This window comes from Triticum urartu, chromosome 5A (assembly GCF_056163025.1).
Source record: "Triticum urartu cultivar PI428250 chromosome 5A, HENAU_Tu73, whole genome shotgun sequence".
In the NCBI taxonomy this organism is placed as follows: domain Eukaryota; kingdom Viridiplantae; phylum Streptophyta; class Magnoliopsida; order Poales; family Poaceae; genus Triticum; species Triticum urartu.
The window spans coordinates 426,650,336-426,722,424 of record NC_141877.1 but is presented as its reverse complement, the minus strand read 5'-3'; the positions used below and the strand labels follow the sequence as shown (position 1 = coordinate 426,722,424).

General features: G+C 44.3%; 2 protein-coding genes across 2 annotated transcripts; one reads left to right on the top strand and one right to left on the bottom strand.

Moving 5' to 3' along the window:
• Positions 1–20,959: 20,959 nt before the first annotated feature.
• Positions 20,960–23,686, top strand: LOC125509421 (aspartyl protease family protein At5g10770). The gene is made up of 2 exons (XM_048674399.2): positions 20,960–21,607; positions 22,132–23,686. The coding sequence occupies exons 1-2, from the start codon at positions 21,514–21,516 to the stop codon at positions 23,424–23,426; spliced, it is 1,389 nt and encodes a 462-aa protein (XP_048530356.2). The 5' UTR covers positions 20,960–21,513; the 3' UTR covers positions 23,427–23,686.
• A 3,256-nt stretch (positions 23,687–26,942) lies between these two features.
• Positions 26,943–35,208, bottom strand: MGD1 (monogalactosyl diacylglycerol synthase 1). Its single transcript, XM_048674398.2, has 8 exons — positions 34,601–35,208; positions 31,483–31,655; positions 30,872–31,033; positions 30,617–30,758; positions 30,291–30,515; positions 30,071–30,133; positions 29,893–29,967; positions 26,943–27,332 (listed from the first exon to the last, which is right to left on the bottom strand). Exons 1-8 carry the CDS (start codon positions 35,126–35,128, stop codon positions 27,096–27,098), a joined length of 1,605 nt encoding a protein of 534 aa, XP_048530355.1. The 5' UTR covers positions 35,129–35,208; the 3' UTR covers positions 26,943–27,095.
• Positions 35,209–72,089: the final 36,881 nt, after the last annotated feature.

The following is a 72,089-nucleotide window of genomic DNA, read 5'->3' as shown; positions in this document are numbered from 1 at the left end:
ATGGGAGACACTACACCAGTAGAAGAAGACGAAGAACCCAAGGAGATTTGCCCGGAAGACTACATCATCATCGATGACACTGACTCGGATCCAGATGATAGCGATGATGACTATGTTGATGAAGCTGGAGCGGATATCATGGAGTCTGCAACCGAAGAATATTTCTAGTAGACCACCCCATTAGTAGTAGTAGTCCACCATGTAAATATAGTACTTCGAGCACTTTTGCGATAGTTAGATCGATTGTAAGCCCTTGTTCGATTGATTGAATGAAGTGAATTGTTTGCTTTTGCCTCATGTGCATATGGGTAGTGTTTTCTCTTTAGACCCCTCTCTATTCTTAAATCTCATATTTTCTAAAACCTCAGATGCCTCCGAGACGTGACCTCGGATTTACCTTCCCACCGGAGCTCACCCAGTTGATCCAGCAGCAGAACACATTGATGCAGTTGCTAGTACAGAATCAGAATCAGGGGAACAACAACAACAACCCACCACCACCACCACCTGTTGATCACCTAGCCCATTTTCTTAGACTGAATCCGCCGGTGTTTTCCAGTAGCACCAAGCCGACAGTAGTAGATGATTGGCTCCGCAAGACAGCAAGAGAGTTGACCATGGCAGGATGCACAGATGTAGAAAAGGTGAATTTTGTCGCACATCAGCTGGAAGGACCCGCAGCATCATGGTGGGAGAATTTCACAGCCACTTTCCCTGTCGACACTGTCACGTGGGACCAGTTTCAGCAGGCTTTTCGTACTGGACATGTTTCAGCAGGAGCTATGTCCATGAAGAAGCGAGAGTTTCGCAACTTGCGCCAAGGAGGACGGACAGTTGGCCAGTATGTGGAGGACTTTAGTAAGCTAGCACGTTATGCCCACAGATGACGTTGCTACGGATGCAGCTAAGCAGGAGAAGTTTCTGGAAGGATTGAATGATGAGTTGAGCACGCAGTTGATGGTAGCAACCTTCAACAACTACCATGAGTTGGTAGATCGTGCTCTCATGATTGAAGGGAAGCAGCAGCAAATTGAGAACCGCAAGAGGAAGTATGGACAAGGGAAGTACAATTCTGGAGCTCAACAGAAGCCACGTTTTACCCCTAGACCGGGAGGACATTTCCAGCATACCCATGGAGGAGGTAGCTCGCACAATCACAATGGCCCCAAGAATGGTAATGGGAATGGAGGAGGCAACGGCCAGAACCGCACCAACACATCAACCCCAGCCAAGAAAGACCTGAGCTAAGTCACTTGCTTTAAGTGCCAGAAGACCGGATATTATGCCAACGAATGTCCTGAATCCCAGAATGGAATGGAAATGGAAGCTCTGGGAAGAAGCCGAACCCTTTCAACAGGGGACAGGTGAACCACGTTAACGTGGAGGAGGTCGAAGAGCAGCCGGATGCAGTAATCGGTAAGTTTTTGGTTAACTCATTTACTGCACTCGTTCTTTTTGATACTGGTGCATCGCATTCATACATATCAAGGGGATTTGTGGATAAGTATAAACTTCCAACCCAAGCCCTTAGGTCACCCATGTTAGTAACCTCGCCTGGAGCAGAGTATATGGCTAGCCTATGGTGTCATCGGTTACCATTAAGGATTGGTAACTACGTATTTCCCTCAGACCTAATAGTGTTGGAATCTCAAGGATTGGATGTGATATTAGGCATGGATTGGTTGTCAAAGTATAAAAGGAATATTGAATGTGCCAGAAAGTCAATTTTGCTCACCACCCCAGAAGGGAGAAGGATCAAGTATGTATCACGGCATGTGCCAAAGAGGACTCAAGTAAATTGTTTAACAGGAGTTGTGCAGGAGGAAGTACCAATAGTGAAGGATTTCCCTGATGTATTTCCAGAGGAGTTGCCAGGCATGCCACCGGATAGAGATATTGAGTTTTTGATTGAGCTTTTGCCAGGCACAGGGCCAATATCAAAGAGACCATATAGGATGCCCGCAAAGGATTTGGTGGAGATTAAGAAGCATACTAAGGAGTTACTAGATAAAGGTTATATTCGCCCAAGTTCTTCGCCTTGGGGATCGCCAGTACTTCTAGTGGAAAAGAAGGATGGATCGTTAAGGATGGTTGTTGATTATCGAGGATTGAATGAAGTAACCATCAAGAACAAGTACCCACTACCGATGATCAATGATCTGTTTGATCGATTGCAAGGAGCTTAGGTATTTTCCAAGATCGATCTGCGATCAGGATACCACCAGTTGAAGATTCGAGAACAGAATATACCTAAGACGGCTTTTACCACCAGGTATGGGCTATACGAGTATACCGTTATGTCATTTGGTCTGACTAACGCACCTGCATATTTCATGAACATGATGAACAAGGTGTTTATGGAGTTTCTGGATAAGTTCATTGTAGTGTTCATTGATGATATCCTGGTTTACTCAAAGAACGAAGAGGAGCATAAGGAGCATTTGCATTTGGTACTTGGAAAGCTCAGAGAACATCAATTATATGCCAAGTTTAGCAAATGTGAGTTTTGGTTGAAGGAAGTTGGATTTCTCAGACACGTTATATCGGGAGAAGGTATAGCAGTAGATCCCACTAAATTTGATACCGTGACCAATTGGGAAGCCCCAACAACAGTTGTAGAGATCCGGAGTTTTCTTGGACTCGCAGGATACTACCGGAGATTCATTGAGAATTTCTCAAAGATTGCGAAGCCTATGACGGAGTTGTTGAAAAAGGATACCAAGTTCATATGGACTGAGGAACGTGAGGCCAGTTTCTAGGAGATGAAGAAATGGTTGGTTACATCACCTGTGTTGATTTTGCCAGATCAGACCAAGGATTATGAGGAGTATTGCGACGCTTCACATCGAGGACTTGGAGCAGTGCTTATGCAGGAAGGAAGAGTTGTTTCCTACGCCTCACGACAGCTTAAGCCTCATGAGTTGAATTATGCTACGCATGATTTGGAGTTAGCAGTCGTAGTGCATGCATTGAAAACTTGGAGACATTTTCTCATTGGAAACCATTGTGAGGTGTACACGGATCACAAGAGTTTGAAGTATATTTTCACGCAGAAAGAGTTGAATCTCAGGCAAAGAAGATGGTTGGAGCTCATCAAGGATTATGATATGAGATTACATTATCACCCCGGAAAGGCTAATGTAGTAGCTGACGTGTTGAGCCGTAAAAGCCATGTCAACACCTTAATGATGGGAGATTTACCAAGGGAGTTAGCTGAAAATCTTCGTGAGCTATGTTTGGAGATAGTTCCGAGAGGCTATGTAGCAGCATTGGAGATTCAGTCTACCTTGATGGATAAGATCAGAGAAGCTCAAAGGACTGAAAAGGAGATTGCCTCTATTAAGGAGAAAATGAGCAAAGGAAAAGTTAAGGGATTTCGTGAGGATGAGCACGATACCCTATGGTTTGAAGACCGTGTTTATGTGCCTAATGATTCGAAGATCAGGAAGTTAATTCTGCAAGAGGCACATGATTCACCATATTCGATTCACCCAGGAAATACCAAGATGTAATTGGATTTGAAGGATACTTTCTGGTGGACCGGAATGAAGAAGGATATTGCGGAGTATGTAGCAGTTTGTGATGTATGTCAGAGAGTAAAGGCAGAGCATCAGAAGCCAGCAGAATCGCTACAGCCATTGCCGATACCCGAATGGAAGTGGGATAAGTTAGGCATGGATTTTATTAAGGGTTTACCCAGAACTCGTTCAGGCTATGACTCAATATGGGTTGTAGTCGATCGTTTGACAAAGGTAGCCCATTTCATTCAAGTGAAGACTACCTATACCAGTGCAAAGTTGGCAAAGATATACATGACCAGGATTGTATGTCTGCATGGAGTTCCAAAGAGCATTGTATCAGATAGAGGAACCCAATTTACCTCAAAATTATGGAATCAGTTGCATGAAACTTTGGGTACCAGACTAGAGTTTAGTACAACTTTCCATCCGTAGATAGATGGACAGACCGAGAGAGTCAATCAGATTTTGGAGGATATGTTAAGAGCTTGTGCGCTAGATTACAGATCTAGTGGGGACGAGAATTTGCCATATGCAGAGTTCTCTTACAACAACAGTTAAAAATCCAGTTTGAAGATGGCCCCTTTCGAAGCCTTGTACGGAAGGAGGTGCAGGACCCCATTATCTTGGGATGAAGTTGGAGACCATCAGTTGTTTGGACCGGATCTGATTAAGGAGTCTGAACAGAAAGTGAAATTGATTCGCGATAGGCTCAAGGTAGCCCAGTCCAGGCAGAACAGCTACGCAGATTCAAAACGCAAGGAGACAGTTTACGAAGTCGGAGACCGAGTTTATCTTCGAGTATCACCACTTCGAGGACTTAAGCGCTTTGGAGTTAAGGGAAAATTAGTGCCACGTTTGTAGGCCCATACAAGGTTGTGGAGCGTATGGGAGAAGTAGCTTATAAGTTGGAATTGCCTGAAGGATTATCAGGAGTTCATGACGTGTTCCACGTTTCCCAGTTGAAGAAGTGTCATGCCGAGATGGCTGACATACCGCTGAGGGATACAGTGCCGCTGGAAGCAATTCAGTTGGACAGTGATTTAACCTATGAGGAGAAACCAGTCAAGATTTTAGAATATGCCAGTCGAGTCACCCGCAGCAAGGTTATCAAGTTTTGCAAAGTTCAGTGGATCCACCACACGGAGGATGAAGCCACCAGGGAGCGAGAGGAAGAATTGCTGAAGGACCACCCTCACCTATTTTCTAGCCAACCCGAATCTCGAGGGCGAGATTCATCTTAAGGGGGGTAGGTTTGTAACATCCCAAATTTTCAATTTGAAATGTTATACATTAGATCATCATTGCATAGCATATTTTATTGCTTTTGGTGGATCCTAGAAATTCTACGCAACTCAAGGACCCTCGGAGAGAGTTGGAGATTTCGTTATTTTCATATTTGAGTTTTCTCAAATTTTGAAAATAGGATCATTTGATTTTATTTATTTTATCTTCAATTATTTCTATTATCAAAATATGAGAGAGGGAATAAAATGACTTTCCCAAAAATAAAGAAATATTGAGGATTTAATAAAAAAATCAAATAAGATTTTATTTTGGTTTTATTTGCTATTTTATTTGAATTTAGGAAAAATTGCACGTTTTCAAAACTGCATTTTAGGGCCAAAAGAATGTTCATCCTGTTCTAAATATTTTATTTAGACGGAGAAAATTTGTTTTGGCATTTTTAGATTTTTATTTATTTTTCTATATTTTTGTTTAGACGCAGTGAAATTGTTTAAAAAAAGAGACCCGTGCCCGACTGGGCCAAGGGCCCAGCAGAGCCAGGCCGGCCCAGCCGCCACCACCTTCCCCGCCGGACTCGGGAGGAGTCCGAGCCGGAGCCGCCTCGCCGCCACCGAACCCCTCCCCAAGTCAACCCCCCCTCCTTTAAATAGCCACCCCGGGGCCCCCCTGGAGCCCCGAGTCGCCGCCACACGCCGCTTGCTGCCGCGCCGCACGCCGCTGCCGCCCCGCGCCGCTGTTGCCGCCGCCCTGCATAGCCGCCGACCCGCCGGAGCCCCGCCGGACCGAGCCGAGGTAGCCGCCCGGTTTTCTGAGAAAAACCGATCCGGTTTTTTTTAGAAAACCCTAGTTTTCGTTTTTTTAGTAAATAGATCGGTTTTTTCGATTTATTTATTTAGTGAGCGACCGCTCGTCCGTTCGTTTCAACGAACGCGTTTTTCATTTAGTTTTTGTTAACGAACGTTCGTTCATTAACCTGTTCGTTGTTTTTCTTTTTCTCGGATTAAATCCGCAGTTTTTCCGATCACGATCTCTGATCCGATGTTCGTTCTAGTTTAACTTTTCGCTCGTTTATTGGATCAGGCGATTCAAGCGCCTGGAGTTTCGTCTCGAAATCCTCTTTCCGTTTAACCAACTCAAACAAGTTTTTGCCACAGTAAAAATTGCACTAGATCCAGAATAGTAAACGAAGCTTGTTTCTTTTGTCGTTTGTCTTTCGTTGCTTCGTTCGTTTTGGTTCTTTTTGTCAATCGGAGTTCTTAAGTTGAACTTTCTGGTTAGATCTTTAGTTTGAGTTTTACCTGTGCATTAGTTGAGTACTTATTGTATGCTTGTTTGTTTGCGATAGAGTACCCGGAGTGCGCCGCTTGCTACTTCGAATCCCTAGGTTTCACGGATCATCAGCAAGGCAAGTAACACTTTGATCATATCTCCTACTACCCAGTTTTATTGCATTAGACCAATCCTCACACATTGCATGATTAGGATCTAATTAAATTGTGGGTTTGGGAAGTAGTTGAGGTAGAACCTATTACTTGTTTATTATCAAACCTATGGGAGTTACTCTTACGTTTTCTTATTATGCCAGGCTATGCTAGCAGACGTGGATTGGGTGAGTGTATTCCATGACAGATGTGAGATTGTTAAGTAATGGTTTATTTAAGGTGGCAACATAAACACACATCTGGGTGGATTGAGGCACCTGGGTATTCCAGCGATTGTCTGTTTTCTTTTGGACCGCCACCCAGGCTCAAAGGGATCATGAGATTATTCATGCTAGAAACTTCCGTGTGCAGCCACAAGCTACTATGGGCTCTAGCATAGTTGACTAAGTCGTGCGAACTCTTACAGTGGTAGACTAGCAGATGTAGGGGATGTAGGTTGGTACGGTCTACCCGTTCGTAAGGTGCTAGCGCTTCTAAAAGACTATGTCTCGGTCATCCGTTTCTCAAACACCATGTAGTGCGAGAAGTCCAATGGAGGAGATCGGGTCTTGTGGGGAAAAGTGCGCAAACCTCTGCACAGTGTATAAACTAATCATGGTTAGCCGTGTCCCCGGTTATGGACATCTTGAGTATCTAGTACCTGGATTATCATGTGAATCTCATCATGTTACTCAAATAAATTTTGTTGGGTTTTTAATGATGATGCTTAATTGGGATTGAGAATGTTGTCAACCATTCTCATTGTTTCACAACTACCATGATAGTTAAATAAAATTTATTCCTTTGCAGTAGGGAAAAATTGGCTTTACGCAAAACTGTAACCATAGAGCTTTCCACCGGCCATATATGCATATAGAATAGCTTATTTCATTCCATCATTCTCTATGTGTTACATTGCCAGCATATTCCATGTGCTGACCCATTTTGGGCTGCAACGTTAATGTTGCAGACTTTTCAGACGATGATTAAGGTGCCTTTAGGTCGTGGTTCTATACTCAGTGATGCCGTTGGAGTTGATGGACTCACTTATCTTCCAAGCCTTTCGATGTTATCGTTATTAGATGGCCTTAAGCCATATTTATTGTAATAAGTTCTCTTTTGAGACACTCGATGTAATAAGTGTGTGATTGCTACTCTGTTATAAATCCTTCAAGTACCGTGTGGTGTCAGCATTACTGATCCAGGGATGACACCGGAGCACAGAGATTGGACCGTTTGAGGTCTGGTCGCTACAAAACTTCCGTGTGCAGCCACAAGCTACTATGGGCTCTAGCATAGTTGATTAAGTCGTGCGAACTCTTACAGTGGTAGACTAGCAGATGCAGGGGAAAGTAGGTGTAACGGTCTATCCGATCGTAAGGTGCTAGCGCTTCTGAAAGACTATGTCTCGGTCATCCATTTCTCAAACACCATGTAGTGCGAGAATCCCAATGGAGGAGATCGAGTCTTGTGAGGAAAAGTGCGCAAACCTCTGCAGAGTGTATAAACTAATCATGATTAGCCGTGTCCCCGGTTATGGACGTCTTGAGTATCTAGTACTTGGATTATCATGTGGATCTCATCATGTTACTTTTAATTAATCTTGTTTGGTTTTAATGATGATGCTTAATTGGGATTGAGAGGGTGTCTACACTCTCAATGTTTAACAACCACCTTGATAGTTAAATAAAATGTATTCCTTTGCAGTAGGGAAAAATTGGCTTTTTGCAAAAACATATAACCATAGAGCTTTTCCACCAGCCATATATGCATGTAGTGATAGCCATTGTTCATCATTCTCTATGGTGTGAATTTGCCAGTACATTCAATGTATTGACCCTTGTGGCTGCAACGTCTCATGTTGCAGGAATCTTACGATGAGTAAGTGATACGTTAGGGTTACGATTTCTACACTCAACTTTGCCGTTGGTGTTGATGGGAATCCACAACCTTGTTACTTCCGCTATTTTGGATTGAGGTAATAGTATTTACGTTACTTTTTACATGTGATTTACCTCTGTTATAAATCCTCGAGTACTGTGTGTGTCAGCATACCGATCCAGGGATGACACTTAAGCACAGAGACTTGACCGTCTGAGGTTGGGTTGCTACATCCATTAACATCTTCACCAGCACCATCTCCTCTCAAGCCCTAGTTCACTCTTGTATTCAATCTTCAAAACCTCATATTGGTACCTATGGGTTGCTAGTAGTGTTGACTACTCTCCATTGTTGGTGCTAGTTGGTTTATTTGGTGGAAGATCATATGTTTAGATCCTTAATGATATTCAATACCCCTCTGATCTTGAAAATAAATATGCTTTGTGAGTAGTTACATTTGTTCCTGAGGACATGGGACAAGTCTTGTTATAAGTAATCATGTGAATTTGGTATTCGTTCAATATTTTGATGAGATGTATGTTGTCTTTCCTCTAGTGGTGTTATGTGAACGTCGACTACATGAAACTTCACCATGATTTGGTCTAGGGGAAGGCATTGGGAAGAAATAAATAGATGATGGGTTGCTAGAGTGACAAAAGCTTAAATCCTAGTTTATGTGTTGCTTTGTGAGGGGCTGATTTGGATCCACATACTTCGTGCTATGGTTAGATTTATCTTAATTCTTCTTTCGTAGTTGCGGATGCTTGCGAGAGGGGTTAATCATAAGTGGGAGGCTTGTCCAAGTAAGTACATCACCCAAGCACAGGTCCACCCACATATCAAATCATCAAAGTAACGAATGTGAATCATATGAGCATGATGAAAACAACTTGACGATAATTCCCATGTGTCCTCGGGAGCGCTTTTCTTTATATAAGAGTTCGTCCAGGCTTATTCTTTGCTACAAAAAGGATTGGGCCATCTTGATGCATCTTTGTTACACTTTTTACTTGTTACCCATTATGAATTATCTTATCACCAAATTGTCTGTTACCGATAATTTCAGTGCCTGCAGAAAATACCTTGCTAAAAACCGCTTGTCATTTCCTTCTGCTCCTCGTTGGGTTCGACACTTTTACTTATCGAAAGGACTACGATTGATCCCCTATACTTGTGGGTCATCATACCTCAGGCCCTCATCCTTGGGGGAGTTTCCCGTAGGAACTGGAGGAAGGTCATGCTTCGCCTCAACTTTACGTGAAGGCACTTTTGCGACCGAAGCTTCGGGCATGGAGATAAGCCATCTAAGTTCGGGGTCGTTGACCAACGATCCCATCGATCCTTCCGTCGATCACACATTGAAACTCTCAATCAAAGCACCCGTGTCTTTGTGAAAACCGGCAGACCTCGGGGTAGGGAGTCCCAAGCTGTGGATCTTAGATCGAGGGTAACAGGAACGAAGGAGACGATGTTTACCCAGGTTCGGGTCCTCTCTATGGAGATAAAACCCTACGTCATGCTTTTGTTTATATTGATGAAGATGTATCGAATACAAAGTTGGTCTACCTCGAGATCGTAATGTGTGGTCTAACTCTAGGGCTAGGTGAATGATATTGCGTTGATCTCCCCTCTATGGGCTAAACCCTATGGCTTATATACACGCTAGGGAGGGTATCTAAGGTTACATGGTTAGTATCTAGGAGCGAGGCGACAGGAGAGATCTTGGAGTATACGTCAAGTCTTCAGTGGAGGTAGTCTTGATCATGCCTCCTGTGTACAGCCTTCAGAGTCCATCTTGATCACGAATCAACATTTGAATAAATGTACGAAAATATTCAAGTTAAAATTCAAACGGGTTTGAAAGTTTTGATTCAAACAAGGTTTCAATTCAAATTTGAATTAAGTCAAACTTGACAGGTTAGTTTTTGTTCCAAAATAGTTCAAATAGGTTGTGGTCATCATATGAATCAATTTGCATAAGTATTCATTTGATTTTGAATTGTGGTTTGAACTTTAGGTTCAAAGAAGGTGGAATTTAAATTGAAATAAATTTGGATTTGGAAAGTTCAAACTTGGGTCATAAGGTTCTACTCGATTCTTGTGATCCTTTGGAATGCAAAGCAAAAAGAATCAACTCGTTTAAATAAGTGGTTTTGTGACTTTGTGAAATTGCCCTCTACGATTTATAAGTATGCATTCGGAATGTCAAGCGACGGCGTATTTCTCGAGGGTTGGGCCTATGGGCCTATAGCGGGCCAACAACTAAAGCAAAGCACAACACAAAACTTGTCGCAACCTGGCAAGGTCCATGGGTCGATGGCGGGCTTTTCCCATAATACAGTTAGTATGGGTTGGACCGCATAGCCCGGGGGCCTTCATGGTTGGGCCAACCAGCTAGAGTGCCCGGTTCACGTATGATGGGCATCCTGGGAGCCGGATTACCCAAGGGGCAAAGCCGTGAAGATGCAAGTCATGAGCCGTGGAGCCACGAAGATGTAGACCGCACAAACGAAGGTTGAAAAGCCTCAAATTTTTGCGTTCCGGAGCCGTGAGGCCGTGGAACCTTGGACGTCGCACAATTGGTGAGCCCGAAGATTTCTAAAATTTGAACCTAGAAGCCGGACTGCACCTATCACTGATACAGAAGGAGCCCGTCTGGGTTTCGTTCTCGAAGACGTGAGACTCCAAACTCCAGACACGCTCAGAGACTACTGGCAGTACAATACACCGAGGGTGACCCATCGACCGGGAAGCCCGATATGGTTCCGGCCTAGCGGAAGTGTGACTGTAGGAAGCAGTCCAGGGGCCTGGCTCAAAGAAAGAAGTTCATCTTGACGTGCAAGCCAAGAAGCCCTACGCATGAGGTCAGTTAGGAGTATTGTAAACCTTCTCTCATCCCCTTTATAAAGGCAAGGCTAGGCATAGCTCGGGGGGATTGATTCCATATGCAATACTGTCGGTAGTCATACATCCTCTTGTAACCCCTCGCACGAGGTGCTACCACATCAATAAAAGGCAAAGCAGGATGTAGGGTATTACCTAACTATTAGGGCCTGAATCTGGGTAAAGCCTCCATGCGAACTCCCCTTTGGTACTTCCAGCTACGCATGTTACCCTCCACAGGTATCTGAAGGTTTTTTGCACCGTCGGTCACGAAGTTGATCATGGGTGAGGGAGTCCTGGATTAGGGGGTGTCCGGATGGCCGGACTATACCTTCAGCCGGACTCCTGGACTATGAAGATACAAGATTGAAGACTTCGTCCCGTGTCCGGAAGGGACTTTCCTTGGCGTGGAAGGCAAGCTTGGCGATACGGATATGTAGATCTCCTACCATTGTAACCGACTTTGTGTAACCCTAAACCTCTCTGGTGTCTATATAAACCGGAGGGTTTTAGTCCGTAGGACAACATACAGAACAACAATCATACCATAGGCTAGCTTCTAGGGTTTAGCCTCTCCGATCTCGTGGTAGATCTACTCTTGTACTACCTATATCATCAATATTAATCAAGCAGGACGTAGGGTTTTACCTCCATCAAGAGGGCCTGAACCTGGGTAAAACTTCGTGTCTCTTGCCTCCTGTTACCATCCGGCCTAGACGCACAGTTCAGGACCCCCTGCCCGAGATCTGCCGGTTTTGACACCGACATTGGTGCTTTCATTGAGAGTTCCTCTGTGTCGTCACCGTTAGGCTTGATGGCTCCTACGATCATCAATAGCGATGCAGTCCAGGGTGAGACCTTCCTCCCCGGACAGATCTTCGTCTTCGGCGGCTTCGCACTGCTGGCCAATTCACTTGGCCATCTGGAGTAGATCGAAAGCTATGCCCCTGGCTGTCAGGTCAGATTTGGAAGTTTAAACTACATGGCTGACATCTGCGGGGACTTGATCCTCGATGGATTCGAGCCACTGCCGAGCGCGCCGCACTATCACGACGAGCATGATCTAGCTCAGCCGCCGAACAGTGCCCTGGAGGCCGCACCCGCATCGGCTTCGACCCTTAATTCGGAGCCAACTGCGCCGATCGAGGATGGGTGGTTGGACGCCGCCTCTGGGGCTGCGATCCCAACGGCGATCGAGCCGAACACCAGCCCCGCACTCCGCGAGACTCGTGACTCCAAGGAGTCAGACTCCTCTCCGGACTCCGAACCCTCCGCGCCCCTGTCGATCGAATCCGATTGGGCGCCGATCATGGAGTTTACTGCCACAGACATCTTTCAGCACTCGCCTTTCAGCGATATTCTGAAGACACTAAAGTCTCTCTCTTTATCAGGAGAGCCCTGGCCGGACTACGGTTAGCAAGGTTGGGATACGGACGATGAAGAAATTCAAAGCCCACCCACCACCCACTTTGTAGCCACTGTCGACGATTTAACCAACATGCTCGACTTCGACTCCGAAGACATTGACGGTACGGACACCGATGAAGAACCAGCGCCTATTGGGCCCTGGAAAGCCACCTCGTCATATGACGTATACATGATGGACGCACCAAAAGATGACGACAAGGAGCGGAAGGACGCACCGAAGGCTTGTTCCCTCGAGAAGCAGTCAAAGCGGCGACGCAAGCGCCGCCCCAAATCCTGCCTCGACAGAAATAACGATCACACAGACCCAGCGCTGGAGCAGGGCGAACCGCTGCCGGACAGCGGCAATCCGGATAATCAAACCGAACAAACAAATTCTATCAAGGATAATGATCCGGACGACATAACGCCGGACAGGCACCCGGAGCAGCAGAATGCCCGTAAAAGGCTTGTTGCCACCGCGAGGAGTCTTAAAAAGCAGAAGCAAAGGCTCAAGGCTGCGCAAGACACACTCCAAATCAGATGGAGTAAAATACTCAACACAGCAGCGAGGTACGGCGACAATCGCCCCTCCAAGAGCTACCCAAAGAGGAAGCTGCTACCTGAATTCGACGAGGAGGCCTCAGATCCCCCACAACCAAATATCAAAGCAGCCACTTGGTCGGATAAACGACCCCTCTACCAACACAGAGCGGCATACAACGCCACTCACAATACAACACGCGACCCGTGCGAGGGCTCGCACCCAAAGGACGGCGCAGCAAGATCCATCTATGGACCACGCAAGCGCGCCCCAGCATACAATGCAACACAACAAACATCTGAACAACGCGGTACACCCAGCTACAGGGGTGCCGCACACCCCTTATGTTTCACCGATGAGGTGCTGGACCATGAATTTCCAGAGGGATTCAAACCCGTAAACATAGAGACATACGACGGAACAACAGACCCTGGGGTCTGGATTGAGGACTACATCCTTCATATCCAAATGGCTCGAGGAGATGATCTCCACGCCATCAAGTACTTACCCCTCAAGCTCAAAGGGCTAGCTCGTCACTGGCTTAAAGGCCTCCCCGAAAGCTCCATTGGAAGTTGGGAAGAGCTCGAAGACGCCTTTCGGGCAAATTTCCAAGGGACTTATGTCCGACCTCCGGATGCGGACGATTTGAGTCATATAACTCAACAGCCCGGAGAGTCAGCCCGAAAGCTTTGGAACAGGTTTCTTACTAAAAAGAACCAGATTGTCGACTGTCCGGACGCCGAAGCCTTGGCAGCTTTTAAGCACCGCGTCCGTGACGAATGGCTCGCCAGACACCTCGGCCAAAATAAGCCGAGAACGATGGCCGCATTAACAAGCCTCATGACCCGCTTTTGCGCGGGTGAGGACAGCTGGCTAGCCAGATGCAGCACCAGCGACCCAGTACATCTGAAGTTAGAGATGGAAACGGGAAATCATGGCGCAACAGCAATAACAAACGCCGGAATAAAGAAGACAGCACGAAGGGCACGGCAGTAAACGCCGGATTCAAAAGCTCTCGGCCAGGTCAGCAAAAGCCGCCCTCTAAAGGCACCAGGGATGAACTGTCCAGCCTCAACAAAATTCTGGACCAAGTATGTCAGATCCATAGTACCCCTGGTAAACCTGCTAATCATACCCACAGAGAATGTTGGGTCTTCAAGCAGTCCGGCAAGCTCAATGCCGTACACAAGGGGAAGGATACACCAAGTGAAGACGAGGACGAGCCTCCCAAGCAAGACACTGGGGAACAAAAGAAATTTCCACCATAAGTCAAAACAGTAAACATGTTACACGTGATCAAGGGAAAAAAACAATGCAGCACTCCCAGGAAAATATACCCAAGTGCCAGTCATCACGAAGTCCTGCCACTGGTCGTGTCAACCGATCACTTTCGACCATCGCGATTACTCAGTAAGTATCCGACACGCAGGATGGGCTGCCCTGGTATTAGACCCAGTAATTGGCGGATATCACTTCACACGAGTCTTGATGGACGGTGGCAGCAATCTAAACCTAATATATCAGGATACAATCCGCGGGATGGGGTTAGACCCAACAAAAATTCGCCATAGCAATACTACCTTTAAAGGAGTAACGCCAGGCCCAGGGGCTCGTTGTACGGGCTCCCTCCTACTACAAGTTATATTCGGCTCCCCCGATAACTTCCGTCGTGAGCATTTAACCTTCCACATCGCTCCGTTCCAAAGTGGCTATCAAGCACTGCTCGGACGCGAAGCTTCCGCTCGCTTTAATGCAATACCACACTACGCCTCCCTCACACTCTAGATGCCCGGTCCACGTGGCATCATTTCAGTGAACGGAAATATCAAGCGATCTCTGTGCGCCGAAGAGAGTGCGGCTGCCTTGGCAGCTGCACACTAAAGGCGCCCGGACCAGCGAAAGCATCCAATAGGTCATCAAGACCTCACACACAACTAATCAAGTCCGGCGCCGCTATTTATACCGAACAAATGGTCACACCCCTATTTGTCAATACAAGGGGTTCAACGCGCGCAGACAAGTGGCAATTTTTTCTCATCTTGAATTATACATGGTTTCTTTAAAAACTATCCTTTTTGCACGACAACTTTTTCACCTAAATTCCTCTCTTTTATAGACGATCATCGTGCTACACCCGTCCAGGATACGGCACAATGGAGACACAGGCGCAGACGTGCAGCAGGGACCCGCTCCAAGGATTCTTTTTAGATTAAGACCCTGCGTAAACCTTTTTTACTGTCTCTTGTTGATACATATCCACCGGTGATAAGGATGCTGACGTCTTGGCATGTGGCCACGCCAGAACAATGCACGTACTGGACACAAGGGGCTTCTTACAAAGGCCATTATTTAGGCCCGGTTTATACCACAAAGACCGAATACCTTAGGGAGTGTTCGGCGTCGCGAGTTTGGCCCTATATGCATCAGCTCCGAATCATTGTCTTTGGTCAAATGTTGGGTTTGCCTGGCTCCTGTGTTTTGGTACCTTACGTTCCGCTTTACCGGCTAAGGTAGCACCAGGAGAACTACTGCGATTGTGCCCTGGTTCATCCGGACGAGCACCTCAGTAGAGAAAGCCGAAAACTGACTGTCATGATATAGCGTGAGACTGGTCAACCACTCGATGACCTGTTGGAATGTTAGAATTCCTCCGCCTTAACAAAGGGCCGTTTTCCGGCCAGGCATGTACGCACCCCGGGATCGGGAGAGTGCGGAGCCACCAGGGGCTATCTAGTAGCCCCACTGTCAAACTCCTATGGCTAAGTGAAAGTACTAAAGCATTATAGTCCGGTTGCCTCGCTCGCTCCGCTATCACCTCCTTAATAGGACCAAGACGTTGGGTTAAGTGTGAACGCGTGTTTTTTGCGAGCACCTCCGCATTATATGCATGGGGGTTGAAGCCGATGGCTGCAATCTTTCAAGTTATACACATGTATACATAAACGGCCGCCCAGGAGGCATCATATTACTTTCAGGCAAAAGTATAAAAATAGCCTTATAAAAATTTATAAAAGCATTTCGCTTACAATGAGATTACATGTCACTCAAACATAATATTTTTTGAGCACTGGGTCTCTATCAAACGAGCACCCTCAAGAACTTCTTCAAAGTAGTGCTCAGCAGCCATTCGGCCTATGGCTGAATCCCGCGCTGCAACAGTGGTAGCATCCATCTCCGCCCAGTATGCTTTAACACGGGAAAAGGCCATCCATGGGCCCTCTATGCACGCCGACCTCTTCATCGCATTAATACGCGGCATCGCGTCAAGGAACTGCTGCACCAAGATGAAATAGCTGTTCGGTTTTGGCCTTTCCGGCCATAGCTGATCCACAACAGACCTCATGGCGAGTCCGGACAACCTATTCAATTCGGCCCATTCGGCTAATTGGTCAGTCAATGAAAGCGGACGCTCGGGAGAATGGAATTGTGTCCAAAATAGCTGGTCCACTTCACGGTCCGTCTGACCCTGGAAGTACTTGGCCGCATTGGCAGCGCTCGCCGCCAAATCCATATACACATTCTCCGAACTCCACAGCTGATCCAGAGAGGCATACCGTGGATTTCCGAACTTCCTCCGCAACATAAAGTATTTCCCAGCTACAATATCCCCGACTTCCCGCAGCTCCTCCTTCTTCGCCCTCATAGCAGAGCGGATGTCTTTTCTCATCGCAACAGCCTTCTCAAGGTCCGATGCCTTCGCTAGGTTTTCCTTTTCAAGAACCCGGCAACGGTCGGCGGCGGCTTTTAATTCTACGGCCATCTTGGCCATCTTATCTCGGCTCTCGCCATGCGCGGCCTTCTCGGCTTTCAACTCTTCGGCCGCCTTCAAAACAGCCGCATTACCAAACCTCGCTTGTTCCTTGGCTCGGGCAAGTTCTGCCCGCAAGGCTTCAATAGTGCCAGCTCCATCTGCAGTCACAACATATTAAAGATGCTGGCATCATGCTGCTCTTACTATGTGGCGTTTACTAGATAATGACACTTACCATGTGCCTCGTCAAGCCTTTTGTTAACAAGCTCGATGTCGGCGTCTGCCGCATCCAACTGCCGTTTTAAATGGGCAAACTCGCTAGTCCGGCTAGCCACCAGAGTTTCCATCACCTGCACATAGAGGCAGTATGGTTATTACCTGGGAATATGATCCTCTATTCGCCGTCGTTTCCGACGACAACCAGAGTCTCAGGGGCTACTATCTACACAGGGCACACCTAGCATGTGCAGGACTATCATACATTATTTTACGTACCTCAAAGCCTGTCAGTAGACTCATAAAAGCTTCATGCAATCCGCTTTTGGCGGACGAGATTCTTTCCATCACCGTATTCACCAGCACACGGTGTTCATCTGAGATGGCCGCTCGCCCCACCAACTCCCTCAGAACATCTGATCGCACACCAGACGGTGCCGGACTCTTTTGTTCGCTCTCTCCGGGAGCCGGAAACTGGGAGCTTCGGGGGTCAATGGGATTATCTTCTGGCCTCACCGGACCCGGAGAGGCCCTCCGCGACGACACTTCAGGGTCGCCCGCTTCCGGAGCGGAGGAGTCCGGAGGAGGCGTTTCGCTCTCCATCATCTCTGGAAGAAGATCCCCCGAAGACGAGCTCATTTGAGAGGGGCTAAGGCCCGAACTGCAAAGATATATGCGGTGGTTATTTTCTCAGAAGAAAAAGATGGCATACATGTACTATTAAAGTATTTCGGGTCACTTACGACTCACTGGAGAATTGATCCCCCCGCGGACTTTGTGCGGCAAAAGCACCCCCCAAGGTAGGACCCTCTGTGGGAGACTTCTTCTCCCGTTTGGAAGCTTTGGCTTCCGAATCCCCGGGCGCAGTCCTTTTCCTCCTCCGGTCGTCTTCCTTCATGGGGACGCTCGCTCCCTCGGTTAGAATGGGCAGCGTTGGGGGCCCGCGTCCGCCTGTATTATCCTCCCCAGTATCTTCCTTCAAGGGCTCCGGGCAAGGTGCGACCTGGAGCATCTTTTCCAATACCGGATTGTCCAAACCCTCAGGGAGGGGGGCCGAACACCGAATCAACTTCGCCTTTGTTAGCCAGTCCTGGTCAAAAAGCGAACTCTCAGAAATAACTTCGTAACAAATGAGAGATAGTATGTTCGGCCGGAAGATTCCCTACCTGTTCGGCGGCGCGGTTACTGCTCAGGCCCACGTCCTCGCTAATTTCCGGACACTCTACCTGAGGTCCGAAGAATGACTTGTACATCTCCTCGTGCGTCAGTCCGAGAAAATTTTGAATAACACACGGTCCCTCGGGATTGAACTCCCACAAGTGAAGGGGCCGGCGTTTACAAGGCTGGACTTGACGAACCAACATGACTTGTATTACCGCAACCAAACTAAAATCTCCATTAAAGAGATCTCGAATGCGGCTTTGCAGTATAGGCACGTCCTTGGCTGGACCCCAGCTCAGACCTCTGCTGATCCATGACATCAGTTGTGCTGGAGGGCCCGAGCGGAAAACAGGGGCGGCCGCCCACTTGGCACTTCTAGGAGCCGTGATGTAGAACCACTCCTGTTGCCACAATTCAGACACCTCTGGAATGGAACCTTTGGACCATGGAGCTCCCGTCATCTTGCATATTGAGGCACCTCCACACGCTGCATGTTGCCCCTCGATCATCTTCGGCTTTACTTCAAAGGTCTTGAGCCACAGGCCAAAGTGAGGGGTAACCCGGAGGAAGGCCTCACACACGACAATAAATGTCGTAATATGAAGAAAGGAGTCCGGAGCTAGATCATGGAAATCTAGCCCGTAATAAAACATCAAACCCCTGACGAAAGGATCCAGAGCAAGGCCTAGACCTCGGAGGAAGTGGGAGACGAACACGACGTTCTCGTTGGGTTCGGGGGAGGGGACGACCTGCCCTCGGGCAGACAGCCGATACAAAACCTCGGCGGTCAGATATCTGGCCTCCCTCAACTTTTTGATGTCTTCTTCCGTGACGGAGGAAGGCACCCATCAGCCTTGAAGGCTAGATCCGGACATGATTGAAGGTACGGAGCACCTGACCTGAACTTTGGGTGTTTGAGCTTGAGGTGGGGGAAGGATTCGATTGAGCACGGGAGGGAAAATATAAAAGCCGTGTCCCTTTATAAAGAGGGTGAATATCAAGCGTCCTCTCCGTGGCCGTTTGGACTTGCCTATAGTCTAGGAGTCCTGGAAGCGGTTGGGTTACGCAGACCCGTATTGATGAGAATTCCGAAATAAGGGGACACGATCTCTGCTTTAACAAGACGTGCCAAGGAAACCGCCTCGCATGACACGCTGAGGTGGGACAATAAAACGATTCGAATAAAGGCTTGGCCGTGGTGCGTCACACTACGGAATACGTCAGCAGATTAGATTTGTGTAAATATTATTCTCTCTATGACAATATGTGGAAACTTATTTTGCAGAGCCGGACACTATCTTTGTGTTCAAAATCTTCTATGAAGTACTTGGAGGAGGAACCCGCCTTGCAATGCCGAAGACAATCTGCGCGCCGGACTCGTCGTCATTGAAGCCTAATTCAGGGGCTACTGAGGGAGTCCTGGATTAGGGGGTGTCCGGATGGCCGGACTATACCTTCAGCCGGACTCCTGGACTATGAAGATACAAGATTGAAGACTTCGTCCCGTGTCCGGAAGGGACTTTCCTTGGCGTGGAAGACAAGCTTGGCGATACGGATATGTAGATCTCCTACCATTGTAACCGACTTTGTGTAACCCTAACCCTCTCCGGTGTCTATATAAACCGGAGGGTTTAGTCCGTAGGACAACATACAGAACAACAATCATAGCATAGGCTAACTTCTAGGGTTTAGCCTCTCTGATCTCGTGGTAGATCTACTCTTGTACTACCTATATCATCAATATTAATCAAGCAGGACGTAAGGTTTTACCTCCATCAAGAGGGCCCGAACCTGGATAAAACTTCGTGTCCCTTGCCTCCTGTTACCATCCGGTCTAAACGCACAGTTCGGGACCCCCTGCCCGAGATCCGTCGGTTTTGACACCGACAATGGGTCTTGAAGAAATCTTACAGTCGTTATTTATCTATGTGAGGACCGACAGGCGGAGTCGGCGACTGACAAGGAACGGTACCCGACAGAGGCACGAGCGTCAGGAGATACGGGGACGCGGGTGAGGCCGGGAGAGGTGCGCGAGCAGACCGGGTGTCCTCGGCGGCGGTGCCACGGCGGTGGAGTGTATGCGGGCGGGGAGGGAGCTGATTTTTCACACGGTTGACTCGTAACTCCTAAGTCCTACCTAGTGATGAGGCTATTGAAAGAGGGTCAAGTTCCCTCTATATACGGGGTGTGCTATTTTATTGACGATCATCCATAACTGATCACGAAAAAGGAAGCCATTTGAACTGGATTTTTTATCCAACCTCCCAATACCCAAAATTATTGGAGAAACGGTATCCGTGGGAGACGCTCCAACGTTTTCTTCTCAATGATTGCGTGCATCTCGTCCTCTCACTTGCGCTCTCACAAGGGGAGGCCCGACAAAGGCCAGGGCTTTGGTAGGGAGGCCACTCTCCTCTGACGAAGAAGACTTTGAAACATTGCTGGGATCTGAGATTAATGCTTCATAAGTGCTGAATTTATAGCCCGAAGTGGGTTCCTCGCTCACTTTGCATGCGGAGAGAAGCGCAATGAATCTGTCAGAGGCCAGCAATGAGCACATCTCCAGGACAAAAAGAAGAGCCGGGCGGCACGCCGATGCGGCCGCATTGCATTGCACCACGGCTCTTCTCCGTACGCCGCACTGTACGGCGGAGCAGTAATATTTTTCCCTCTGCGCCGATCTTTACCTTTCTGCCCCCGTGCGAGCGCAAGATCTGGGTCGACGACGAGCTGCTAAGGTTTTGCGCACGCCGTGATGCCGACTGCTGACAGCTTAATGGCGGCCGGCCGGGCGCCCGCCCATTTTCAATTCAATGCGGCCACCCAACCCACGCGCACGCCACGCGCCGTGATGACCAGTAAAAATCGCTCCTCTTTTTCCCCGCCGGATACCCCCTCCTCCTCCTCCTCTGCCGCCGCTGCCACCCCTATCCGATGCCGCTGCCAATAAACAAATGGCGTCAGTGAGCGAGTGAGTGAAGCTCGGCCGGCCCCATGCACGGGCAGTAGAGAGAGAGGGAGGGAGGGAGAAGACCAAGACTGTACCGCACGCACAAGCACAAGGAGAGAGACGGTGCTGGAGCGAGCGAGCGGGCGGGCGGGAGGAGGAAGAGGACACGGCGCATGTGAGGCGCCCCCAATAATTCCTCGCCCGCGGCCAGCAGCCCGGTACGCCACCCTGACCGTCGCTGCCGGGCGAGTGAGTGACCTCCCTCCGTCCACTCCTCCGTCCGACCTCGCTGCGTCCAGCCAGCTCCTGCCTGCCTGCCTGCCTGCGCCCTTGTTCCCATGCGCCGCAAGAAGCCCACCTCTCACCTCAGCTCGCGGCCCCAGAGAATCTTTCCCCCCTTCCTTCCTCACTCCCTTTCTCTTTCCTGACCTCACCCTACCTCATCCCCCTTTCTTTATCCCCCTCCCTCTCTCCCTCTGCTGACAGGGGAGTGAGTGAGTGAGTGAGGCGAGGTTGGTCGCCGAGGCGAGCGAGTGATGGCACGGGGAGGAGCTCGCGCCGTCGCGCCGGCGGCTCTGCTGCTCCTGCTTCTCCTCGCGGCAGGCGGCGGTGTGCATTGCCTGAGGTCAAGTGAGTTCCTCGATTCACCCACTCTCTCTCTCTCTCTCTCTCTCTCTCTCTCTCTCTCTGTTCCACTCCTTGATTTCTCTTTCCAGTGATGATGTTTCCGGGCGAGATGAGAGAGGACTAGAAGCGCTAGATTATAATGGTTTTGGGAGTAGATTCTATTTCCCCTTTTTGACCGACTCCTACTGGGTGACAGACTGACAGTGTGTGTGCATTTGGTGGCGTTTCCGTTCATGGTGATGTGCTCTGCAAATGGGCAATGGCTGCTCGGGCTGCAATGGCAGTGCCGAGAAGAGGCACTCGCTGGAAGAGCCCATCAGTTTCTGTGCCAAGAAACGGCGGCGGGTGAATCGCACGAGCTTTTGCCATAAGTAGCACGTCCCAAGTACTTTTGCTCGTGCGCCAGAATCGCATGAACAATGACCAGAATGGCAAAGTTACCCGAATGCCGCAGCACATGACCAGCCATGCAATTCTGAGCTCACTCGTCTTTTTTCTCACTGTCTCGTGATGCCGTCGATCGCCAGGGGCGGAGAGCGGCGCCACGGTCCTGGAGCTGCGGCACCACGCCAGCCTCGGCTCAGGCGGCAGGAGCGGCAGCGCGGAGGAGGCCTGCGGCGTCCTGGCCTCCGACGCCGCCAGGGTCTCGTCGCTGCAGCGGCGCATCGGCAGCTACGGCCTGATCAGGTCGTCGGACGCGGCGTCCAAGCTGGCGCAGGTGCCCGTCACCTCCGGCGCCAGGCTGCGGACGCTCAACTACGTGGCCACCGTGGGCATCGGCGGCGGCGAGGCCACGGTGATCGTGGACACGGCCAGCGAGCTCACCTGGGTGCAGTGCAAGCCCTGCGACGCCTGCCACGACCAGCAGGAGCCGCTCTTCGACCCGTCGGCGTCGCCGTCCTACGCCGCCGTGCCGTGCAACTCCTCCTCCTGCGACGCGCTGCGGGTGGCCACCGGGATGTCCGGCGGCCAGGCGTGCGACCAGCCGGCGGCCTGCAGCTACGCGCTCAGCTACCGCGACGGGTCCTGCTCCCGCGGCGTGCTGGCGCACGACAGGCTGAGCCTGGCCGGCGAGGACATCGAGGGCTTCGTGTTCGGCTGCGGCACCAGCAACCAGGGCCCGTTCGGGGGCACGTCGGGGCTGATGGGGCTCGGCCGGAGCCCGCTCTCGCTGATATCCCAGACCACGGAGCAGTTCGGCGGCGTGTTCTCCTACTGCCTGCCGCCGAAGGAGTCCGGCTCGTCGGGCTCCCTCGTCCTCGGCGACGACGCCTCGGCGTACCGCAACTCCACGCCGATCGTGTACACCGCGATGGTCACCGACCCGCTGCAGGGGCCCTTCTACATGGTCAACCTGACCGGGATCAGCGTGGGCGGCGAGGAGGTGCAGTCCCCGGGCTTCTCGGCCGGCGGCGGCGGCGGCGGGAGGGCCATCGTGGACTCGGGCACGATCATCACGAGCCTGGTGCCGTCGGTGTACGCGGCGGTGCGGGGCGAGTTCGTGAGGCAGCTGGCGGAGTACCCGCGGGCGCCGGCCTTCTCCATCCTGGACACCTGCTTCGACCTGACGGGGCTGAGGGAGGTGCAGGTGCCGAGCCTGAGGCTGGCGTTCGACGGCGGCGCGGAGGTGGAGGTGGACTCCAAGGGCGTGCTGTACGTGGTCGCCGGCGACGCCTCCCAGGTGTGCCTGGCCCTGGCCGCCCTCGGGTCCGAGGACGACACCCCGATCATCGGCAACTACCAGCAGAAGAACCTGCGGGTGGTCTTCGACACCGCCGCGTCCCAGATCGGGTTCGCGCAGGAGACCTGTGATTACATTTGATTTGACCGTGGATCATCGGGAGCTGCGTGTGCGTGTGTGCGCGTGTGAATATCCTATAGTTGGGGATTTGTTTTGGAATCACCTCTGGTGATTGGCTTTTTTATTTTTATTTTTTTTAGTTGTGGTGATCGGCAATTGGCAATACGGTATTTAGTTATTGGCAAATGTACAAGCGTTTGTAGTAGTTGCTCTAGCTTGTTTTTCTTCATCTTCTTCTTCCATTTCTTTGTGCTTTGATGAAGCTGCTGGACTTTTGTTTTTGTGTGTCGTGGTGCTGGTAGGGGAGGTGATTGTGGAATTGTCCTGTGCTTCCCGGCGTATGAAATGGAGAAAATAATACTACGATTCTTCATGAAAGGGGTCGTGCAATGAGTAGTGCGTTTTGGATCTCGGCCTCCATGGCGCACGAATTTTTGAAAAAATCAAAGTTGTCGGTTTCACTAAAATCTAAACAAAAATGTACAAGTAAACAAATATGTGTGTAAAATTTCAGGATGAAATACGTTGAAATGCGACCTGTATAAGAAAATACAAATTCATGGGCTAGGAAGATGAATAGCATAATGTAGTATTAAAAAGCTTTAGATTTTTTTTTTGCACAGCACTCACTTCAACGTACTCCGTCCTGAAAATTTAAATATTTGTGCGTTACGACTTCATCTATATCTATATTTTTTCCACAATGTTTTGAAATGTAAAAAATGTGAGCTTTCATGAATTTTGAATTTTGCATTTGAGGTCTTCATGGAGCTCGGCCTCCAAGAGCAATTTCCGTTGTGCAATGCCAGAGCTGCAAAGATCACGTGACGGATGCAGTGGTAGAACATTTTTCATGTAGCTGAGGAATGATAGATCTCAGATTATCAGGGCATGCCTGTTCTGTAGCGATCAGGCAAATAAAGGCGCCTGCAGGCAGGCAGGCAGGAAACATCATTCAGAGAATATGCACTGTGCAGGCATTGTTTGTACAGAATACATAAAAGATACTGTAACAACAGAAACAAATCCTACCTTTAAACCAAGCGCTGGTGTCGCCGTGGATAAACTCTTTTTATGCTAGAAAACAAGTGCATTCAGCTAAAAAAAGTGTATTTTTCGTTTCTTTTCATTTTTTGGAACATAAAACAAGTGCACTTTGCGTTGCCGTAAGTTGCACTAAGTAATTTGTAAACCAGACACAGAGAAGTCTGAAAACCTCAGTTTTCCCATGATGGTTAAGTTTTTGAAAATGATAACTGGCGAACGACTAGGAGAGGATGGCAAATGAACGTTTCTTTTTACAACTTTACTTAGTAGGAAATGGCGAATCCTGTTGGTTTTTTGCCGCAAAATTTCTCTTCTTCGCAGAATTGGCATGCGTTTGTGATGAAACTGCCAACCCCAAACAACTAAATTTGTCTTCTATAACGTTCGCAAATGCCAACCCCTCTCAACGAATGTTAGCCGATATTGCGGTCCAAAGTTTTTTTTAAAAACTTACTTAAATGATGGTTAAGGTTACGGGGTGGCAAAACTTCTCGACCAGTACGTGATTCTTGCGATTCAGAGTGGCTTTAGCAAAACGCCGTTTCATGCTGAGTGTGGCATTGCAAAGACCAGGCTCCATGGAGCTCGTTTTGCAAAAAAAAAAAAATATTTAAAAGTTTCAAAAAATGCCAATTTTTTTTGTACAAATACATATGCATATTCTTTAAGTATGTGTAAATTTTCAGTAACTAATTTGATCATTTGCATGCTACACAAAAAAGAAAAATATCTGACACAAATACAACAAAGAAAAAGCCTATTTCAATCTGTGTATTTGTCTTTTTTGTATACATCACATATGAATACATATATTTATGAAAATTTGTACACGTATACTTCAAGTATATGTCTACATGAAAACATTTTTTCAGATTTTTTTGAGTTATGGAAAAGATATTTTGGCTGAGAAATGTATATAGAGCTCAGTGAAGCTCGGCCTCCGCAGCCACTTTTCGATTTCATGCTACTCTTTACTCACCTCTCTACTATCTCTCTGTCCACTCCCATCTGCAGTGTGTTTATACCAAGTCAAGTACCACAGTCCTGTCCACATGGGTCAGCAGTAGCACTTAATGGAACATGGCACTTGCACTATTAGTAGTACTAGTATCTTTTTAATTTAATTTAATAGTCTTCATGACAAATAGTCAAACTGATACATTGCCACTGTTTACACCCCATCAAGTTAAATTAGAGTATTTTTCAGTACTACTATTATTACACGTAAAAGAGATAAAAGAAAAGTGTGAAAGTAGTTTGAAAATTGACATCTGAGCACAGGTTTTTTGAAGTTCAAGAAAACAGATTCTTATGGCTTGAAATTTTTCAAATTTTTGTGTGCATGCACGTATAGCAGTGCAGTATAACGGGCTAAATTTTCAGCAATATAAGTGCTCGCGTGTAAAAGATACAAAAAAAAAGACAATACATGCAAATTAACGGCTTGTTTTTTGTTGTTTTTAGGCCGAAATTTTGCCTTTCTTGCCCAGCACATAATACAAGTATTATTGAATGAAATTTTACAGGTACTTAGACCACATGCATGCGTATTCATGTAAAAAAGTTCAAATCTTTTAAGCATCTTTTTTGAGCCGTTCAAAACAACGTGCTCCGTGGCCCCCGTGCACCAAAAATCCGTTTCAGAAAAGTAGCACTGTATTTTAGAACATCATCTACTCAGCGACAAGCAAGGTACTCCCTCCGTCCCATAATATAATATATATATTTTGACACTACACTAAAGTCAAAAAATCTTACATTATGGAAAAGAGGAGGTAAAATTTACAGCCGATTCATCGCCCAGTCGGAAAAAAACATGTTGATGACGGCCGGACCACCATGTATTTGTGAGGTGGTCGCATAAGGTCCCACCCCCCACAAAGCTACGTAGCTATTTACACGGCACAGTATTTAAGTACGTGCAAAGCTCACCTGGCCTGACGGTGTAACCCACCCGACACAAGAGCTGGAGCCTGCCTGCCTGCCTTTCGGTAGATGGCGACGACAGCACAAGCGACCAAGCAACAGCTGTGGTCACAGCGCCCGCCCGCGGATACGTGCCAAATACCATATCCTCCCGCTTGGGATTCTGATTCTTCAGCGCTTGCCTGCAACTTGTTCTGTGCAAGTACAGTAATTTAGTCCATCTCTCCTCGCCGGGTGCCGGTGAACATCCATGTTAACTTCTCGCCAGCACATGACACACTTGTGGCGCCAAACCAAGTCTGAAATTGGATGCAACATCCTAGGAGGTATTTCATCCTTCTTTTAAGCCATGGCAGCCACATACTTTTAGTAGTATTACACTTAACAGCCTCATAGTTTGGTATTACACTTAACAGCCTCATCCAACATCAGACCATATAACACAGCACAGCACAGCACAGCACGACTAGGCAAAGTCGAGCGATAACGGCGTTAAGGTTTGCCATGTTAAATGGTCTCAGTAAGAAATAGTCCCGAGAAGATAAAACAACAATGAGAAGGGAATGCTACACAATTCTTTTCGAGTTCCTTTATTTTTTCCTTTCATAATGGCATTTGCAAATCAATTGATAGTTTGAATCCTCACAAATAACTATGACTAATGCCGCACAAAAAAGGAACAAAACTAACTAAATTCAAAAGACGAGATATAGGAGCTTATGTTGCACATGCATATTCTGGTACAAATGACTTTTGCCTCACTAGCTCATGTAGATCATGAACAATTTTCAACACCGCGTCTGGGCGAGCCAGTTTCAGGGCATTTTGGGACATTATCTGGAGCTCGTCTGACCTGGGGCCAAACCAGTCCGCAACAATCTTTGCGATATGTTCTGGAGATTTTGAGAACTTCCCACAGCCATTTTCAACAACATAGGGAACATTGCCAGCTTCCTGTCATGCAAAATTATAAAAATATGAATAAATTGTGAAGAAAGATCAGTGCTCGTACAAAAGGCACTAGCTAAATTTCAGGGTGTTGCATGATACAGTTCTTCAAATGGGGAAAAACACCATCAGTGCATAAGAGCGACTCTAGACGAGTCATCATATGGCCCCAATCACCATAATAACTGCCAATATGGCGATTTTGGGCCAAAATGGCACTCTAGCAGAGTCGCTATATGGGTGTCGATCGGCATAATTTATGGAGCTCACTCCATAAACGACCTCGTAGCCTCCATATTTGGAGGCTGGAGAGGCCCGTTATGGAGCTCGTGAGCACCATACTCAACAACCAGCGTGGGAGGAAAATTTCAGCTTCTTCCTCGCACCACAGCCAGGTTTGAAGCAGCGCGCCGCCAGTACACGCACCGCCACGGCTGGGGCGACGTGACCGGTAACCACCCACCAATTAATGGCCTCCACCGCTCCCCCTGATTCCCTAGGCAGCCGTTCAAATAGCCACGTGGCTTCATCCCTGGCTATAAAACCCCGGCTGCGAGACATCCCCATCACCAAAGCCGTAGCCGCCTCCTCCCCTCCCATCTCCTCCACCGTCCAGAACAATAGCCGCACGCAAGATCGCAGCCTATTGGCTCAACTTGGCAGCGGAGCAGAACTTCCCGTCCCAAGCGCCGTGCACCGGTGCGATCTCTCCCCATGGCGCACTAGCCGCGGCAGCGGTGGATCTGCCGATCGCGGGGGATCCAGCGCTTCCCAAGGCAGCAGCCGCAAGGGATCGAGCCCCCTCATCCGGGCGAAGGAGGAGAAGGACGTCGTCTCCGTTGGCGCCCCCGTCCTGGTGAACAACACCATCCCCGTCGAGGCCCAGACGGAGCCGGTGCCTGAGCCCAAGGACACGATCGACATCGTGCTGCAGCTCTCCGCCCTCGAAACTCGCAACGAAGAGTGCATCCTCCGAGAGTACCGTCCCGCACTCAACAACGAGGAGGAGCAGCGGCTGCCGCTCGTGAGTCTGACCTCTACACCTACTTCGACGATCTCTCGGAGGAGGGCGGCGACTAGACGGCACCGGCCACCGACTAGTGTAGGTAGTACTATGTAGTTGTAAAACACATTTCAGTTTTCTAATCATATGTAAAGTGACGCATTTTGGTCACTGAATATAGTTGCTACCAAGTTATCATGTCGATACATGTGTTTGGTTACTAATTTGAGCTTAAGTTGCCCATACAAAATTGAAGAAAATGACAAAAAATAGGAACAAATAAAATAAAAGTATGGAGGCCACATTATGACGACTGTGTTTGAGCACAACAGCCATGGCCTCCACACCCATCCGGAAAATATCACATGGAAACCAACATTCAAAGAAAACTTTGTGAAAACCATGTTTGGAAGTTCCAAAAAAATCTAAACAAAATTATGGGATTTTGTTATTTTCATACCTTACATCCCGTAGTGTGTTTGAACTTGGAATTTTCGCAAGGCAATAGAACATCACTCTCTTAAGTCTTAACATCCCGTATTTCTTTTAGATTATTTCAAAACTTCAAAATATCTTTTCCACGTGGTTTTCACCGGTTTCCACTGAATGTTGGTTTCCATGTGATATTCTCCCACATCCATATAGAGCGTGCTCCATATCCCATATGGCGACTATGCTAGAGTTACTCTAAGTATATTGCAACGTCCATTGCTATACTGAATTGTCGATATATAAGAGAAATAATTAATGATTTATTTCCATCTACATAACACCCCCCACCCCCGCCCCAGGCGGCAAGGTTCAGAAATTTGAGTGTCCAAAACATGATTTGACCAACAACTAATCCAATTATACGTAGGCTACTTTGCAAAAAGTTGTGAATTTGTAAAAATCAGTTTCATATGGTCATAATTTTGCAACCATTACCAAGATATTGTACACGAAATTTTGCTTCAGACAGCCTTACAACTTCTTAATGGAGGGAGTGATTCATAAAAGAAAGGTACAGAATAATCAAAACCAGTTTTGGAGCTAGCTATGGTCAGTGTAACTGCGTGCACCGCAGGCACAAAGTAAATGGATAATGCATGGTACAAACTACTACTCCCTCCATTCCTAAATATAAGTCCTTTTAGAGATTCCACTATAGAGACTACATTCGGAGTATAGGTTCACTCATCTTGCTCCGTATGTAGTCTATAGTGGAACCTTTAAAAGGACTTATATTTAGGAACTGAGGGAGTATATTGCAATAACAGGGGCACCAGTCCATTTTGGTTAAGGATACGTACAACAGAAATGGCATGTGATTTGCAGCTAAGCAAGAGTGGTGGAGTGCGATATATGATAGTATGGCACACCACTATTTTAGTGATTTTTCATTTACCACCACTACTACAGCATATTCAGCATAGATTCATGGAGAAAACCAAGGGATATACTGACTGTTCAACACACATGTCTCATACGAAACTACTGAACAACATTACAAGCCAGAGTGAAGAACTCCAAGCCAAAGAATAGAATCATGCAGACCCTACAACAAGTGGCAGAAGAAATTACCTGCCCAGCAATGTAACCATTTAGAATAATGGGGAGACCACGAATCATCGCCTCTGCAATGGTACCAGGTCCTGCCTGCAAATTGCCATAGATCATGTATTCTCAGATAACATCAATCATGCAAAAATATCATATCACATCACCAAGTGCATGATCTCAATTCTAATGTAGAGCATACCTTTGTGATGATACAGTCACAAGCACCCATGCATTCTTCCATCTTAGTAACAAAACCTTTCACCTAAGATTAGGAGGAAAAGAAACATTAAAGGAGTAACTTGGTGAGGGTAGAAAGAGTGGCCAAAATAACAGAAAATTTTAGTAGGAGAAACTGATAAGGTATTACTGTTGCAAATTTCATGAGTCTGGAAGCTAAAAAATAAGCTTTAAGGACGGACCTGAACAGGAATTTTCCAATTAATTGACTGCAACCTGTTGGTCAACTTCTTATTACGTCCGCAAATTATAAGTATTTGACCCCTTGGTTCCCCAAGGCTTTCGTCATATAAAGCATTATCGAGAGCTCGAGCAGTGGCTTCAATAGGACCCATCCCTTCACCCCCGCCCATTAATAGAACCGCAGGCAGATATTCATCCATACCTAACTCCCTACGCAATTCATCCTATTAAACAAGACAAACATAGATATACCACTCAGTAACTTGTGCAGAAGGCAAAATATCCAGAAGCTAATGTAGTGCTATTGGTTGAAGAAATTGTTTACCTTTGGTGGAACAGGTTTAGCAAAAGATGGGCGCACAGGGAGGCCATAGACTTTAATTTGTGAAGGTTTCAGTCCAGCTTTTAGTGCTCTCTTTGTCACCTCAGCTGATGGACAGTAACATCTAGTCACAAGCTTGTGAAACCTAATGGAAAGCAGTAGCATAACTATTTCACTGTAAGATCAATTGCACGCTTATCTTAAAGGTAAGGAACCAAAAACTGGCACGGAATTATACGAACATTGAAACCAGCATACCATGTTGGGTGACAAGTGCTCAAGTCAGTGATAACAGTTGTGAACGGAATCTTATCCAATAACCCTCTGGATCGTAGAACTCGAAGGGGGACATGTTGCATTAAAGGATGTACACTGATAATCACATCTGGTTGGTACTTCATCAGACCTTTGGCAACCTCTCTGCAAGAAAAGATGGGTAAATTCTAGATTATATAATCTGCTATTGCAAAATAAGCACCCAGACCTGCAGCTGCAGTATAACACATCTTTAACAAGCAATCTCGTCTACATATATATCACTTCAATATTGATACATACAGTACCAAATAAATTATGTAAAATATGCAGTCATTGTGGCTAAGTTTGAAAACAGCTAGATTTCAGACATTCTCCAGCAGGATTTTGTGAATCCTGCATACCCCCTTATAGTACGTCTCATGATGACAGCATCACACCCAACCATAGAATTGAGGCCCTAGCACAAAATTGTCTACAAAACTGATGGTCATTATAGCTATTATTTCAATTATAAAATTCTCTTAGACTAGATCGGGCAAAATACAAGTCTTTTAAGCAAACTAAGATTATAATTTGGAAGCTCATTCAACGTGAAAAATTACAGTACTCACCTCGCTATGAATGTTGCTGTTGCAGCAAAATGTGGCTGGTGAATTACTCGTGGTGCGGTACCATAGTAAGTCATCTTCCACAAGGGTCCATGTTTCACCAAGAAACTATAGCTTCTGGGAAGTTGGTTGAAAGGCCATGGTGTATGTTCAGTCCACAAATCAGTGACAAATACCTGCAAAGAAAACCATTAACTACAAAACAGAAGTAAACAGAATAACAATACTAACAATCAATCGACATAAGGAAAACACAAACTAATCATTCATTCATCCTAATATCCAAGAACCAGACCAGTACGGATTGTTGAAGTGTATATGTGGATTGCCTAGCCCTTTCCATCAGTTCGGACTTTTGGTTGTGTTGGCTAGTGCATGAAGCTTAACATAGTATCGGAGCTAAGGTCTTGAGTACAAGTCATGGCTTTCGCAATTTCTCTACTTTTTCCTATAAAAAACCGAGTTGGTGATGATGGTGTGCCTGCCATCTTGCAATATAGACCGTCCGATCTATATCTGACGGACAGAAAGCAAACTATGGCAATTTTGCAAAAAGATACCCGCACCTCTCTCCACATTTGCAGATAAGGCCTTCCCTCGTTCATTCTTATCTCCCACAACCTTATTGTTGAGCAATTAAAAAAGGAAGCCTCTGGAACAATCTGGCATGGTGGCCGCTGCCGGCGTCGTCCATCCCCATGCCTCCGCTCAGTCCAACCACCAATCACCACCACCCCCCACTCCTCACCTTATCTCTCCTCTTTCTCGAGATATCATTAGTTTTACACATGGATTACTCCCGCATGGGTCAATCACAACAGGTGTTTTGTGAAAAAATGCATCTTGATGTTCCGTGCAATGCACGGGCATCTTGCTAGTTTATACAAAAAAAATGCTGCTGCCCCCCCTTTGGCCATGTATAGGCCTCTTGAGCCATACCTCTGAGTCTATCCACATGTTGACTTCCCGCCTCACACGTGAGAGGGGGTGTTGAAGTGTATATGTGGATTGCCTAGCCCTTTCCATCAGTTCGGACTTTTGGTTGCATTGGCTAGTGCACGAAGCTTAACATGGATGGCAATCATCACAAGTGAAGACATGATAAATCCCCTGCTCTGCTACATTGGATACACATAACCGAAAAGGATGCTAAATCATGGGCACAGCGTTTTGGTTCTCATGTCCAGATGAGCCTGATATCTGAGCCGACCAATCAACAATGTTGATCTGTGCCAAAAGCAATTTCTGCGGTAATATGTGCACAAAACAAAGTATGAACTGCAAGTGTAAGAGGTGCTCGTGAACAGGAGGAACTAATTTGAATCGCACCGTTTTTCCGCAATGGATGGATGCGGCGACGTGGATCTGGTGTACCAATGGTACAAGGATGGAATACATTATATGGCATCAATATCTCTAGCAGAGCCGCTATAATCTCGGCCTGCAAAATCAATTTTGCGGGCACTTTTTGCCCGGCGCAGAACAGATACCGCAAATCGACTTGCAAATTTATAAACTTAAGATAAACATGTTCCCGCTACATTTTAGATAGTCCGGACCTCGCCGGAGTTCACACACAAACAAACAAACAAACTATACATCCTAGATGGAGTGGCTCACGGCTTCACGGTGGAGGGCGGCGGCGGCTCACCGCTTCACGCCGAGGTGGTACTCGTAGGCGGATTTGTAGATGGCGTAGGCGAGCTCGTACTCCCTGTGTGCCGCCTCAAAGCGTGCGTGTGGGGGGGGGGGGGGGGGGTTGGGGGGGGCTCTTCGCTGGCGTCCAGCGCCTCCTTCGCGGCGAATCGCACGACCTCCACCTCGCAGAGAGCCTTCGCCGACGGCCAGAGTGCGTTGTACAGCTCGCCGAAGCGGTGGCTCCCGCCGCTGCGGAAGAGGACGCGCGGTTGCGATGCTCACGGTGCCACAGCTCGACGGCGTGGCCGCTGGAGCTGCCGGCCTCCGCGTCGTGCCGACCACACTTGCGCGGCGGCGACATGCAGCGGCCCACACATCCAGCGCCTCCTCTGCGGCCTTCGCCCGACATTGCTCACTGGAGCTACGCGAAAACGGTGGCAGAAAAGAAGAGGAAAGCGGCGGAGGGGAAGGAACGCGGCAGAGCTAGATGTGAGACGGGAACCCTAAGTCGCCCCCCTCCCCGTACATATAGCGGCTGGAGGGGGCGATTTGCGGGCCGCCCGTATAGTATTTACAGGCTGCTGCAAATTTGGCATACCTATTCCCGGATACACTATCCCGCCCGTAAATATATGGGCTGGTGGCGGGATAGTGCACCTGCTAGACATGCTCTAACAAGTTAAAGAATAATTTGGGAACAAGGAGTCAAGTGCAGGAAAGAAGGGCTCCAAAATCAAACTACGTGAGAAATGGACATCTGCACAGGGCTACCGGAAAAGCGTAGTGGTACCGGTCTAACTGAGGTTTGACCCATAAGCAGCATCAAAAAGGGGGGCCCAATCCGCTTTCTCGGTCACGTTTCTCCTTACCCCAACTTCATGTCTTCTACCAGTTACACAAATGCAAACGTGAGATCCATAATAGCCACAATTAGGTTGAGTGGATATCTCCCCAGAACTGTGTAACAACATCAAGTCTCGTGTCTGAAAATGTACGTCACTTCTGTACAACATATGAACGAATTAAGCAAGAATTTTGCAATGAACACACCCCAAAGTTGCATTTGACTCTCTCAAGAAAAAAAGGTTTCACCATCCTATCTAAACTCACCCCTGATAGTCTAGCTAGCGCATGATAGCAAGAATTTTGCAATGAACGCACCCCAAAGTTGCATTTGACTTTCTCAAGAAAAAAATGTTTCACCATCCTATCTAAAGTCACCCCTGATAGTCTAGCTAGCGCATGATTTGCTGTAACAATTTGCCATCGTGAGCACATACCTAACCAGGGTAGCACGCAACTACCATACCAATAGTATCATATCACCAAAACTACTCCGACCAAGTTGCAACAAGCTGCATTGTGCATGTTAAGTATTGCTACAGTATAACATGGAACGGGAGCCTAGCAAGCAACAGGTACAGACGTATCATCGAATCCTGAAATTAAACGGGCGAACCCCGCAAGACGAAGCAAACCGAACCTGGTAGTCGTCGCCATACTCCTGGGCAAAAGCGGCCTTGATGGCCTCGGCGGACGCGCGATGGCCGCCGCCCGTGTCGCTCATGAGGATCAACACCTTCTTGGGCGCCTCGGCCCGCGCCACCCCTTCCTCCTCAGCCGCCCCATCGGCGCCCCCACCACCCCCTCCCCCGCCGCCCCCTCCATTCCCTCCCCCGCATCCGCCCCCGCCGCCTCCGACGGCCGAACCGAGGGACGCGAACCCGAGCGGCGCGATTTGGTTCCCGTGCAGCCGCACGAAGCGCGCGAACTCGCCCCACATGTGGTGGAGCCGCGACGCGGCGGTGGAGACCGGTCCGGTGACCGACACGGAGACGGCGAGCGCGCGGGGCCCGCGCGCGCGGGGCAGGAAGGAGGCGTGGGAGGGGGAGAGGGCGGCGGGGAGGGGCGGGGAGGAGGGGAGGAACGGGGACGGGACGGAGAGGAAGGCCGCGGGCAGCGCCGGGTCGGCGGCCGCGGCGGGCAGCGACGAGGCGGTCGGCGGGGGCATCGCGGCGGGGAGGAGGGGAGGTCCGTCACATTCGAGTGCGGGATGGTGTGGGGGAGAGCCGGGGAGGGGGAGGGGAGAGGTGAGCCACACAAGCCGCGGAGGGGGAGGGGGGGCGTCGTCGGTTTTGTTTGGGTTGGGTTGGGTTGGGGTTCCCACCCGGTCGGTGGTCGACTGGTCGTCGGGCTGGACGGTGCGCCGTGTGTCGCTGCTCGTGAGAATCATGAGCCGGTTGAGCTTTGAAGGTAGTGGGTCCTAAAGTAGGATAAAAGGTGCCTAACCGATTAATAAAAAGGCTGGGAATCGTGTTACATGCCGCATGTTCCTTTGGCGCATGCGATTAATCAAGGCTTTTACGAGTGCAATGATTTGTTTTCCCATGTATCAATCACAAGAAACACAAAAGGATGTATGATCACTCACTCTTTTATTTTGCTATAAGGGCATCTCCAACGGTAACCAATAAATTACCTCTCGCGTCAGTCCGTAGACAGAAAGCCCACTTCACGGACACAGATGCGGAAGGACACCATCCAACCGTAGCCACATATATTTTGACAGCATTTCGAACCAACCGAATGGATTTCGTGCAAACCAGACAAACTTTGATATAAACACGAACGGATTTCATTACATTTACATCAACTAAGCGGTGCTAGTCCGGCTCTGGAGGTATAATTAACACCTAATCTAAATGGTCGCCAGCAACCGTTCCCCGTGTCTGGTCATGAGCCCCGAGAACTGAATCTTCTCCTTCTCTAGCCCCGGCTCGACGCTCTCCAGCTCTTCCTCCGTAACCTCTGCCTCCGGAGCTTCGAAAAGTGAAGCTGTTCGCCTCCACCTCGCCGCCAAGCGACTAATTGGCCAATGATTTTGATCCCACCAAGCTTGACTTCAACTGGAGGGGAGGAGCAGTGGCCTTCTTGAGCCCACCAAATTTTATAGTATTACGATTTATGATAGTTTTATCATATTATAGTGTCAAAAGTGGCAAATTATTATATATAAACGCAACATTGTTTTTATTTGCATTTTTTATGAACTTAGCTTGGCCTATGTTAAAATGCTATATCGTTAGACCAGCCCCTCCCCCCCTCCCATGCTCAAATCATGGCTCCGCCCTTGGAGAGATGTCTACACCAATTCACCGGTAATAGGTGAGCAGACAAATTTAATCCAAATTCAGTGTAGCCATCTCGATGGAGAAACCATTGGTATAGATAGCGATGTATGGAGCACAAAATTTCCCCTCCATAGTACTAGTGTGTTATCAGACTATTCTAACTTTATCCATATTACCCTTATGGTCATATGGGATTGATGCAAGATTACAGAGTTTAGAATACAAAAAACGATCGTGGGGTTGTCCCGTCCAAACATGGTGGCCCCAACTTAAAGACTGAGAGTACTTGGCTAACGAAGGAGCTTTGAATTAGAAGCTCGACCTTCAAAAGTGCAGATACAATTGAAGTTTTCTACTTTAAGCTTAATCTTGCTAATGATTTGACCATAACTTTCGTTGCAACCCTTTTCAATGTCTCTCGAAACCTGCACGCAATAGCTTCCAATGTTGTTGCGTCATGAACACCATGTACCACGAGTGCTGACGACCCTAGAAAGAGGCCGCTCGAGTCCCTGCACATTGCTGCTGCTGCCCCTCGTTCTTCCTCTAGGGCTAATCCTGCATCCACGTGAATCTTTGCAAAGCCCGATGGCGGAGCTACCATCCGGGTCCTCCTCTATGGTGTTATCACATGTGTACCTCTTGTGTTAGTTGGCTTCACATTGACATCACCAAGTTCTACAATGAACCGTTTCACGAACAGGTTGGTGGATAAAGGACTTTGAAATACATGTTCGTGAATGGCTTTCCTCCTCACCCGCCATGTCGCCCAGAGAGTTACCGCGAGAGTGACAAAAGCATCATGTTTTTAGGGGTAAACCAAGCTTTATTCATCAAAGACCACATGATGTGGGATACAAGTCAGGTTATGGGGTTGGCATTGATCAATCATAGCAAAGAGCCACTATTAATTACCCCGGCCAAAAACTAAGGTCCCGGCTAGAGGGCAAGGTAGTGAGTAGGGATGGCACCCGCAGGGTTTGGGTACGGGTGCAGCCACCCCATACCCTTACCCGTCACATTTAAGATTACCCATCACCTGAAGGAAATATGCCCTAGAGGCAATAATAAAGTTGTTATTTTATATTTCCTTATATCATGATAAATATTTATTATTCATGATAGAATTGTATTAACCGGAAACTTGATACATGTGTGGATACATAGACAAAAACACCGTGTCCCTAGTAAGCCTGTACTAGAGTAGCTCGTTAATCAAAGATGGTTAAGTTTTCTAACCATAGACATGTGTTGTCATTTGATCAACGGGTCACATCATTAGGAGAATGATGTGATGGACAAGACCCATCCGTTAGCTTAGCATGTTGATCGTTCAGTTTTATTGCTATTGCTTTCTTCATGTCAAATATATATTTCGTCGACTATGAGATTATGCAACTCCTGGATACCGGAGGAATACCTTGTGTGCTATCAAATGTCACAACGTAACTGATTGATTATAAAGATGCTCTATAGGTATCTCCGAAGGTGTTTGTTGGGTTGGCATAGATCGAGATTGGGATTTGTCACTCCGAGTATCAGAGAGGTATCTCTGGGCCCTCTCGATAATGCACAACATAATAAGCCTTGCAAGCAATGTAACTAATGAGTTAGTTGTGGGATGATGTATTACGGAACGAGTGAAGAGATTTGCCGGTAACGAGATTGAACTAGGTATGTAGATACCGACGGTCGAATCTCGGTCAAGTAACATACCGATGACAAAGGCAATAACGTATGTTGTCTTTACAGTACGACCGATAAAGATCTTCGTAGAATATGTAGGAATCAATATGAGCATCCAGGTACTGCCATTGGTTATTGACCGGAGAGGTGTCTCGGTCATGTCTACATAGTTCTCGAACCCGTAGGGTCCCCACGCTTAACGTTGGATGACGATTTTGTATTATATGAGTTATGTGATTTGGTGACCGAATGTTGTCAAGAGTCCCGGATGATTTCACAGACATGATGAGGAGTCTCTAAATAGTCGAGAGGTGAAGATTGATATATAGGACGATGGTATTCGGACACCGGAAGTGTTCCGGGGGTACCGGGTACATATCGGGTCACTGGAAGGGGTTCCGGGCATCCCCGCAGCAACTACATGGGCCTAAATGGGCCAAGAGGGGGACAAACCAGCCCCTAAGGGGCTGGTGCGCCCCATGTAGGCCGAAATAGGAGGGGAAGGGAAGAGGAGAAGAGAGAAAGGGAGGGGAGGGATTCGGCCTCCCCCTTCCTTCCCTCCTCCCTCCTCCTTCCTTCCCCCTTCGAAAGTTATGGTAGGGGGCGAATTGCACTAGGGCCCCAAGTAGGATTCCTCCTACTTGGGCGCCCCCTTGGCTACTCCCTCTCCCTCCCACCTATATATATGAGGGGGAGGCGCCTAGAACTCACAACAACATCTGTTAGCCGTGTGCGGCGCCTCCCTCCACTGATTACAGCTCCGGTCATATCTTTGTAGTGCTTAGGCGAAGCCCTGCGCGGATCACTTCACCATCGCCGTCACCACGCCGTCGTGCTGATAAAACTCTCCCTCAACACTTTGCTGGATCAAGAGTTCGAGGGACATCATCGAGCTGAACGTGTGCAGAACTCAGAGGTGTTGTACGTTCGGTGCTTGATCGGTCGAAACAAGAAGAAGTTTGACTACATCAACCGCGTTGTCAAACGCTTCCGCTTTCGGTCTATGAGGGTACATGGACACACTCTTCCCCTCTCGTTGCTATGATCTCCTAGATAGATCTTGCGTGAGCGTATGAAAATTTTGAAAATGCATGCTATGTTTTCCAACAGTGGCATCCGAGCCAGGTCTATGTGTAGATGATATGCACGAGTAGAACACAAAGAGTTGTGGGCGGTGATCGTCATACTGCTTACCACCAATGTCTTATTTTGATTCGGCGGTATTGCTGGATGAAGCGGCCCGGAGCAACCTTACATGACCACGTTCATGAGACCGGTTCCACCGACAGACATGGAACTAGTTTTGCATAAAGGTGGTTGGCGGGTGTCTGTTTCTCTAACTTTAGTTGAATCGAATTTGACTACGGCTGGTCCTTGTTGAAGGTTAAAACCGCAAACTTGACGAAACATTGTTGTGGTTTTGATGCATAGGTAAGAACGGTTCTTACTAGAAGCCCGTAGCAGCCATGTAAAACTTGCAACAACAAAGTAGAGGACGTCTAACTTGTTTTTGCAGGGCTTGTTGTGATGTGATATGGTCAAGACATGATGTGATATACGTTGTTGTATGAGATGATCATGTTTTCTAAAAGTTATCGGCAACTGGCAGGAGCCTTATGGTTATCACTTTATTGTATGAAATGCAATCGCCGTGTAATTGCTTTACTTTATCACTATGCGTTAGCGATAGTTGTAGAAGCAAAAGTTGGCGAGACGACCACGACGCTATGATGGAGATCAAGGTGTCAAGCTGGTGATGATGGAGATCATGACGGTGCTTTGGAGATGGAGATCAAAGGCACAAGATGATGATGGCCATATCATGTCACATATTTTAATTTCATGTGATGTTTATCTTTTTTGCATCTTATTTCTTAGTACGATGGTAGCATTATAAGATGATCCCTCACTAAAATTTCAAGGTATAAGTGTTCTCCCCGAGTATGCACCATTGTGACAGTTCGTCGTGCCGAGACACCACGTGATGATCGGGTGTGATAGGCTCTACGTTCACATACAACGGGTGCAAGACAGTTTTGCACATGCGGAATACTCGGGATTAAACTTGATGAGCCTAACATGTACATACATGGCCTCGGAACACTGTAGACCAAAAGGTCGAACGTGAATCATATAGTAGATATGATCAACATAGAGATATTCACCATTGATGACTACTCCATGTCACGTGATGATCGGACATGGTTTAGTTGATTTGGATCACGTAATCATTTAGATAACTTGAGGGATGTCTATTGAAGGAAATATGCCCTAGAGTCAATAATAAAATTGTTATTTATATTTCCTTATATCATGATGAATGTTTATTATTCATGCTAGAATTATATTAACCGGAAACTTGGTACATGTGTGGATACATAGACAAAACACAGTGTCCCTAGTAAGCCTCTACTAGACTAGCTCGTTAATCAAAGATGGTTAAGTTTCCTAACCATAGGCATGTGTTGTCATTTGATGAACGGGATCATATCGTTAGGAGAATGATGTGATGGACAAGACCCATCTGTTAGCTTAGCATAATGATCTTAAGTTTTATTGCTATTGCTTTCTTCATGACTTATACATATTCCTTTGACTATGAGATTATGCAACTCCCGGATACCGGAGGAATACCTTGTGTGCTATCAAACGTCACAACATAACTGGGTGATTATAAAGATGCTCTACAGGTATCTCTGAAGGTGTTTGTTGGGTTGGCATAGATCGAGATTAGGATTTGTCACTCCGAGTATTGGAGAGGTATCTCTGGGCCCTCTCGGTAATGCACACCATAATAAGCCTTGCAAGCAATGTGACTAATGAGTTAGTTGTGGGATGATGTATTACGGAACGAGTAAAGAGACTTGCCGGTAACGAGATTGAACTAGGTATGAAGATACTGACGATCGAATCTCGGGCAAGTAACATATCGATGACAAAGGGAATAACGTATGTTGTCATTACGGTTTGGCCGATAAAGATATTGGTAGAATATGTAGGAACCAATATGAGCATCCAGGTTCCGCTATTGGTTATTGACCGGAGAGGTGTCTCGGTCATGTCTACATAGTTCTCGAACCCGTAGGGTCCGCACGCTTAACGTTCGATGACGATTCGTATTATATGAGTTATGTGATTTGGTGACCAAATGTTGTTCAGAGTCCCGGATGAGATCACAGACATGACAAGGAGTCTTGAAATGGTCGAGAGGTAAAGATTCATATATAGGACGATAGTATTCGAACACCGGAAGTGTTCTGAGGGTACCGGGTACGTATCGGGTCACCGGAAGGGGTTCCGGGCTACCCTCGATAAACTATATGGGCCTATTGGGGCAAGAGGGAAAACACAGCAGCCAGCATGGGCTGTTGCGCCCCCTTGCTGGCCGAATAGGAAGGGGAAAGGAAAAGGGGAAGAGAGAAGGAAGGGGAGGCAATTCGACCTCCCCCTTCCTTCCCTCCTCTCTCCCCTTTCCTTCCCTCTTCGAAAAAGATGGTAAGGGGTGGCAAATTGGCCAAGGCCCCCAAGTAGGATTCCTCCTACTTGGGGCGCCCCATGGCTGTTTCCCTCCCCCTCCCACCTATATATATATGGGGAGGGGGCACCTAGAACACACAATAAACATTGTTAGCTGTGTGCGGCACCCCCTCCATAGTTTATGCCTCTGGTCATATTCACGTAGTGCTTAGGCGAAGCCCTGCGCGGATCACTTCACCATCACCGACACCACGTCTTCATGCTGACGAAACTCTCCCTCGACACTTTGCTGGATCAATAGTTCGAGGGACGTTATCGAGCTGAACATGTGCAGAACTCGGAGGTGTCGTACGTTCGGTGCTTGATCGGTCGGAACGAGAAGAAGTTCGACTACATCAACCGCGTTGTCAAACGCTTCCGCTTTCGGTCTACGAGGGTACGTGGACACACTCTCCCCCTATCGTTGCTATGCATCTCCTAGATAGATCTTGCGTGAGCGTAGGATTTTTTTTGAAATTGTATGCTACGTTTCCCAATAGTGGTAACAGAGCCAGGTCTATGCATAGATGATATGCACGAGTAAAACACAAAGAGTTGTGGGCGGTGATAGTCATACTGCTTACCACCAACGTCTTATTTTGATTCTGCGGTATTGTTTGATGAAGCGGCCTGGACCAACTTTAAATGACCATGTTCATGAGACCGGTTCCACCGACAGATATGCAACTTGTTTTGCATAAAGGTGGCTGGTGGGTGTCTATTTCTCCAACTTTAGTTGAATCGAATTTGACTATGGCTGGTCCTTGTTGAAGGTTAAAACCGCAAACTCGACGAAACATCGTTGTGGTTTTGATGCATAGGTAAGAACGGTTCTTACTAGAAGCCCGTAGCAGCCACGTAAAACTTGCAACAATAAAGTAGAGGACGTCCAACTTGTTTTTACAGGGATTGTTGTGATGTGATATGGTGAAGACATGATGTGATATACATTGTTGTATGAGATGATCATGTTTTGTAAAAGTTATCGGCAACCGACAGGAGCCTTATGGTTATCGCTTTATTGTATGAAATGCATTCGCCATGTAATTGCTTTACTTTATCACTATGCGTTAGCGATAGTTGTAGAAGCAATAGTTGGTGAGACGACAACGACGCTATGATGGAGATCAAGGTGTCAAGCCGGTGATGATGGAGATCATGACGGTGCTTTGGAGATGGAGATCAAACGCACAAGATGATGATGGCCATATCATGTCACATATTTTGATTGCATGTGATGTTTATCTTTTATGCATCTTATTTTGCTTGGTACGTGTAACATTATAAGATGATCCCTTACTTAAATTTCAAGGTATAAGTGTTCTCACTAAGTATGCAACGTTCCGACAGTTCGTCATGCCGAGACACCACGTGATGATCGGGTGTGATAAGCTCTATGTTCAGATACAATGGTTGCAAGTCAGTTTTGCACGTGCGGAATACTCGGGTTAAACTTTACAAGCCTAGCATGTATAGACATGGCCTCGGAACACTGGAGACCAAAAGGTCAAACGTGAAACATATAATAGATATGATCAAGATAGAGATGTGCACCATTGAAAACTACTCCATCGCACGTGATGATCAGACATGGTTTAGTTGATATGGATCACGTGATCATTTAGATGACTCGAGGGATGTCTATCTAAGTGGGAGTTCTTAAGTAATATGATTAATTGAACTTAATTTATCATGAACTTAGTCGTGATAGTATTTGCATATCTATGTTATAGATCAATAGCTCGCGTATAGCTCCCCTGTTTTATTTTTGATATGTTCCTAGAGAAAACTAAGTTGAAAGATGATAGTAGCAATGATGCGGACTGGATCCGTGATCTGAGGATTATCCTCATTGCTGCATAGAAGAATTATGTCCTTGATGCACCGCTAGGTGACAAACCCATTGCATGAGCAGATGCAGACGTTATGAACTTTTGACAAGCTCGGTATGATGACTACTTGATAGTTTAGTGCACCATGCTTTACGGCTAAGGAAATGTTTCTCGGTTATGGAGATGACAAAGAGTTCGTCGTAAGGAGTTACGTCGATGCAAGCTTTGACACTGATCCAGATGACTCTGAGTCTCAATCTGGATACATATTAAAAGTGGGAGAAATTAGCTAGAGTAGCTCCGTGCATAGCATTGTAGACATAGAAATTTGCAAAATACATACAGATATGAATATGGCAGACCCGTTGACTAAACTTCTCTCACAAGCAAAACATGATCACACCTTAGTACTCTTTGGGTGTTAATCACATAGCAATATGAACTAGATAATTGACTCTAGCAAACCCTTTGGGTGTTGGTCACATAGCGATGTGAACTATAGGTGTTAATCACATAAAGATGTGAATTACTGGTGTTAAATCACATGGCGATGTGAACTAGATTATTGACTCTAGTGCAAGTGGGAGACTGAAGGAAATATGCCCTAGAGGCAATAATAAAGTTGTTATTTATATTTCCTTATATCATGATAAATTTTTATTATTCATGCTAGAATTATATTAACCGGAAACTTGATACATGTGTGGATACATAGACAAAACACAATGTCCCTAGTAAGCCTCTACTAGACTAGCTCGTTAATCAAAGATGGTTAAGTTTCCTAAACATAGGCATGTGTTGTCATTTGATGAACGGGATCACATCATTAGGAGAATGATGTGATGGACAAGACCCATCTGTTAGCTTAGCATAATGATTGTTAAGTTTTATTGCTATTGCTTTCTTCATGACTTATACATATTCCTTTGACTATGAGATTATGCAACTCCCGGATACCGGAGGAATACCTTGTGTGCTATCAAACGTCACAACGTAACTGGGTGATTATAAAGATGCTCTATAGGTATCTCCGAAGGTGTTTGTTGGGTTGGCATAGATCGAGATTAGGATTTGTCACTCCGAGTATCGGAGAGGTATCTCTGGGCCCTCTCAATAATGCGCATCATAATAAGCCTTGCAAGCAATGTGACTAATGAGTTAGTTGCGGGATGATGTATTACAGAATGAGTAAAGAGACTTGCCGGTAACGAGATTGAACTAGGTATGAAGATACTGACGATCGAATCTTGGGCAAGTAACATACCGATGACAAAGGGAATAATGTATGTTGTCATTATAGTTTGACCGATAAAGATCTTCGTAGAATATGTAGGAACCAATATGAGCATCCAGGTTCCGCTATTGGTTATTGACCGGAGAGGTGTCTCGGTCATGTCTACATAGTTCTCGAACCCGTAGGGTCCGCACGCTTAACGTTTGATCATGATTTGTATTATATGAGTTATGTGATTTGGTGATCGAATGTTGTTTGGAGTCCCGGATGAGATCACAGACATGACTAGGAGTCTCGAAATGGCCGAGAGGTAAAGATTCATATATAGGACGATAGTATTCGGACACCGGAAGTGTTCTGGGGGTACCGGGTTGATACGTCTCCAACGTATCTATAATTTTTGATTGTTCCATGCTATTATATTATCAACCTTGGAAGTTTTATATGCATTTATATGCTATTTTATATGATTCTTGGGACTAACCCATTAACCTAGAGCCCAGTGCCAGTTTCTATATTTTCCTTGTTTTAGAGTATCGCACAAAAGGAAAATCAAACGGAGTCCAATTGACCTGAAACTTCATGGAACTTATTTTTGGACCAAAAGAAGCCCACAGAGTATCGGAGTTGGACCAGGAGAGTCCCGCTCTGCCCACGAGGGTGGGGGTAGTTCTCCCTCGGGGCTGAGGGTATGTACCAGTAGCTATGTGTTTGATCTCTCTCTCTCTCTCTCTCGTGTTCTTGAGGTGATACGATCTTGATGTATCGCGAGCTTTGCTATTATAGTTGTATCTTATGATGTTTCTCCCCCTCTACTCTCTTGTAATGGATTGAGTTTTCCCTTTGAAGTTTTCTTATCGGATTGAGTCTTTAAGGATTCGAGAACACTTGATGTATGTCTTGCGTGGGATAACCGTGGTGACAATGGGTTATTCTATTGATTCACTTGATGTATGTTTTGGTGATCAACTTATGGGTTCCTCCCATGAACCTATGCATAGGGGTTGGCACACGTTTTCGTCTTGACTCTCCGGTAGAAACTTTGGGGCACTCTTTGAAGTTCTTTGTGTTGGTTGAATAGATGAATCCGAGATTGTGTGATGCATATCGTATAATCATACCCATGGATACTTGAGGTGACATTGGAGTATCTAGGTGACATTAGGGTTTTGGTTGATTTGTGTCTTAAGGTGTTATTCTAGTACGAACTCTAGGGCTGTTTGTGACACTTATAGGAATAGCCCAACGAATTGATTGGAAAGAATAACTTTGAGGTGGTTTCGTACCCTACCATAATCTCTTCGTTTGTTCTCCGCTATTAGTGACTTTGGAGTGACTCTTTGTTGCATCTTGAGGGATAGTTATGTGATCCAATTATGTTATTATTGTTGAGAGAACTTGCACTAGTGAAAGTATGAACCCTAGGCCTTGTTTCCTAGCATTGCAATACCGTTTGTGCTCACTTTTATCATTAGTTACCTTGCTATTTTTATATTTTAAGATTACAAAAACCTATATCTACTATCCATATACCACTTGTATCACCATCTCTTCGCCAAACTAGTGCACCTATACAATTTACCATTGTATTGGGTGTGTTGGGGACACAAGAGACTCTCTGTTATTTGGTTGCAGGGTTGTTTGAGAGAGACCATCTTCATCCTACGCCTCCTACGGATTGATAAACCTTAGGTCATCCACTTGAGGGAAATTTTCTACTGTCCTACAAACCTCTACACTTGGAGGCCCAACAACGTCTACAAGAAGAAGGTTGTGTAGTAGACATCAAGCTCTTTTCTGGCGCCGTTGCCGACGAGGTTAGCGCTTGAAGGTATATCTTTAGATCTTGCAATCGAATCTTTTTGTTTCTTATTTTAGCACTAGTTTAGTTTATAAAAGAAAACTACAAAAAATGGAATTGAGTTTGCCTCATACGCTTCATCTTTCTAATATCTTTCATGAGTATGATGGTAAGGAAAATTGTGCCAAAGTGTTAGAAGAAGAATGCATTAAAATGTTTGGCAGTAAATCTTTGAATGATGAGCATGATTGCAATGTTGTTAGTATGAACTCCTTGAATATCCATAGTACTAATGATGATTGTACTAGTTATGATGAAAATGCCTCCTATAAACATGTCAATTTTTGTGGAGTGCATTGGGTTTGCAAGAACACGCCAAATAGGGAAGATAGATATTGCAAGAGGCATAAGCATTTAGAAACTAAACGGTTGCAAGAAAGGCTAGATGTTTGTGCTGAAAATTTAAATTTTCTTGGCCGTACTTGTGAACTTTGCAATTAACATGGTCATTTAAGCATCCGATGCAAATTGTTTCATGATCTAATCGTTTCCAAAAATTGTGATGACTTGATTTCTCTTGCACATCATAATGAACTTAGTTTGCTTATGGGTTATGAAGAAATGAAACGTATAACTAACTATCTTCCAATATTTGCCCGTGATAAACTTCTTGGTTTTGATCTAGAGGAAATTTATATGTGTTATGCGCTGAATTGTATTGAAAATCCTTATATTGCCAACAACATAAAGAAAAGAAAACAAATAGAAGATGATGAGAATACTAATGAAAGGGAAGAGACTTCCCAATATTCTCCTATTATTTCTTATGATGAATCAGGTAATGAGGAGGAGCCTTCTATTCAACCAATCTCATTAATAAGGAGCTCCAAAAAGAGGATTGAACCCACACATGATGTGAAGAAGAAGAAAAGAAAAAGGAAGAGAGGTAAAAAGATATCTCCCCCGAATAATGTTGCTCCTATTATTGTTGTGCCTCATGAAAATGAATCGAAAATAATTATGGAAGATGATGCACTTGATGATGATCTCGTTATGCCTATTGCTTGTTGTGATGATTATGATTGGGAAGATAATGATACTTCTTATGATCTTGAAAATCTTTTTGGCACTTGCTTGGAAGAATATGATGATAATTGTTATACTATTGGTGTTATCCGTACTATTAATGATGAGAGTGATTATGCTTATGATATGAAAAGGCCCAAGCTTGGGGAAGCTATGTTTGATGAGGATGACATATTTGAGAATATATTTGCTGCAATTAATGTTTGTCCCAAGCTTGGGGATACTATGTTTAATGAAGATGATATTTCTAGCCTCCCAAGTTTTGAGGAGCAAATTTGTTATGATGATAGCATGCCTCCTACTTATGATGATTATTGTGATGACACCTATGCTATAAAAAGTAGTGATGATTATATTTATAAAACTTGTCATGATTATGACTACCCTTTTTCCTAACATTACTCTTTTAATGTGGAAACAATTTATAGTATTCGAGTCTCTTATGATACTCCCACTATTCCAAAAGAGAAGAATTTTGCTTATGTGGAGAGTAGTAAAAATTTTATGCAAGTATATCATGAAAAAATGCTTCAGGTGCTGGTTATATTGTTGAATTCATTCATGATGCTACTGAAAATTAATATGAGGGAGGAGTATATGCTTGTAGGAATTGCAATAATATCAAGTTTCCTCTCTATGTGCTTAAAAGTTTGAAGTTATGTTTGTTTTGCCTTCCTATGCTAGTTGATTATTGTTCCCATAAGTTGTTCGCTCACAAAATCCCTATGCATAGGAAGTGGGTTAGACTTAAATGTGATAGTCATATTCTTCATGATGCTCTCTTTATGTTTCAATTCTTATCTTTTATGTGAGCATCATTGAAATCATCATGCCTAGCTAGGGGCATTAAACGATAGCGCTTGTTGGGAGGCAACCCAACTTTATTTTTGTTCCTGTTTAGTAATAATTCATATATCCTCTATTTAGATGTGGTTTTATGTTTTAATTAGTGTTCGTGCCAAGTAGAACCTTTGGAAAGACTTGGGGGAAGTCTTTGCGATCATGCTGTAAAAAAAACAGAAACTTTAGCGCTCACGAGAATTGCTGCCATTTTTTATTGGAGAGTGATATTTAGTTAATTCTTTTTGCAGATGATTAATAGACAAATTACTCAGGTCCACCAATTTATTTGAGAATTTTATGAGTTCCAGAAGTATACGTTTGATACAGATTACTACAGACTGTTCTGTTTTTGACAGATTCTGTTTTCTATGTGTTGTTTGCTTATTTTGATGAATATATGAGTACTATTGATACGTCTCCAACGTATCTATAATTTTTTATTGTTCCATGCTATATTATATTCTGTTTTGGACATTATTAGGCTTTATTATACACCTTTATATTATTTTTGGGACTAACCTACTAACCGGAGGCCCAGCCCAGAATTGTTGTTTTTTGCCTATTTTAGGGTTTCGAAGAAAAGGAATATCAAACGGAGTCCAAACGGAATGAAACCTTCGGGAACGTAATTTTTGGAACGAACAAGATCCAGGAGACTTGGACCCTACGTCAAGCAACCAACAAGGAAGCCACGAGGTAGGGGGCGCGCCTACCCCCCCAGGCGCGCCCTCCACCCTCGTGGGCCCCCTGTTGCTCCACCGACGTACTCCTTCCTCCTATATATACCTACGTACCCCCAAACGATCAAATACGGAGCCAAAACCCTAATTCCACCGCCGTAACTTTCTGTATCCACGAGATCCCATCTTGGGGCCTGTTCCGGAGCTCCGCCGGAGGGGGCATCGATCACGGAGGGCTTCTACATCAACACCATAGCCTCTCCGATGAAGTGTGAGTAGTTTACCTCAGACCTTCGGGTCCATAGTTATTAGCTAGATGGCTTCTTCTCTCTTTTTGGATCTCAATACAAAGTTCTCCCCCTCTATTGTGGAGATCTATTCGATGTAATCTTCTTTTGCGGTGTGTTTGTTGAGACCGATGAATTGTGGGTTTATGATCAAGTTTATCTATGAACAATATTTGAATCTTCTCTGAATTCTTTTATGTATGATTGGTTATCTTTGCAAGTCTCTTCGAAATATCAGTTTGGTTTGGCCTACTAGATTGATCTTTCTTGCAATGGGAGAAGTGCTTAGCTTTGGGTTCAATCTTGCGGTGTCCTTTCCCAATGACAGTAGGGTCAGCAAGGCACGTATTTTATTGTTGCCATCGAGGATAACAAGATGTTTTTTTTATCATATTGCATGAATTTATCCCTCTACATCATGTCATCTTGCTTAAGGCGTTACTCTGTTCTTATGAACTTAATACTCTAGATGCATGCTAGATAGCGGTCGATGTGTGGAGTAATAGTGGTAGATGTAGGCAGGAGTCGGTCTACTTGTCTTGGACGTGATGCCTATATACATGACCGTACCTAGATATTCTCATAACTATGCTCAATTCTGTCAATTGCTCAACAGTAATTTGTTCACCCACCGTAAAATACCTATGCTCTTGAGAGAAGCCACTAGTGAAACCTATGCCCCCCGGGTCTATCTTCATCATATTAATCTTCCAACACTTTGTTATTTTCCTTTGCTTTTATTTTACTTTGCATCTTTATCATAAAAATACCAAAAATATTATCTTATCATATCCATCAGATCTCACTCTCGTAAGTGACCGTGTAGGGATTAACAACCCCTTATCGCGTTGGTTGCGAGGATTTATTTGTTTTGTGCAGGTGCGAGGGACTCGTGCGTAGCCTCCTACTGGATTGATACCTTGGTTCTCAAAAACTGAGGGAAATACTTACGCTACTTTGCTGCATCACCCTTTCCTCTTCAAGGGAAAACCAACGCAGTGCTCAAGAGGTAGCAAGTATTGGAGGGTATGAACCATAGAGAAATTGGAATACAGTAGATATTACACCAATATGAATTTATAATGAGTTCACAATAGTACCTAAGTGGTGATTTATTTTCTTATACTAACGGAGCTTATGAGTTTTCTGTTAAGTTTTGTGTTGTGAAGTTTTCAAGTTTTGGGTAAAGATTCAATGGACTATGGAATAAGGAGAGGCAAGAGCCTAAGCTTGGGGATGCCCAAGGCACCCCAAGGTAATATTCAAGGACAACCAAAAGCCTAAGCTTGGGGATGCCCCGGAAGGCATCCCCTCTTTCGTCTTCGTTCATCGGTAACTTTACTTGGAGCTATATTTTTATTCGCCACATGATATGTGTTTTGCTTGGAGCGTCATTTTATTTTATTTTGTTTTGCTTGCTGTTTGAATAAAATACCAAGATCTGAAATTAGTAAATGTTAGAGAGTCTTCATATAGTTGCATAATTGTTCGACTACTCATTGTTCTTCACTTATATCTTTCGGAGTAGTTTGTCATTTGCTCTAGTGCTTCACTTATATCTTTTTAGAGCACGGTGGTGGTTTTATTTTGTAGAAATAGGTGAAATCTCATGCTTCACTTATATTATTTTGAGAGTCTTTAGAACAACATGGTAATTTGCTTTGGTTATGAAATTAGTCCTAATATGATGGGCATCCAAGAGGGATGTAATAAAAACTTTCATATAAGTGCATTGAATACTAAGAGAAGTTTGATACTTGATAATTGTTTTGAGATATGGAGATGGTGATATTAGAGTCATGCTAGTTGAGTAGTTGTGAATTTGAGAAATACTTGTGTTGAAGTTTGTGATTCCCGTAGCATGCACGTATGGTGAACCGTTATGTGACGAAGTCGGAGCATGATTTGTTTATTGATTGTCCTCCTTATGAGTGGCGGTCGGGGACGAGCGATGGTCTTTTCCTACCAATCTATCCCCCTAGGAGCATGCGCGTAGTACTTTGTTTTGATAACTAATAGATTTTTGCAATAAGTATGTGAGTTCTTTATGACTAATGTTGAGTCCATGGATTATACACACTCTCACCCTTCCACCATTGCTAGCCTCTCTAGTATCGCGCAACTTTCGCCGGTACCATAAACCCACCATATACCTTCCTCAAAACAGCCACCATACCTACCTATTATGGCATTTTCATAGCCATTCCGAGATATATTGCCATGCAACTTTCCACCGTTCCGTTTATTATGACACGCATCATCATTATCATATTCCTTTGCATGATCATGTAGTTAACATCGTGTTTGTGGCAAAGCCACCGTTCATAATTTTTCATACATGTCACTCATGAGTCATTGCACATCCCGGTACACCGTCGGAGGCATTCATATAGAGTCATACTTTGTTCTAGTATCGAGTTGTAATCTTTGAGTTGTAAATAAATAGAAGTGTGGTGATCATCATTAATAGAGCATTGTGCCAAAAAAGGCCAAATAAAAAAAGAAAGGCCAAATAAAAAATAAAAAATATATAAAAAGGGGCAATGCTACTATCCTTTTACCACACCTGTGCTTCAAAGTAGCACCATGATCTTCATGATAGAGAGTCTATTATGTTGTCACTTTCATATACTAGTGGGAATTTTTCATTATAGAACTTGGCTTGTATATTCCAACAATGGGCCTCCTCAAGTGCCCTAGGTCTTCATGAGCAAGCAAGTTGGATGCACACCCACTTAGTTTCTTTTGTTGAGCTTTCATACATTTATAGCTCTACTGCATCCGTTGCATGGTAATCCCTACTCACTCACATTGATATCTATTAATGGGCATCTCCATAACCCGTTGATACACCTAGTTGATGTGAGACTATCTTCTCCCTTTTTGTCTTCTCCACAACCACCCTTCTATTTCACCTATAGTGCTATATCCATGGCTCACGCTCATGTATTGCGTGAAGATTGAAAAAGTTTGAGAACATCAAAAGTATGAAACAATTGGTTGGCTTGTCATCGGGGTTGTGCATGATTTAAATACTTTGCGTGGTGAAGATGGAGCATAGCCAGACTATATGATTTTGTAAGGATAGCTTTCTTTGCCCATGTTATTTTGAGAAGACATGATTACTTTGTTAGTATGCTTGAAGTATTATTATTTTTATGTCAATATTTAACTTTTGTCTTGAATCTTATGGATCTGAATATTCTTGCTACAATAAAGAGAAATACATGGATAAATATGTTAGGTAGCATTCCACATCAAAAATTCTGTTTTTATCATTTACCTAATTCTTTCTTATTTCTTATTTATTGTTGAAATCCAAAATTAAAGTCTCTTGGCTCTCTTCACGCTTTCTCACAAACAGATTAAAAAATAGATTTTTATTTTTGAAGTTTGGATAAACCATTGCTTCGTCTGGTGTCTACAATACATATGACTCATTATAGTACTAATTTCATTTTTACCAGATCAAAAAAATTTATGTTGAAAAGAAAAATTTATAGATCCAATGTCACATTCCGTAAAAATTTACGATACATGTATAGGATGCACTCAATGTGTACGAGCTTGTCCAACAGATGTATTAGAAATGATACCCCGGGATGGATGTAAAGCCAAGCAAATTGCTTCCGCGCCGAGAATCGAAGATTGTGTGGGTTGTAAGAGATGTGAATCTGCCTGCCCGACAGATTTTTTAAGTGTTCGCATTTATTTAGGGCTTCTATAATTTTTTATTGTTCCTGATACATCTCCAACGTATCTATAATTTTTGATTGCTCCATGCTATATTATCTACTATTTTGGACTATATTGGGCTTTATTTTCCACTTTTATATTATTTTGGGGACTAACCTATTAACCGGAGGCCCAGCCCAGAATTGCTATTTTTTTGCCTATTTCAGTGTTTCGGAGAAACAGAATATCAAACGGAGTCCAAACGGAATAAAATCTTTGGGAACGTGATTTTCTCACCGAACGTGATCCAGGAGACTTGGACCCTACTCCAGGGGGTCAAAGAGGAGGTCACGAGGGTGGGGGCGCGCCCCCCTAGGGCGTGCCCCCTGCCTCGTGGGCCCCTCGGTGCTCCACCGACGTACTCCTTCCTCCTATATATACCTACGTACCCCCAAATGATCAGAATAGGAGCCAAAAACCTAATTCCACCGCCGCAACTTTTTGTATCCACGAGATCCCATCTTGGGGCCTGTTCCGGAGCTCCGCCGGAAGAGGGCCGTCATCACGGAGGGCTTCTACATCATCCTAGCCCCTCTGATGAAGTGTGAGTAGTTTACCTCAGACCTTCGGGTCCATAGTTAGTAGCTATATGGCTTCTTCTCTCTCTTTGAATCTCAATACAAAGTTCTCCCCCTCTCTTGTGGAGATCTATTCGATGTAATCTTCTTTTTGCGGTGTGTTTGTTGAGACCGATGAATTGTGGGTTTATGATCAAGTCTATCTATGAATACTATTTGAATCTTCTCTGAATTATTTTATGTATGATTGGTTATCTTTGCAAGTCTCTTCGAATTATCCGTTTGGTTTAGCCAACTAGATTGGTAGTTCTTGCCATGGGAGAAGTGCTTAGCTTTGGGTTTGATCTTGCGGTGTCCTTACCCAGTGACAGAAGGGGCAGCAAGGCACGTATTTATCGTTGCCATCGAGGATAACAAGATGGGGTTTATTTCATATTGCATGAATTTATCTCTCTACATCATGTCATCTTGCTTAAGGCGTTACTCTGTTTTTAACTTAATACTCTAGATGCATGCTGGATAGCGGTCGATGAGTGGAGTAATAGTAGTAGATGCAGAATCGTTTTGATCTACTTGTCACGGACATGATGCCTATATACATGATCATGCCTAGATATTCTCATAACTATGCTCAATTCTGTCAATTGCTCAACAGTAATTTGTTCACCCACCGTAGAATACTTATGCTCTTGAGAGAAGCCACTAGTGAAACCTATGGCCCCCGGGTCTATTCTCATCATATCAATCTCCATCACTTTAATCTTGCTTTGCTTTTTTACTTTGCTTTTACTTTTTACTTTGCATCTTTATACCCAAAATACCAAAAATATTATATCTATCAGATCTCACTCTCGTAAGTGACCGTGAAGGGATTGACAGCCCCTAATCACGTTGGTTGTGAGTAGCTATCGCTTTGTGCAGGTACGAGGGACTTGAGCGTGGCCTCCTACTGGATTGATACCTTGGTTCTCAAAAACTGAGGGAAATACTTACGCTACTCTACTGCATCATCCCTTCCTCTTCGGGGAAAACCAACGCAAGCTCAAGACTTAGCAAGAAGGATTTCTGGCGCCGCTGCCGGGGAGTCTACACAAAAAAGTCAACATACCAAGTACCCATCACAATCCCTATCTCTCGCATTACATTATTTGCAATTTGCCTCTCGTTTTCCTCTCCCCCCACTTCACCCTTGCCGTTTTATTCGCCCTCTCTCTCTCTATCCTCCCTCTCTATCTGCCTATTTTTGCCCGCTTGCCTTTTTGTTTGCTCATGTGTTAGATTGCTTGTTTGTCGCGATGGCTCAAGATAATACTAAATTGTATGACTTCACCAATACCAATAATAATGATTTCCTTAGCACTCCGATTGCTCCTCTTACCGATGCTGAATCTTGTGAAATTAATACTGCTTTGTTGAATCTTGTTATGAAATATCAATTCGCCGGCCTTCCTAATGAAGATGCCGCTACTCATCTGAATAGCTTCGTTGATTTATGTGATATGCAAAAGAAAAAAGATGTGGATAATGATGTCGTTAAATTGAAGCTATTTCCTTTTTCGCTTAGAGATCGTGCTAAAGCTTGGTTTACGTCTTTGCCTAAAAATAGTATTGATTCATGGAACAAGTGCAAAGATGCTTTTATCTCTAAGTATTTTCCTCCCGCTAAGATCATCTCTCTTAGAAACGATATTATGAACTTTAAACAACTTGATCATGAACATGTTGCACAAGCTTGGGAGAGAATGAAATTAATGATACGTAATTGCCCTACTCATTGTTTGAATTTGTGGATGATCATACAATTTTTTTATGCCGGATTGAATTTTGCTTCTAGAAATCTTTTAGATTCGGCCGTGGGAGGCACTTTTATGGAAATCACTTTAGGAGATGCTACTAAACTCCTAGATAATATTATGGTTAATTATTCTCAATGGCATACTGAAAGATCTTCTAATAAAAAAGTGCATGCGGTAGAAGAAATCAATGTTTTGAGTGGAAAGATGGATGAACTTATGAAATTATTTGCTACTAAGAGTGTTTCTTCTGATCCTAATGATATGCCTTTGTCTACTTTGATTGAGAATAACAATGAATCTATGGATGTGAATTTTGCTGGTAGGAATAATTTTGGTAACAACGCTTATAGAGGGAATTTTAATCCTAGGCCATATCCTAGTAATCCTTCTAATAATTATGGGAATTCCTACAACAACTCTTATGGAAATTATAATAAGATGCCCTCTGAATTTGAGAATAGTGTTAAAGAATTTATGAATTCACAAAAGAATTTTAATGCTTTGCTTGAAGAGAAATTGCTTAAAGTTGATGATTGGGCTAGGAACGTTGATAGAATTTCTCTTGAGGTTGATTCTTTAAAGCTTAGACATATTCCTCCTAAGCATGATATCAATGAGTCTCTCAAAGCCATGAGAATTTCCATTGATGAGTGCAAGGAAAGAACTGCTAGGATGCATGCTTCCAAAGATGCCTTTATTAAAGCGTGTTCTTCCAATTCCTATGAAAATCAGGATGAAGATCTAAAAGTTATTGATGTGTCCCCTATTAAATCTTTGTTTTACAATATGAATCTTGATGAAACCGAATATGATATTCCTTTACCTAGAAGGCGTTCTAAAAATTCGGAGTATTTAGATCTTAATGATGAAATTGATGAAAGTGGGATTGAAAGAAATAAAAATCTAGATGTTGCTAAACCCACTATATTGGATTTCAAGGAATTTAATTATGAAAGTTGCTCTTTAATTGATTGTATTTCCTTGTTGCAATCCGTGCTAAATTTTCCACATGTTTATAGTCAAAATAAAGCCTTCACCGAACATATTGTTGATGCCTTGATGCAATCTTATGAAGAAAAACTTGAGTTGAAAATTTCTATCCCTAGAAAACTCTATGATGAGTGGGAACCAACTATTAAAATTAAAATCAAAGATCATGAGTTTTATGCTTTGTATGATTTGGGTGCTAGTGTCTCCACTATTCCCAAGACTTTGTGTGATTTGCTAGATTTCCGTAATTTTGATGATTGCTCTCTAAACTTGCATCTTGCGGATTCCACTATTAAGAAACCTATGGGAAGGATTAATGATGTTCTTATTGTTGCAAATAGGAATTATGTGCCCGTAGATTTCATTGTTCTTGATATATATTGCAATCCTTCTTGCCCTATTATTCTTGGTAGACCTTTCCTTAGAACGGTTGGTGCGATTATTGATATGAAGGAAGGGAATATTATATTTCAATTTCCATTAAAAAGGGGCATGGAACACTTTCCAAGAAATAAAATAAAATTACCATATGAAACTATCATGAGAGCCACTTATGGATTGCCTATCAAAGATGGCAATACCTAGATCTATCCTCGCTTTTATGCCTAGCTAGGGGCGTTAAACGATAGCGCTTGTTGGGAGGCAACCCAATTTTATTTTTATTCCTTGATTTTTGCTCCTGCTTAGTAATAAATAAATTATTTAGCCTCTGTTTTGGTTGTGTTTTTTGTGTTTAATTAGTGTTTGTGCCAAGTAGAACCGTTGGGAAGACTTGGGGAAAGTCTTGTTGAACTTGCTGTGAAAAACAGAAACTTTAGCGCTCACGAGAACTGCTGTCATTTTTATTTGAAGAGTTATATTTAGTTAATTCTTTTTGCAGATGATTAAAAGATAAATTCCTCACGTCCAGCAATTTATTTTAGAATTTTTGGGGTTCCAGATCTTGCGCTAGCTACAGATTACTACAGACTGTTTTGTTTTTGACATTTCTGTTTTTCGTGTGTTGTTTGCTTATTTTGATGAATCTATGGCTAGTAAAATAGTTTATAATCCATATAGAAGTTGGAATACAGTAGGTTTAACACCAATATAAATAAATAATGAGTTTATTACAGTACCGTGAAGTGGTCTTTTGTTTTCTTTCGCTAACGGAGCTCACGAGTTTTCTATTTTGAGTTTTGTGTTGTGAAGTTTTCAAGTTTTGGGTGAATTCTTTTGATGGATCATGGAACAAGGAGTGGCAAGAGCCTAAGATTGGGGATTCCAATGGCACCCCCAATATAATCCAAGGACACCAAAAAGTCAAAGCTTGGGGATGCCCTGGAAGGCATCCCCTCTTTCGTCCACTTCCATCGGTAATTTACTTGGAGCTATATTTTAATCCACCAACATGATATGTGTTTTGCTTGGAGCGTCTTGTATTATTTGTGTCTTTGTGTCTTAGTATGCCATAATCATCCTTGCTTTACACACCTTTTGAGAGAGCCATACATGAATTAAAATTTGATAGAATACTCTATGTGCTTTACTTATATCTTTTGAGCTATGTAGTTTTGCTCCATGTGCTTCACTTATATCTTTTGAGCTAAGTAGTTTTGCTCTATGTGCTTCACTTATATCTTTTGAGCTAAGTAGTTTTGCTCTATGTGCTTCACTTATATCTTTTGAGCGTTATAATTTTGCTCTATGTGCTTCACTTAGATCTTTTAGAGCATGGTGGTGGATTTGTTTTAAAGAAACTATTGATCTCTCATGCTTCACTTAAATTATTTTGAGAGTCTCTTAATAGCATGGTAATTTTCTTAATAATAATATGCTTGGTATTCAAGATTTGTGAAACTTTCTTTTGAGTGTGTTGAATACTAAGAAAAGATTGAAGCTTGATAATTGTTTTGAGATATGGAGGTGATAATATTAAAGTCATGCTAGTTGAGTAGTTGTGAATTTGAGAAATACTTGTGTTGAAGTTTGTGATTCCCGTAGCATGCACGTATGGTGAACCGTTATGTGATGAAGTCGGAGCATGATTTATTTATTGATTGTCTTCCTTATGAGTGGCAGTCGGGGACGAGCGATGGTCTTTTCCTACCAATCTATCCCCCTAGGAGCATGCGCGTAATACTTTGCTTTGATAACTTCTAGATTTTTGCAATAAGTATATGAGTTCTTTATGACTAATGTTGAGTCCATGGATTATACGCACTCTCACCCTTCCACCTTTGCTAGCCTCTCTAATACCGCGCACCTTTCGCCGGTATCATACACCTACCATATACCTTCCTCAAAACAGCCACCATACCTACCTACTATGGCATTTCCATAGCCATTCCGAGATATATTGCCATGCAACTTTCCACCATCTAGTTCATCATGACACATTCATCATTGTCATATTGCTTAGCATGATCATGTAGTTGACATAGTATTTGTGGCAAAGCCACCGTTCATAATTTCTTCATACTTGTCACTCTTGATTCATTGCATATCCCGGTACACCGCCGGAGGCATCCATATAGAGTCATACTTTGTTTTAGAATCGAGTTGTAATCATTGAGTTGTAAATAAATAGAAGTGTGATGATCATCATTTAATAGAGCATTGTCCCAATAAAAAAAAGAGAAAGGCCAAAGAAAAAAAAGAAGGCCCAAAAAAGAAAACAAATAAAAAGGGGCAATGCTACTATCCCTTTTCCACACTTGTGCTTCAAAGTAGCACCATGATATAGCAAGTCTCATATATTGTGCTTCAAAGTAGCACCATGTTCTTCATATAGAGAGTCTCATATGTTGTCACTTTCATATACTAGTGGGAATTTTACATTATAGAACTTGGCTTGTATATTCCAATGATGGGCTTCCTCAAAATTTCCCTAGGTCTTCGTGAGCAAGCAAGTTGGATGCACACCCACTTAGTTTCTTTTTGAGCTTTCATACATTTATAGCTCTAGTGCATCCGTTGCATGGCAATCCCTACTCACTCACATTGATATCTATTGATGGGCATCTCCATAGCCCATTGATACGCCTAGTTGATGTGAGACTATCTTCCCCTCCTTTTTGTCTTCTCCACAACCACCATTCTATCCCACCTATAGTGCTATATCCATGGCTCACGCTCATGTATTGCGTGAAGATTGAAAAAGTTTTGAAAAAGTTAGAGTATGAAACAATTGCTTGGCTTGTCATCGGGGTTGTGCATGATTTAAATTCTTTGTGTGGTGAAGATGGAGCATAGCCAGACTATATGATTTTGTAGGGATAACTTTCTTTGGCCATGTTATTTTGAGAAGACATAATTGCTTTGTTAGTATGCTTGAAGTATTATTATTTTTATGTCAATATAAACTTTTGTCTTGAATCTTTCTAATCTGAATATTCATACCACAATTAAGAAGATTTGCATTGAAATTATGCCAAGTAGCACTCCGCATCAAAAATTCTCTTTTTATCATTTACCTACTCGAGGACGAGCAGGAATTAAGCTTGGGGATGCCTGATACGTCTCCAACGTATCTATAATTTTTGATTGCTCCATGCTATATTATCTACTGTTTTGGACTATATTGGGCTTTATTTTCCACTTTTATATTATTTTTGGGACTAACCTATTAACCGGAGGCCCAGCCCAGAATTGCTGTTTTTTTGCCTATTTTAGTGTTTCGGAGAAATAGAATATCAAACGGAGTCCAAACGGAATAAAATCTTCGGGAACATGATTTTCTCACCGAACGTGATCCAGGAGACTTGGACCCTACTCCAGGGGGTCAAAGAGGAGGTCACGAGGGTGGGGGGAGCCCCCCCCTAGGGCGTGCCCCTGCCTCGTGGGCCCCTCAGTGCTCCACCGACGTACTCCTTCCTCCTATATATATACCTACGTACCCCCAAACAATTAGAACAGGAGCCAAAAACCTAATTCCACCGCCGCAACTTTCTGTATCCACGAGATCCCATCTTGGGGCCTGTTCCGGAGCTCCGCCGGAAGAGGGCTGTCATCACGGAGGGCTTCTACATCATCCTAGCCCCTCCGATTAAATGTGAGTAGTTTACCTCAGACCTTCGGGTGCATATTTAGTAGCTAGATGGATTCTTCTCTCTCTTTGAATCTCAATACAAAGTTCTCCCCCTCTCTTGTGGAGATCTATTCGATGTAATCTTCTTTTTGCGGTGTGTTTGTTGAGACCGATGAATTGTGGGTTTATGATCAAGTCTATCTATGAATAATATTTGAATCTTCTCTGAATTCTTTTATGTATGATTGGTTATCTTTGCAAGTCTCTTTGAATTATCCGTTTGGTTTGGCCAACTAGATTGGTAGTTCTTGCCATGTGAGAAGTGCTTAGCTTTGGGTTCGATCTTGCGGTGTCCTTACCCAGTGATAGAAGGGGCAGCAAGGCACGTATTGTATCGTTGCCATCGAGGATAGCAAGATGGGGTTAATTTCATATTGCATGAATTTATCTCTCTACATGATGTCATCTTGCTTAAGGCGTTACTCTGTTTTTAACTTAATACTCTAGATGCATGCTGGATAGCGGTCGATGAGTGGAGTAATAGTAGTAGATGCAAAATCGTTTCGATCTACTTGTCACGGACGTGATGACTATATACATGATCATGCCTAGATATTCTCATAACTATGCTCAATTCTGTCAATTGCTCAACAGTAATTTGTTCACCCACCGTAGAATACTTATGGCCCCCGGGTCTATTCTCATCATATCAATCTCCATCACTTTAATCTTGCTTTGCTTTTTTACTTTTCTTTTACTTTTTACTTTGCATCTTTATACCAAAAATACCAAAAATATTATATCTATCAGATCTCACTCTCGTAAGTGATCGTGAAGGGATTGACAACCCCTAATCGCGTTGGTTGCGAGTAGCTATCGCTTTGTGCAGGTACGAGGGACTTGAGCGTGGCCTCCTACTGGATTGATACCTTGGTTCTCAAAAACTGAGGGAAATACTTATGCTACTCTACTGCATCATCCCTTCCTCTTCGGGGAAAACCAACGCAAGCTCAAGACGTAGCAGTTCCATGCTATTATATTATCAACCTTGGATGTTTATATGCATTTATATGCTATTTTATATGATTTTTGCGACTAACCTATTAACTTAGAGCCCAGTGCCAGTTTCTATTTTTTTCCTTGTTTTAGAGTATCGCAGAAAAGGAAAATCAAATCGAGTCCAATTGACCTGAAACTTCACGGAACTTATTTTTGGACCAGAAGAAGCCCACGGAGTATTGGAGTTGGACCAGGAGAGTCCCTGGCTGCCCACGAGGGTGGGGGGCGCGCCCACCCCTTGGGCGCGCCCCCCTGCCTCGTGGACAGCCCGGAGGTCCACCGACGTACTTCTTCCTCCCATATATACCCACATACCCTAAAACTGTCGGGGAGCACAATAGATCGGGAGTTCCACCGTCAGAAGCCTCCGTAGCCATAGAAAACCAATCTAGACCCGTTCCGGCACCCTGCCGGAGGGGGAATCCCTCTCCGGTGGCCATCTTCATCATCCAGGTGCTCTCCATGACGAGGAGGCAGTAGTTCTCCCTCGGGGCTGAGGGTATGTACCAGTAGCTATGTGTTTGATCTCTCTCTCTGTCGTGTTCTTGAGGTGATATGATCTTCATGTATCGCGAGCTTTGCTATTATAGTTGGATCTTATGATGTTTCTCCCCCTCTACTCTCTTGTAATGGATTGAGTTTTCCCTTTGAAGTTTTCTTATTGGATTGAGTCTTTAAGGATTTGAGAACACTTGATATATGTCTTGCGTGGGATAACCGTGGTGACAATGGGTTATTCTATTGATTCAGTTGATGTATGTTTTGGTGATCAACTTGCGGGTTCCGCCCATGAACCTATGCATAGGGGTTGGCACACGTTTTCGTCTTGACTCTCCGGTAGAAACTTTGGGGCACTCTTTGAAGTTCTTTGTGTTGGTTGAATAGATGAATCTGAGATTGTGTGATGCATATCGTACAATCATACCCACGGATACTTGAGGCGACATTGGAGTATCTAGGTGACATTAGGGTTTTGGTTGATTTGTGTCTTAAGGTGTTATTCTAGTACAAACTCTAGGGCTGTTTGTGACACTTATAGGAATAGCCCAAAGGATTGATTGGAAAGAATAACTTTGAGGTGGTTTCGTACCCTACCATAATCTCTTTGTTTGTTCTCCGCTATTAGTGACTTTGGAGTGACTCTTTGTTGCATGTTGAGGGATAGTTATGTGATCCAATTATGTTATTATTGTTGAGAGAACTTGCACTAGTGAAAGTATGAACCCTAGGCCTTGTTTCCTAGCATTGCAATACCATTTGTGCTCACGTTTACCATTAGTTACCTTGCTGTTTTTATATTTTCAGATTACAAAAACCTATATCTACTATCCACCACTTGTATCACCATCTCTTCGCCGAACTAGTGCACCTATACAATTTACCATTGTATTGGGTGTGTTGGGGACACAAGAGACTCTCTGTTATTTGGTTGCAGGGTTGTTTGAGAGAGGCCATCTTCATCCTACGCCTCCTACGGATTGATAAACCTTAGGTCATCCACTTGAGGGAAATTTGCTACTGTCCTACAAACCTCTGCACTTGGAGGCCCAACAACGTCTACAAGAAGAAGGTTGTGTAGTAGACATCACGGGTACGTATCGGGTCACTAGAAGGGGTTCCGGGCTACCCCCGCCAAACTATATGGGCCTATTGGGCCAAGAGGGGAAACACAATAGCCAACATGGGTTGTTGTGCCCCCTTTGCTGGCCGAATAGGAAGGGGAAAGGAAAAGGGGAAGAGAGAAGGAAGGGGAGGCAATTAGGCCTCCCCCTTCCTTCCCTCCCCCCTCCCCTTTCCTCCCCTCTCCAGAAAAGATGGTAAGGGGGGCGAATTGGACAAGGCCCCCAAGTAGGATTCCTCCTACTTGGGGCGCCCCATGGCTGTCCCCCTCCCCCTCGCACCTATATATATGTGGGAGAGGGGCGCCTAGAACACACAACAAACATTGTTAGCCGTGTGCGGCGCCCCGTCCATAGTTTACGCCTCCGGTCATATTCACGTAGTGCTTAGGCGAAGCCCTGCGCGGATCACTTCACCATCACCGTCACCACGCCGTCGTGCTAAAGGAACTCTCCCTAGATACTTTGCTAGATCAATAGTTCGAGGGATGTTATCGAGTTGAACGTGTGCAGAACTCGGAGGTGTCGTACGTTCGGTGCTTGATCGGTCGGAACAAGAAGAAGTTCGACTACATCAACCGCATTGTCAAACGCTTCCTCTTTCGGTCTACGAGGGTACGTGGACATACTCTCCCCCTCTCATTGCTATGCATCTCCTAGATAGATCTTGCTTGAGCATAGGAATTTTTTTGAAATTGTATGCTAATAACCCACAAGTATAGGGGATCGCAACAGTTTTCGAGGGTAGAGTATTTAACCCAAATTTATTGATTCGATACAAGGGAAGCCAAAGAATATTCTCAAGTATTAGCAGTTGAGTTTTCAATTCAACCACACCTGAAAGACTTAATATCTGCAGCAAAGTATTTAGTAGCAAAGTAGTATGGAAGTAACGGTAATGGTGGCAAAAGTAACAGTAGCAGTTTTTGTAGCAATCGTAACAGTGACAACGGAAAAAGTAACTAAGCAAAGATCAATATGTGAAAAGTTCGTAGGCAATGGATCAATGATGGATAATTATGTGGGATGCGACTCCTCATGCAACAGTCATACCATAGGGTGACACAGAACTAGCTCCAGTTCATCAATGTAATGTAGGCATGTATTCCGAATATAGTCATACGTGCTTATGGAAAAGAACTTGCATGACATCTTTTGTCCTACCCTCCCATCGCAGCGGGGTCCTATTGGAAACTAAGGGATATTAAGGAATGATAACCCACAAGTATAGGGGATCGCAACAGTTTTCGATAAGTAAGAGTGTCGAACCCAATGAGGAGCTAAAGGCAGAACAAATATTCCCTCAAGTTCTATCGACTACCGATACAACTCTACGCACGCTTGATGTTCGCTTTACCTAGAACAAGTATGAAACTAGAAGTACTTTGTAGGTGTTATTGGATAGGTTTGCAAGATAATAAAGATTGTGTAAATAAAAAGTAGGGTCTGTTTAGGTAAAGACACAACTAAGTTAGTTTTAGTAAAGAGCTTTTTGTTACGAGAAAGTTATTTGTCCCTAGGCAATCGATAACTAGACCGGTAATCATTATTGCAATTTTATTTGAGGGAGAGGCATAAGCTAACATACTTTCTCTACTTGGATCATATGCACTTATGATTGGAACTATATCAAGCATCCACAACTACTAAAGATCATTAAGGTAAAACCCAACCATAGCATTAAAGCATCAAGTCCTCTTTATCCCATACGCAACAACCCCCTTACTTAGGTTTGTGTTTCAGTCACTCACGCAACCCACTATAAGCGAATCATGAATGTATTGCAACACCCTACAACGGGGATCCCTCATGCTTGCGCGACACGAAGAGCACCACAGGACAGCACCAATAAGAAAACATGCAACTCAAACCAATCTTGATCATCAAATAGCCCATAGGACAAAACAGATCTACTCAAACATCATAGGATAGCCATACATCATTGGAAAATAATATATAGCGTTGAGCACCATGTTTAAGTAGAGATTACAGCGGGTAAGAGAGAGGTTCCACCGCTGCATAGAGGGGAGAAGAGTTGGTGATGATGGCGGTGAAGTTGTTGGTGAAGATTGCGGTGATGATGATGGCCACGGCAGCGTTCCGACGCCACCGGAAGAGAAGGGGAGAGGGGGCCCCATCGTCTACTTCTTCCTTGACCTCCTCCCTAGATGGGAGAAGGGTTTCCCCTTTGGTCCTTGGCCTCCATGGCGTGGGAGGGGTGAGATCCCCTCCGAGATTGGATCTGTCTCTCTGTCTCTCTCTATTTCTGCGTTCCCAGATTCTGCCCTTTCACCGTTTCTTATATTCCCGAAGATCCGTAACTCCGATTGGGCTGAAATTTTAACACGATCTCTATCCGGATATTAGCTTTCTTGCAGCGAAAGAAGGGCATCAACCGCCTTACAGGGTGGCCACGAGGGTCAGGGGCGCGCCCCCTGCCTCGTGCCCCCCTCAGGCATCGTCTCGCGTGGATTTTTCTTCCCAAAAATCATATATATTCCAAAAAAACTCCGTCAGTTTTTATCCCGTTTGGACTCCGTTTGATATGGATATTCTGTGAAACAAAAAACATGCAACAAACAGGAACTGGCACTGGGCACTGGATCAATATGTTAGTCCCAAAAATAGTATAAAAAGTTGCCTTTTATATGAAAGTTGTAGAATATTGGCATGGAACAATCAAAAATTATAGAGACGACGGAGACGTATCAAGGACTCCTTTTAATAGAGTACCGGACCAAACATTAACACTTAGTGAATACATGAACTCCTCAAACTACGATCATCACCGGGAGTGGTCCCGATTATTGTCACTTCGGGGTTACCGGATCATAACACATAGTAGGTGACTATTGACTTGCAAGATAGGATCAAGAACTTAGATATATTCATGAAAACATAATAGGTTCAGATCTGAAATCATGGCACTCGGGCCCTAGTGACAAGCATTAAGCATAGCAAAGTCATAGCAACATCAATCTTTGAACATAATGGATACTAGGGATCAAACCCTAACAAAACTAACTCGATTACATGGTAAATCTCATCCAACCCATCACCGTCCAGCAAACCTATGATGAGATTACTCACGCACGGCGGTGAGCATCATGAAATTGGTGATGGAGGAAGGTTGATGATGACGATGGCGACGGATTCCCCTCTCCGGAGCCCCGAACAGACTCCAGATCAGCCCTCCCGATGAAGATTAGGGCTTGGCAGCGGCTCCATATCATAAAACATGATGAGTCCTTCTCTCTGATTTTTTTCTCCCCGAACGTGAATATATAGAGTTGGAGTTGAGGTCGGTGGAGTTCCAGGGGGACCACGAGGCAGGGGCGCACCCCAGGGGGGCGCCCTGCACCCTCATGGACAGGGTGTGGCCCCCCTGATGCTGATTCTTTTGCCAGTATTTTTTATTAATTCCAAAACGTGTCTCCGTGTATTTTCAGTTCATTCCGAGAAGTTTTATTTCTGCACAAAAATAACACCATAGCAATTCTGCTGAAAACAGCGTTAGTCCGGGTTAGTTCCATTCAAATCACGCAAGTTAGAGTCCAAAATAAGGGCAAAAGTGTTTGGAAAAGTAGATACATTGGAGACGTATCAACTCCCCCAAGCTTAAACCTTTGCTTGTCCCCATGCAATTCAGTTGACAAACTAAAAGTGATAAAGAAAAACTTTTACAAACTCTGTTTGATCTTGTTGTTGCAAATATGTAAAACCAGCATTCAAGTTTTCAGCAAAGATTATGAACTAACCATATTCATAATAACATTTAGGTCTCATGTTTACTCATATCAATGGCATAATCAACTAGCGAGCAATAATAATAAATCTTGGATGACAACACTTTCTCAAAACAATCATAACATGATATAACAAGATGGTATCTCGCTAGCCCTTACCGAGACCACAAAACATAAATGCAAAGCACCCCTGAAGATCAAGGACCAACTAGACATTATAATTCATGGTAAAAGAGATATAGTCATAGTCATACTCAATGTCAATTAATAGCAATGCATGCGAATGACAGCGGTGCTCTCCAACTGGTGCTTTTCAATAAGAGGATGATGACTCAACATAAAAGTAAATAGGCAGGCCCTTCGTAGAGGGAAGCAGGGATTTGCAGAGGTGCCAGAGCTCGAGTTTTGAAACAGAGATAAATAATATTTTGAGTGGCATACTTTCATTGTCAACATAACAACCAAGAGATCTCGGTATCTTCCATGCTACACACATTATATGCGGTTCCCAAACAAAATGGTAAAGTTTATACTCCCCCACCACCAACAAACATCAATCCATGGCTTGTCCAAAACAACGGGTGCCTCCAACTAACAACAATCCTGGGGGAGTTTTGTTTGCAATTATTTTGATTTGAGCATGGGACTGGGCATCCCGGTTACCAGCCATTTTCTCGTGAGTGATGAGCGGAGTCCACTCATCGTGAGAATAACCCACCTAGCATGGAAGATATAGACATCCCTAGTTGATACATGAACTATTCAAGCATACAAAACAGAATTTCATTTGAAGGTTTAGAGTTTGGCACATACAAATTTACTTGGAACGGCAGGTAGATACCGCTTATAGGAAGGTATAGTGGACTCATATGGAATAACTTTGGGGTTTATGGAAGTGGATGCACAAGCAGTATTCCCGCTTAGTACAAGTGAAGGCTAGAAAGATATTGGGAAGCGACCAACTAGAAAGCGACAACAGTCATGAACATGCATTAAGATTAATCAACAATGAGTGCAAGCATGAGTAGGATATAAATCACCATGAACATAAATATCGTGGAGGCTATGTTGATTTGTTTCAACTACATGCGTGAACATGTGCCAAGTCAAGCCACTCGAATCATTCAGAGGAGGATACCACCCTATCATATCGCATCACAACCATTTTAATTGCATGTTGGCACGCAAGGTAAACTATTATAAACTCCTAGCTAATTAAGCATGGCATGGGCAACTATAATACCTAATTGTCATTGCAAATATGTTTTATTCATAATAGGCTGAATCAGGAATGATGAACTAATCATATTTACAAAAACAAGATAGGTCGAGTTCATACTAGCTTCTCTCATCTCAATCAGTCCATTACATATCGTCATTATTTCCTTTCACTCGCACGACCGAACGGTGTGGATAATAATAATAGTGCACGTGCATTGGACTAAGCTGGAATCTGCAAGCATTTAATACAAGGGAGAAGACAAGGTAATATGGGCTCTTGGTTAAATCAACAATAATGCATATGAGAGCCTCTCAACATTTTCATCATGGTCTTCTCCTCTCGACCCCCAAAGAATAAGAAAGGAAATAAAACTATTTACATGGGAAAGCTCCCAACAAGCAAAAGAAGAACGAGAAATCTTTTTGGGTTTTCTTTTAATTACTACTACTACAGGCATGGAAAGTAAACTAGCTAAAAGCTACAACTATTTTTTGGTTTTTCTTAAGGTTTTTTCGAACACACAAGAAGAAGTCCTAGCAAAGAAAATAAACCAGCATGGATAGTACAATGAAAAAGTATGAGCACCGACAACTGGCATGAGTGTGTGAACATGAATGTAATGTCGGTGAGAAATACGTACTCCCCCAAGCTTAGGCTTTTGGCCTAAGTTGGTCTATGCCCAAGGATCAAAGCTACTCTCTCTGGTGTACTGAGGAGGGTCCTCAGGGTGCTACTGGTTGGCGATCTCCTCCGGATCCAACTGATAAACAGACTGTCGATAAGGGTCAAGTGGTGGCTCAGGTTCAGGCTCTAGGACTTGTGTCAGCCTCCAGTATGCATAAATGGCCTTTGGCAAGATTAGGTATTTGCCTGAAAGTATGTTAAACAAAGAGGGTGCAGGCAAGGTAATAATCTCATAGTGAGTTTTATCAAATATCAAATTATACTTAAGCATCTTCTTCTTATTTTTAACAATAAAATCATGTGCTACCATACTCTTATATTCTAGGAAAAAAGGGGGCAACAACTTTTCCGCTTTCTCATAATGCCTATTAGGTATCTCAAAGTGTTTAGCAAGGCGTGAAGCAAAGATGCCTCCGAAGATGGGGCCCTTTGTACGGTTTAGACTTAATCGTTTAGCAATAATAGCGCCTAAGCTGAAAGTTGTATCACGAAACAAAGCATGGCGCAAAATGACAATATCAGGTGCACTAAGATTTCCACTGTTCCCGCGACCAATTAAGCATCTACTAGCAAATATCGCAAAGTAACGTAGAACAGGAAAATGTATACTAGTAATTCTTGCATCTGAAACTTTCCTCGTTTCCCCTATAGCATTTCTATCAATAAATCCATCCACATCACTACGATGTGGTTCCTCTATGCTGCCTATAAAGGATATCTTGCAGACCCCACAAAAATCATGGAGTGACATCTCCTTAACCTCATCATATAAGTGAAACTCCACTGAAGCTGGTGATTTCTTAGCATGGAAATAAAAAAATTGCACGAAAATATTAGTGAGTAGGAGATACTATTCGCTGGTCATGGAGGAAGTCGGTGAGGCCTGCATTCTCAACCAAGTAATAAAAGTCATTGTAAATTTCGGTGGCTCTCAAGAACTCTTCACAAGGCCATTCGCACGGCCGAACCTCCGCAGTGCGAGGAAGATTGTATTTGGGATTTTTATTCTCCTCATTCTGCTTATCCTTCGAGCTTTGGCTCGACGAGCCTCTCAACAATCTCTTCAATATTTTCTCCCTCTGAAAATTCTGAAATTTTTAGTGACTCAAAATAAAAGTGAACCAAACTCAACAAGATTGATAGCAACTACTCCCGCAAGTGCCTAGAGACTATATCATGCATTAAAACTACTTTGGACCATATAAATTTGGCATGCAAGCTCAAGAACAGGGTCAACTTAGCAGCAAAAAATTGCAATAACTAAAGCACTAGAACAAAAACTAATTGGACCATTGGAGGAGTCACATACCGAAGAACAATCTCCCCAAACAGTTTTGTGAATGGAGCTTTGAGCAAGGAGATCGAAAATGGCAGCAAGATGAGCTAGAACACGGGATTGAACTATGGGATGATTTTTTCTGGAGGAAGACGAAGTGTGTGGGTGCTGGAATAAGTGGAGGGGGTGCACGTGGGGTCCACGAGGTAGGGGGTGTGCCCTGCACCCTCGTGGCCAAATGGTGCCCCCCTGGTGTGTTCTCAGTGCCAGTAATTCTTAAATATTCTACAAAAAATCATATTTCATTTTCAGGATATTTGGAGAACTTTTATTTTCGGGGTATTTTTATTGCAAGGATAATTCAGAAAACAGACATAAAATAATATTTTTGCTTTATTCAATCTAAATGACAGAAAGTAAAAGGAGGGTACAGAGAGTTGTGCTTTCTAACTTCATCCATCTCATGCTCATCAGAAGGAATCCACTAACAAGGTTGATCAAGTCTTGTTAACAAACTCTTTCCGAGTAACATGAAACCGGAGAATTTTTGAATAACACTAGGTTACCTCAACGAGGATATGCATATCCCCAACAATAAGAATATCATATTTCTTCTTGACAGTAGAAAGAGGGAATTCAAAACCTCCAATAGTAATCGTTGAAATTTTTCCAATAGAATTGATACTATGGACTTGAGGTTGTTTCCTCGGAAAGTGTACCGTATGCTCATTACCATTAACATGAAAAGTGACATTGCCCTTGTTGCAATCAATAACAACCCTTGCAGTATTCAAAAAGGGTCTACCAAGGATAATCGACATGCTATCATCCTCGGGAATATCAAGAATAACAAAGTCCGTTAAAATAGTAACGTTTGCAACCACAACAGGCACATCCTCACAAATACCGACAGGTATAGCAGTTGATTTATCGACCATTTGCAAAGATATTTTAGTAGGTGTCAACTTATTCAAATCAAGTCTATGATATAAAGAGAGAGGCATAACACTAACACCGGCTCCAAGATCACATAAAGCAGTTTTAACATAGTTTCTTTTAATGGAGCATGGTATAGTTGGTACTCCTGGATCTCCTAGTTTCTTTGGTATTCCACCTTTAAAAGTATAATTGGCAAGCATGGTAGAAATTTCAGCTTCCGATATCTTTCTTTTATTTGTAATAATATCTTTCATATACTTAGCGTAAGGATTCATTTTAAGCATATCAGTCAAATGCATACGCAAAAAGATAGGTCTAATCATTTCAGCAAAGCACTCAAAATCCTCATCATCCTTTTTCTTGGATGGTTTAGGAGGAAAAGGCATGGGTTTCTGAACCCATGGTTCTCTTTCTTTACCGTGCTTCCTAGCAACGAAGTCTCTCTTATCATAACGTTGATTCTTTGATTGTGGGTTATCAAGATCAACAACAGGTTCAATCTCTACATCATTGCTATTGCTAGGTTGAGCATCAATATAAAAATAATCATTAACATTATCACTAGGTTCATGTTCATTACCAGATTGTGTTTCAGCATTAGAAATAGAAATATCATTGGGATTCTCAGGTGTGTCAACAACAGGTTCACTAGAAGCATGCAAAGTCCTATCATTTTTCTTTTTCTTCTTCTTAGAAGGACTAGGTGTACACCATTAGTTCTCTAAGAATCTTGCTCAACTCTCTTAGGTTGGCCCTCATGATACAAAGGTTCCTGAGTCATTTTACCCCCTCTAGTCACAACTTTAACAGCATTATTATTTTTCTTATTATTTAATTCATTGAGCAAATCATCTTGAGCTTTAAGCACTTGTGAAAGTGCAACTATCCCTAGGTGGTTTTGGTAATTCCTAACAACATATAGCTCATTGAGCTAATGCTATTCCAAGATTAATATTTCAGGAAAAGCTCAATGAATGGCATGACATGGATGAGGAAAGTGGACCCCTCAAAATACTAAGGACAAAAAGATTGGCTCAAGCTCAAAGCTCAAGACTCTACATTTTATATTTTAGTGATCCAAGATCAATTGAGTCTATAGGAAAAGCCAATACTATCAAGGAGGGATGAGGTGTTGCTTGATGAGGTTCTTGCTTCATAGTGCTTAGTGATATGCTCCAAAACCCTCAACTACCTTCCCACATCCACATATGACCTAAACCAAAAGTCAAACTCGGCCCCACCAATTCTTTCTATCCGGCGCCACCGAGTTCAGATGTCATAGC

Coding starts and splice junctions, on each gene's coding strand:
- LOC125509421 (XM_048674399.2), top strand. CDS start 21,514: ATGGCACGGGGAGGAGCTCGCGCCGTCGCGCCGGCGGCTCTGCTGCTC. Junction 21,608..22,131: donor TGTGCATTGCCTGAGGTCAA/GTGAGTTCCTCG, acceptor GTCGATCGCCAG/GGGCGGAGAGCGGCGCCACG.
- MGD1 (XM_048674398.2), bottom strand. CDS start 35,128: ATGCCCCCGCCGACCGCCTCGTCGCTGCCCGCCGCGGCCGCCGACCCG. Junction 30,516..30,616: donor CTAAACCTGTTCCACCAAAG/GTAAACAATTTC, acceptor CTTGTTTAATAG/GATGAATTGCGTAGGGAGTT. Junction 30,134..30,290: donor ATTGGAAAATTCCTGTTCAG/GTCCGTCCTTAA, acceptor TCCTAATCTTAG/GTGAAAGGTTTTGTTACTAA.